The 72089-nt window shown below is 33.8% G+C and overlaps 1 protein-coding gene across 1 annotated transcript; it reads left to right on the plus strand.

The window, feature by feature from the left end:
* The first annotated feature begins 35071 nt into the window (after positions 1-35071).
* On the plus strand, positions 35072-42051 carry LOC133335344 (uncharacterized). Its single transcript, XM_061543628.1, has 6 exons — positions 35072-35090; positions 35274-35681; positions 35750-35835; positions 38897-38980; positions 41571-41821; positions 41903-42051. The coding sequence occupies exons 1-6, from the start codon at positions 35072-35074 to the stop codon at positions 42027-42029; spliced, it is 975 nt and encodes a 324-aa protein (XP_061399612.1). The 3' UTR covers positions 42030-42051.
* Positions 42052-72089: the final 30038 nt, after the last annotated feature.

A 72089-nucleotide genomic window follows, 5' to 3' on the forward strand; every position in this document is an offset into this window, starting at 1 on the left:
GTTTTGATCGCATTTTTCGACCGAATTCGCTGAAATTTGGTACTTTGTGTTCTTATTGGGTAGCAAATCTCCTTACCAAACATTATAAATAAAGGTCCATTTTTTCGGAAAGCCCCCATATAAGGGCACCCCCAATTTTCGGTATTTTCGGGTTTTTGGGCTCGTTTTATAACTGAATTCGCTGAAATTTTGTACATTGGGTTCTTATTGGGTACCAAATTACTCCACTATAAATTATAAATATTGGTCAATTTTTTCTGGTAGCCCCCAGGTTATGAGGTTCTTGAACCAAATTCTTTTTTCTGGTACAGGGTATTATGTTTTTGTGCATATGTTTGTAACATGCAAAAATAATCGAGATAGACCCATGGTTCCTTTTGAGAATATGCATAGAATCACTTTTTGAGTCGATTTAAGCACGAAATTTGGCACAGCGTAGCAAATTAGGTCTAGAATGATGTGTGTAAAGTTTCCTAAAAATCGGTTCAGATTTATATATAGCTCCCACATATACTTTCGTAGATTTAATGTAAATGGTGCACCAAAGTCCCTATATATCATTCGATTTGCACGAAATTTGGCACAGCCTAACAAATTAGGTCTAGAATCATGTGTGTTAAGTTTCCTGAAATCGGTTCAGATTTAGATATAGCTTCTATATCTGACCAAATGAACAATTTATTATCGGTTGCAGAATGACGTGTTTATGGTTCCAATTTCATTTTACTGTTCCTTTAAAAATGCGACCTCTGTTAGGATTCATCTGTTGAATATACTCAAAGTGATGAAGGGTATCATATAGTCGGCCCCGTCCGACTTTACTACTTTCCTTACTGGTTATTATTATTTTTGAAAAAATCATTATATAACATACGCTTCGTCTTTTTATAGTTACCATTCCGGGTAACCACATACTAAAAGCGATTTGGCGACGATTCCAATAAACAACGGCATTTTTTTCGTGAATATTTTCTCACATTTACGTTCAATACATTCTCCAGCAATATTTCATTTAATATTTGGTAATTTCTCGTCCTAATCTCAAAATGAGAGTATTAAATATAGTCGTCGCGGCTTCAAAACATCCCAAATAAGTTTAGAATAATAAAAAGGAGGTTTTGCAAAACATATCGCGAGAACAGGACCTTAAAAACTATTAAAGCCAAAATTCGACAAACAAATTATGTAAAAAAAATATCGCGAAACCCCATTTTTCTGACTTTGAAAACTTTATGGTCCATTAATATTGATCTAGGAACCAATATATGCGATGAAAATAGCAATAAGGAGGTCAGATTCAAAGATATGAACAGTTCTAAAACAACAGATTTCCATAAATTTGATTGAAATTAAATTTAGCATAGGTTGACATGACATTAAATTATTGGGTTACATATGTACAATATACATATAGTGGTGAAGGGTATCATATAGTCGGCCCAGTCCGACTTTACTACTTTCCTTACTGGTTTTAACTTGGTTTTTAGTAAAAAATCGGCGATTTTTAAAAAATATTTTTTCAAAGGTCCGCCATTTTGTTAATTTTAGAGCGAAGTCAATAATCCTAGTTCATACGAGAGCCAGACATGTGCTTTTTCTAACACCGTTGGAATTTTCGGAATCCGATGGGGAGTTATCATGCCCGCCATCAAAAATAAGGACTTTTCTTTAATTACAAAAAACAGCAACAAAACAATAACAAAAATTTTTTGTAAATTATTTTTCTTCTCTTTTAAATCTTCAAATATATATGTGCAAAGTTACAAACATTAACAAGCATTGGTATTGATTTACTAGCCCATTGAAAACCTTGAAAAATTTAAATCGAGAATGGAGGGGGTTCACTTAATGTAAATGGTGTACCAAAGTCCACCATATATATATTTGCTTTAAATTGATTTACATAATTTTGTCCCTGGTCTTTTAAAAAATTGACGTCTGTTAGGATTCATCGGGTGGATATACCCAAAGAGGTGGAGGGTATCATATAGTCGGTCCCGTCCGACTTTACTTGTTATGATAAAATGACTTATGATAAAAATGACTTTTTGATTTTTTTAATTAATGGTTCAATGAATTGGACTTGAAATCTCTTCAATTAGCAAATAAAACGTGCAATATATATATATATATATATATACATATAAAGCATACTCTCAAACATTTTAGCAGAAATAATTTTCATGCTAAAGATTATTTCTCAGGAATTTTACAGATTTCCAAGCAATTTACATGTTTATTTTATTTTTTAAGTAAAGCCTATCATTATTACAAAATTGACCTACATTTAAATGTTTATTATACCCTACACAACTCTGTTGTCAGGATATTATAGCTTTGTGCAGCCTCAAGAGTTTGTAACGCCGCGAAATATTGGTCCTAGACCCACCTTTAAGTATACCGATCGTCATATCTCGACTAGCTGAGTCGATTTAGACATGTGTGTCCGTCCGTCCGTCTGTCCATTATAATTTGTAAACACGATACAGGCCACAGTTATGGGCCAATCTTCACGAAATTTAGCATGTAGGATGGGTTCTGGCAAATGAAGACCCCTATTGTTTTTGATATAGATCGCTTAATATTTAGGGGATGAAATGGACCAAATACTTAATTTTTGTCGGTTTTTCCTGGTCGCTCCAGAGGCCGCATTCATAGCCCGAACATCGCGAAATTTTACATGGAGAAGGGGATCGGGCTAAAGAATAAGCATTCCTGTTTTGATAAAGATCGGTCAATATTTAGCGGGTCAAATGGACCCTAACTTTTGTGTGAAAAATTACAAAATTTGTATTATATAGCGTATGTATTTACTCCTGAAGGACATAAACCCGAGAAGTTGATAACATATACAAGAGGAGAGGTTGACCTTTAAATTGATACCAATTATATTGTCGTATGTACTCGGATGTGGGAGTTGCACTTAAATATTTACAGGTGCTTGCGTATTCACTAACCCATTACCACACTAGAGGGCGGAAATATAACGCTGATCGCTTTGAAATTTTCCATGAGGTTCCAGTTAAGGTCAAGGAAAACGATCATAATTTTCGTTGATGATCAGATAATAATTTTTGGATGAAGTGGACCGAAAACATATTTTTTTGTATTTTTTCGAATCGATTTATAGCGCTGATCGCTTTGAAATTTTCCATGAGCTTCCAGTTATGGCCAAGGACAACGCCCATAATTTTCGGTGATGATCGGATAATAATTTTGGGATGAAGTGGACCGAAAACTTAATTTGTTTGTATTTTTTCGAATCGATTTATAGACTATAATTATAAGCCGAACATCACTATGCAACCCACGATTAAAGGAATATGTACAAGCAATTAGAAGGGCTGTACTAAATATTGGTAATATTCGGAAAATATGTCAGTGTAAGGAAGAGGTGCTGTTGACCTCTAATCGGGGATGAGGGTGCAAATATCATGAAATATTGCCCAGGCTCGGAATACACATCCGCAGAAAGTTAGAACTCCTTGGTAGTTGTGTAGGGTATCCTATGGTCGGCCCCGTCCGACTATATTGCTCCGCTCACTGGTTATTATTTTACTATTAAATGAAATCAAACAATAATAATATTGTGGTATTTTGATATGCATTTTTTTGTTTTAATACATTTTTAACAAAAACAAAAAAATACAACAACACACCAAAGAAAATTTATATTATACATATATTTACACAAATGCATATATCTATTGCTATGAAGATACAAACACACATACACATTCCTCCACTTATTATAGTTACATATGTACATACACATGTGTGTGTGTGCATAATCAAAATTGTGTGTTACAATTATGTCGGTATGTTTTCTAGGAATCTTTGGAGGTTATTCCAATTACATTCAGTTTGTAGTCTCAATTGTTGTTGTTGTAGTTGTTATTATTTTCTTTTTTCGTTAGTTATTTATAAATGAACTTTTGTCATTATTCTTGTTCATTTTCATTATTTACAGAATGACCATGGGTGAATGTGATTCTTTCGAGCGTGGTATGTTTCCATTGTAGTTGTTGTTGTTGTTGCGGCTGCTGATGCTGTAGTATTTGCTTTTATATTCATCTGATTACATTTCGCATCTGAAATGATTTGCTAGTGTAGTGTTGTGCAGTAATAGGGAACTGTACTGGAATACCAATACCAGTATATATCTTTACACATAATCCTGTAGAGATGTCAATAATGACTAAATTACTTTATAAATTATGTAGTGTCTAACATAATAGGGGATAATTATACCCTACACAACTATGTTGTCAGGGTATTATAGCTTTGTGCAGCCCCAAAAGTTTGTAACGCCGCGAAATATTGGTCGTAGACCCACCTTTAAGTATACCGAACGTCATATCTCGACTAGCTGAGTCGATCTAGACATGTGTGTCCGTCCGTCCGTCTGTCCATTATAATTTGTAAACATGATACAGGCCACAGTTATGGACCAATCTTCACGAAATTTTGCATGTAGGTTTTTGAAAAAGATCGGTTAATATTTAGGGGATGAAATGGACCAAAAACTTTATTTTTGTCGATTTTTCTGATCGCTCCAGAGGCCACAATTATGTCCCAAACACCGCAAATTTTTGCACGGAGAAGGGGATCGGGCCAAAGAATAAACGTCTCTGTTTTGATAAAGATCGGTCAATATTTAGCGGGTCAAATGGACCCTGACTTTTGAGTGAAAAATGACAAAATTTGTATTCTATAGCGTATATATTTACTCCTGAAGGACATAGAACCGATAAGTTGATAGTATGTTCAAGAAGAGTGGTTGACATTTAAATTGACATCAATTATAATGTCGCACGTACTCGTATGTGGAAGATACACTTAAATATTTACAGGTGCTTACGTACTGAGATTTTATTTAGTAACCCATTACCACACTAGAATGTGGAACTATAGCGCTGATCGCTTTGAAATTTTCCATGAGATCCTAGTTGTGGTCAAGGACAACGCCTATAAATTTCTGTGATGATCAGATAATAATTTTGGGATGAAGTGGACCGAAAAAGGGCTGTACTGAATATTAGTAATAATCGGAATATATGTTAGTGTAAGGAAGAGGTATTGTTGACCTCTAATCGGGCAAGAGGGTGCAAATATCACGAAATATTGCCCAGGCTTGGAATAAACATCCTAAGAAAGTTAAAGTTCCGTGGTAATTGTGTAGGGTATCGTATGGTCGGCCCCGTCCGACTATACTGCTCCGCTCACTGGTTTTTATATACTGTGGTACAGGGTATTATGTCTTTGTGCATATGTTTGTAACAGGCATTAATAATCTAGATAGACCCATGGTTTCATTTGAGAATATGCATAGAATAACTTTCTAAGTCGATTTATGCATGTCCGCCCGTCTGTCTATGCTAAATTGTAAACAAAGTACAGGTCGCATTTATGATCCGTATTGGATGAAATTTGGCACAGCTCATTTTTTTGGCCCAAGGACGAACCCTATTGATATTGCGAAAAATCAGTTCAGATTTAGATATAGCTCCCATATATATTTTCGCCCGATTTTATGTAATTGGTGCACCAAAGTCCCTATATATACTTCGATTTGCACGAATTTTTCTATAGAGTACTGAATTAAGTCTAGAATGATGTTGCTAAGCTTCGTGAAAATATCCATAGCTAGGCCGAAGTTTCTCAGAAATCGGTTATATATAGATATATAACAAAGACGCGACGTCTGTAAGGATACATATATAGAATATACCCAAAGTGGTGAAGGGTATCATATAGTCGGCCCATTCCGACTTTACTACTTTCCTTACTGGTTGAAAAGGTTAACATATGCTGAGATTGAATAACAAGATCATGATGCTACATTATCTTAGAAGCGATCGTTTACTAAAGCAGTCGAACTTGTATTGCAATGATTTTTTGTGTCGGTAAGGCTGTGCTCGTTCTTACCGTTGACAGCAACCAATATGTTCGTAAAATCATAAATTATGTTTGGCAACGCTTTATACGATCATTATGAAGACTTGCGGATAATACACTCTAAGAGTGAAGACACCAACCAGGATGCTTATCACCAATACGATAATAAGCCTATTGTGATTTTAAATTAAAATAAATTAAAGATTTAGATATAGCACCCATATATATCTTCGTCCTATTGAAGGTAATTTGTGTACCAAAGTCCCTATATATCTTTCGATTTGCACGAAATTTGGCACAGCGTACTGAATTAAGTCTAGAATGATGTGTGCAGAGTTTCGTAAAAGATATAACTCCCATATATATCTTCGTCCGATTTATGGTCAATTATGTACCAAAGTCTCTATATATCTTTCGATTTGCGCGGAATTTGGCACAGCGTAATAAATAAGGTCTAGAATGATTTGTGCAAAGTTTCGTGAAAATCGGTTGAGATTTAGAAATAGATCCCATATATATCTTCCTCCGATTTAAGGTAAATGATGTAAGAAAGTCCCTATATATCTTTCGATTTGCACGAAATTTGGCATAGCGTACTAAATTAAGTCCAGAATGATGTGTGCAAGTTTCGTGAAAATCTGGTCAGATTTAGATATAGCTACCATATATAGCTTCCTCCGATTTAAGGTAAATGATGTACGAAAGTCCCTATATATCTTTCGATTTGCACGAAATTTGGCACAGCGTACTGAATTAAGTCTAGAATGATGTGTGCAGAGTTTCGTGAAAATCGGTTGAGATTTAAATACAGCTCCCATATATATCTTCCTCCGATTTTAGTTCCGTTCCAGAACCTAAAAGAATCTACTACTTTTACAAGTTTTACAACTTTTTACACGAAAACCGTTCCTGAACCCACAAAACTGGTAAAAAATTTAATCAAATTTAAGAAAGCACAAAACAAAATGGCGTTCTCCTTGTAAACTTTTTACTCGAGAAATTTGGTCGAGTACAAATGGTAAACAGGAATGCCTTCTTCTGATTGGCTGTTATGTTGATTTTGAAGTATTGCCATCTAATTTTGGCATTTTTATTAGATTTGCGTTCCCAAACTTTTTAAATTATTTTGTACTCTGAGGGCGATTTTGAAATGCTTCCCTTTTACTAGATTTACTATTAAAAAATACTGGAACAGACAAATTATCAACACACAATATGCAGTTCCCAATTGTGTTAATTATAATTTTTTTATTTTGGAATCAAAATAGGCGCCAAATATTTTGTATCACGTTGTCCATCACACATCTTTGCTCGCCCGCTCGTTTGCCTACCAACTTACTGTCCAGCTAACAGCTACCAAACATAATATTGTCGCAATTGACATACCTGCCATGTGCGAATAATATTTTTTTCGGGTATTTTTGTATAATTATGAGTTGTTTTAATTCGTAGCGCGTGCCTCCTTTACCATCATCTGTGTTACACGCGTTTACCCGCACAGACATATTTTCAACATTTTCAATTTCTGATACTGGGTGGATGGGTACTGTTATTGTTTGTTGTCTCGGGTATTGTTGCCGATGATGGTGGCGTATAACGAATGTCCTTGTAAAGAAGAATTTTACATAAATGGGCAGACATCTTTAGTACGTGCTGGAGTATTTTGTGCCGATTATTGTTATTTTTCGTATACAAATAATATGTACACACACACGTACACACAAATTATCTATGTACCCGTACATACACATGGCCATATTCATGTGTTCAAACGAATTTTGGCCTTTAGTTGTCGTGTTGTACATATATATATATGTGCTGTGTATATTGGATTGTAACAAATATGTGTTTATTGGGGTCAATCGCAGAACTAAGCAACAAATAGGGATATTGATATGATAGGTGATATGAAAAATATATATAAAAAAACAATTTATTTAGTTGCAATATATTATAGCCAGAAGTATTAAAAAAACTAGTAAGGAAAGTAGTAAAGTCGGACTGGACCGACTATATGATACCCTTCACCACTTTGGATATATTTGGGTATATTGTATGTATTCTAACAATTGCATGTCAATGTTCCCTCGAAGGAATATACTCATGTCTTTCTACATCCTATGCTAAATTTAATTTCATTCTTGCAGATTTAGAGTCGTCTGCGTACCATGGGACAAATTTATGGAAAACGATTTATAGCAAAATGCAGCATTTATGTAAAATCGGAGGAAAATATATATGGGAGCTAAATCTAAATCTGAACGGATCTTCACGAAACTTAGCACACATCACTCTATGCTCAATGTAGTACTCTATGCCAAATTTCGTGCAAATCGAAAAATATATTTGGACTTTGGTGCACCATGTACATTAAATCGGCCGAAATTTATGTAAAACTAAATCTAAATCTGTACCGCTTTTGTCGAAACTCACCATTCATCATTTTAGGCTTAATTCAGTACGCTGTGCCAAATTTCGTGCTATATCTAAATCTAAACCGAACAAACATCATTCTCTTAATTCACTGCGCTATGCAAAATTTCGTGCAAATCGAAAGATACATAATGACTTTGGGGCACCATTTGTCGTAAATCGGACGAAAATATATATCTAAATCTGAACTGATTTTTTCGAAGCGTTGCACACATCTTTCTAGACACCAAATTTCAAATGCCAAATTTCGTGCACATCGAGAGATATATAGGGACTTTGCTGCCACAGTTACCTTAAGTCGGACGAAAATATATATGGGAGCTATATCTAAATCTGAACCGATTTCAACAAAACTTCACAAACGACTATATAAACCTAATTCAGTACAAAATGTTGTCTCAATCGAACAAACCTTGGGAATTTGATGCACCATTTGCCTAAAATCGGACGAGATTATATATGGGAGCCACATCTGACACGATTACAATGAAACTTTACACACTTTATTCTAGTCTAAATTCCATACGTTATGCCAAATTTCATTTAAATAAGAAAAAATTACTGAAAATCGGATGAAAATATATGGGAGCTATATCGAAATCTGAACTCATTTTAACAAAACCTCACAGACATCAAACCTGACTTTTGTCTCAATTCCAAAAATATTAGAAGTTTGGTGCACCATTTAGATAAAATCGGACGAAAATATATATGGGAGCTATATCTAATTCTCAACCAATTTTCTCAAATTTTAATAGTTTTCGTCCTCGGGTCAAACAAGTGACTTGTGCCAAATTTCATCCAAATCGGATTACAAACGTATACACAAACACATAATACCCTGTAAAAATCTGCGCCTATATAGTATAAAAAAATATTTATCAAAAATCTACGCCTATATAGAATAAAAAAAAATTTTGTTAAAAATCTACGCCTATATAGAATAAAAAAAATATTTATTTAAAAATATACGCATATATAGTATAACAAAAAATATTTATTTAAAAATATAGGCATATATAGTATAAAAAATAATTATTTAAAAATCTACGCCAATATAGTATAAAAAAAATATTTATTTAAAAATCTACGCCTATATAGTATAACGAAAAATATTTATTTAAAAATCTACGCCTATATAGAATAACAAAAAAAAAAATTATTTAAAAATATGCGCCTATATAGAATAACAAAAAAAAAATTATTTAAAAATCTACGCCTATATAGAATAACAAAAATATTTATTTAAAAATATACGCCTATATAGTATAAAAAATATTTATTTAAAAATCTTCGCCTATATAGTATAACAAAAAATATTTATTTAAAAATATACGCATATATAGTATAAAAAAATATTTATTTAAAAATCTACGCCTATATAGTATAACAAAAAATATTTATTTAAAAATATACGCCTATATGGTATAAAAAAAGATGTATTTAAAAATCTACGCCTATATAGTATAACAAAAATTATTTATTTAAAAATATACGCATATATAGTATAACACAAAATATTTATTTAAAAATATACGCCTATATAGTATATAAAAAATATTTATTTAAAAATCTACGCCTATATAGAATAACAAAAATATTTATTTAAAAATATACGCATATATAGTATAAAAAATATTTATTTAAAAATCTACGCCTATATAGTATAACAAAAAATATTTATTTAAAAATATACGCATATATAGTATAAAAAAAATATTTATTTCAAAATCTACCCCTATATATTATATTAAAAAAAATTCTTAAATCTATACGAAAATTTAAACGAAATCTATGCCCTGTCTCATTTTTCGTTATTTACACGCGTTAATTGGTTCATATAACAATATTTTACATTTAATACAAAATTGTCATTTACTCTCCGTAATGTTTGCTAACACGAGTAGCATGTTTCCTTGGCTACAAGAAGCGAAGTACTTTTTGACATGTTAAGTAGGACATGTGCTTGGAATTACTTTTATAGTAAATATAAGAATTTATATTGTTTGTTCTAATTTAGTGCTGTTCTTGAAAAAAGTAACAAAAGTCTAAAAATAGTTTCATAGCATTACACGATATACCCTAATATTATCTCCAGATACAAAACAAATTCGATGACAAGCAATATTGATCCAACCACAAAAAGCGAGTAACCTGTGTCAAAGTAGGATTAGCCGCTTTAACAACTCTACTACCACCCTTCTTATACAAATATTTAAAAGAAGAAATAGCCAGAGATTTACCAAAATGTGTGAACAAAAATAAATCACAACACAAAAAGCTGCCGTCACAGATGTCTTTATTAACCAAACACGATTGAGTGTCTAGCCCAAAAAAAATCTGGTAACCCACATTTGATAAATTCTTGTTGAACACTTTCTATTTTTTCTTCACTTCGTCGTTGTGTTGTTGTTGTTGATGTTATGATTATCGCCGTCAAACAAAAGAATAAGTCATTCCAAATTATCATTGATAACGAAATAAAATTAGTGTAGCTAGCAATCTGTGGACCATAAAATGCAATAATTTCAACTTTAAACTTCAAAAAATTACGATTTTCTTTAAATTGCTTGCCATAAAGAAATAAACATTGAATGAATGATAGATATTCACCTATGGATTGAAAAATACATGTTGCATGCAACATGCAATAACTCTAACACATAATGACAAGAAAGTGAATATCAAAATGTTAGACAGAATTATAAACACTTTAATGATTCGAAGTCAAATAAGGCAATCACTTTTGTTGTTGCTTGTTTTGATTTGGTTTTAATGATAAATGATTTTGGTTTGGCTTTGTAGAGGTGGATTGAGTGAAAAGTGTAAGAAAAGTTTATGCAAAGGCAGGAGTTTTATTTGAATATCAATATGAAAATTGATCATATACAGTTGACATCGGATATAATAATATCAGAAAAAATCTACAAACTTGTATAAGCAAGGTTTTCTTATGTGAATGAAGAAACTATTTTCTTATATGCGCGTATACAGTAAAACTAAATAATTCTTAAAGTGGTAAATAAAGAATCTATGCGTGCAAAATAAATAACTAAAATTTCATAAGAGTTACAACAAAATTAAAAATTCATAATTATATTTGTTTCGCTATTTTACGGTTATAGTAAAAATTTCTATATTTATGATATGAAATCATAATTATTTAAGCATCTACGCCTAAATAGTATAGCAAAAAATAAGTATTTAAAAATTACGCCTAAAAAGTATAGTAAAAAATAATAATTTAAAATTGTACTCCAATATAGTATACCAAAAAATAATTATGTATTTAAATATCTACGCCCATATAAACCAGTAAGGAAAGTAGAAAAGTCGGACGGGGCCGACTATATGATACCCTTCACCTCTATGGGTATATTAAACAGGACAATTAACATGAAATTGGATGAAATAAAATATGTGATATTTATCTAAATGTGAATCAACTTAGATCAATCTATAAGCATGTCATTTGTTTGCTACAATGGGACATATGTTGGGCCGTTGGGCTATGTCTGTACTTCTAAAAACGCAACTACGTTATTCTATGCTCAATTTTGTACGTTGTGCAATATTTCATGTCAATCTTACAAATACCATTTGCACCGTTTACTTAAAATCGGACGAAAATATATGTGGACTCTATATCCAAATATGAGCTATATGGGAGCTATATCTAAATCTGGACCGAAACTTGGCAGACATCACTCTAGGCTCAATTCAGTACGTTATGCCAAATTTCGTGCAAATCGAACGATGGATAGGGACTTTGGTGCACCATTTACCTTAAATAGGACGAAAATATATATGGGAGCTATATCTAAATCTGAACCTATTTTTCCCAATTTCAATAGGGTTCGTCCATGGGCAAATAAGTGAACTGTGCCAAATTGCACCCAAATCGAATCATAAATGCGACCTGACTTTGTTCACAAAAATACATGGTCGGACGGACAGACGGTCATGCGTAAATCGACTCAGAAACTGATTCTATGCATATTCTCAAAAGGAACTATAGGTCTATCTCGATTCCTTTTGCCTGTCACAAACATATGCACAAAGACATAATACCCTGTACCACAGTGTGGTGAAGGGTATAAAAACCAAAAATTATTTATTTAAAAACTATGCTTATAATAAAAAATATTTGTCTGAAAATTTACGCCTATATAGTATAACAAGAAATGCACAGTGATAATTTTGTTCTCTATTTTCCGGTTATATAAAAAAATCTATTTATTCATGATATGAAATTATCGGCCGATTCTTCTCTTTCTGACTCTGAAGATGAATGCAGCGAACTACTCCTATTCTGAGCCAGAAATTGAGTATTCTAATCTTCCAATATAAATTCCCGGACCAATCGCCCCATTTCCCATTCCACATTTGGGTTATACCCTTCACCACACTGTGGCACAGGGTTTTATATCGTTGTGCATATATCTGCAACAGGCTAAATGAAACAAGTCTGTTGGTGTTAAATTGTAAAAAAAGTGCAAGTCGCAATCCGATTTGGATGAAATTTGTTTGGTCTAAGGACGAATCCTATTGAAATTGGTGAAAATCGGTTCAGATTTAGATATAGCTCCCATATATATTTTCGTCCGATTTGATGTACATGGTGCACTAAAGTTCTTATGTATCTTTCGATTTATACGCAATTTGGCTTAGTATACTGAATTGAGTCTAGAATGGTTAGTGCTAAGTTTCGTAAAAATCGGTTTATACGAAATTTGGCGTAGTGTACTGAATTGAGATTAGAGTGGTAAGTGCTAAGTTTTGTGAAACTCGGTTCAGTTAGTTTCCATATATATATTTTCGCCCGATTTTACGTAAATGTTGTACCATTTTTTTCGATGTGCACGAAATTTTGCATAGCTTACTAAACTGAGCCTAGAATGATGTGTGCTGTGTTTCGTGAAAATCGGTTCAGAATTAGATATAACTCCTATATATATTTTCGATTGATACAAAATTTCGCGCAGATCCAAGTAGACGTATGCGAAGTTTTGTTGAAATCGCTTCAGATTTAGGTATAGTTCCCGTATATATATTTTCGTCCAATATCACGCAAATGGTGCTCCGAGGAGCCTATATTTGTTCGCTATACAAACAATATTGCAGAGATTATTGGATTGAAATCGATTCAAAAATACGTTGATGATAACAACTACGGTTAACAACGATTAAATGATTTTATTTCTATATCTTCCACCATAGTATGGAGGTTATATTATCATTTCTGACCCTAAAAAATATATAATGTTGTGGAAAAAGAAAAGCATTATTATACCCTTTACCATTCTGTGGTACAAGGTATTATGTCTTTGTGCATATGTTTGTAACAGGCCAAAGGAATCGTGATAGACCCATGGTTCCGTTTGAGAATGCATGTCCGTTCGTCCGTCCATGTACTTTTGTGAGCTCAGGTCGCATAGTTGATCCGATTTGGATGAAATTTGGCACATATCACTTATTTTGGCACCTATTGAAATTGAAGAAAATCGGTTAAGATTTAATTATCATTTTTATGTGAATGACGCACCAAACTTCCAATATTTTTTCGGTTGAGGCAACATTTTGCACAGAGTACTGAATTAGGTCTAGATTGCTGTATGCCAAACTTCCAATATTGAGACAGCATTTTGCACTGGACTGAGACAGCATTTTGCACTGAATTAGGTCTAGATTGATGTATGCGAAGTTTTGCTGGAATTGATTCAGATTTATATATAGCCCCATATATAGTTGCGTCCAATTTTATGTAAATTGAGCACCAAACTGCCAATATTTGTCCGATTAAGACAAAAATTTGCACAGCTTACTCAATTACGTCCAGATTGATGTATGTTTGTATGCATGTAAGATTTGTTCGATTCGGTTCAGATTTAGATATATCTCCCATATAAAGTTTCGTCCGATTAAATAACGCACCGTATTGGATAGAACACGTTTCAGGTTTAGATATAGCTTCCATATATATTTTTATTCGATTTCATCAAAATGATGTACAAAATAACAAACTTATTTATTTAGTTCAATTACATGTCAAGGATCTGTCCGATATTTTACATATAGAACCAAAATCATTAGAGATTAACATTTCATACGCTAGGTTTATAATAAGAATATTATGTGCAGACTTCCGTATTTTTAATTTGTTTATTTGTCATTTCTTAAGAAGTAACATCTATCATAAGAAGATAAATATGACAATAAAAGCTTCTAAAAAAAGTTGTAATAGAATACGTTAATTATTTTTATGCGATGTTGGCAACATTGTATTTAACTTATAACCAGAATTCCCAAAAAGCTTTACGACAAAAGTAATAATAATATTTGTAATTTTTTAGTTACCATCAATTTACAAATGCTCACATTAAAAGCCATTACATCGTTTTGTCTAATTTAATTGTAATATGAGTTACAGAAAATTACTTCACTTAACTAAAAATAGGCTTCCTACATATTATCCAATTGTAGTTCATGCTATAATTGTTTTTTCAATACATATAAAGCTTGAGTTCTGACGATCATTTATAAATATTTGGAAATATAATTTAGCAATTGAGATTTTATTCCAATTAAATTATGTTACAACATATTTTTTTGTATTTTTAAGTGTAGAGTTTCTGAAATAATTATTTAAAATGTGATAATATATTCAAAACATATAATTATATTATTCTTTTTAGAAGTATGTAGGCTATATTTCAATTTAGAAAAAAATAGGATAGATTTTAACATTCCATTTAATTCACAGACAAATTATTTAGTATCTATGGCATTCATATGATGCACCAATAAAAAATAAAAATATATTAATAACAAAGAATTCCAACTCGCACAACGAACAACGATTTCAACAACAAATCAACACATTAGTAATAATTGCTTACGCGCGACTGTAACAGTACAAATAATACAAATTGTTAGTGTTAAGATAATGGATGCGATGATTACCAGGGGAAAGGCCCTCAACATCAAAACACACGAACACATATAGTGAAAAATCATTTAAAAATACAACAACACTTTCAGCACTTAACTGCGCAACAAAGGCATTGTTTTCGCTCAAGGTCCCTTCATGCAATGCATAAATCACTCATGATCGTGCACAATGCACACATTGAGGCTTACACATTGATACTTATACAGTTTGTTTTTTCGCTTCTTTCATTATTTGCCTTTCTTCATTCTTTTTCGTTTTGGTTAATCATAGCATGGCTTTCTTACTACTACGTACTTACGCCAATACCCCAGCCCAACTCAAACATGTTGTACAACATGTTTGCTTTTGATTTTCTTCTTTTGAGGTTTCTGTTTTATGTTTAAGCCATGCTTTAAGCTCAGCATAGCATTGCTTGGTTGTGTCTGCATTTCTTCGAGCCGGTTTATCAAACCAACTCTGGTAGTGGCAAGAAAAATAGGTCAGCATATATAAAGCCAAGTTCAAGGCGATAACAATTTCAGTTACAAGAAATTGTTAAGCGTGTTAAGACATCCTAAAAATTGAAAAACAACAAAACCATTTTTCGAATAAATTGTGAACCCTAAGCGAAGCAGAAAAGAAAATTAACTGTGAAGTGGAAAATACAAAAAAAGAGTATTACCTTTTTGTTTAACCAGTTAAAGCTGGTGTTCTTTTGGTGGAGAAGTGTCGTGTGGTGTACCGAATTACAAGAAGTGTTCTCAATTACACAAAAATTTTCTAAAAAAATAATCAAATCAGGTAGGTTTTTTATTTGTTGAAATTATTAAATTAAATTATGAAAATTAATTTGTTGTCTTAACGGCTAAAAAAAGAGAAAGTTTTTGATTGACAGCGTTTGATTGCTGATACGTGTGTGTGTGTGTGTGTTTTTTTTACCCTTTTATGGCTGTTTATTTAAATATTGGTATTTAACGTATATTTCGGTTCTAAATTATGTGTGAACATGTTTGGGGCTTGAGTTTGATATGTATAAACCAAAAAAAAAAAACAAAAGACTTAAGACACAAACGTCAGCATGTTTTGTATTTCTAATAGATCGTGTCTGATCGACGTTATAAATGTTTTATATTTAAATAGATATATTATATAAAATATTTTAATACAGAATTTGAAAAAAATAAAAGATTTTTATGAATTTTAATATGACATTTCAAAAAATACAACTTAAATAACTTATTCTATTGTGGGTCATCTTCAGATCGTAGATACTAAAACATACAACTATTTCAGGTGCTGAAGACATAATCTGTTTTCACTTACTTACTTACTTAGCTGGCTTGTTACAGAATGGTTGTTCCATAAGCTGAGTTAAAAAAAGATTTCCAAGCGCGTCGGTATTGTGCGCAAGTCCACCAATTTGGAAGATCACGTTCCAAGATGTTGTTTTCTACTTGGTCTTTCCATCTGATTCGTGGCCTTCCCCTTCTACGGGAACCATCAGTAGGCTCATTTTTATATGCCTTTTGAGCTGGTGCATCTTCATTCATCCGCACAACATGGCCTAGCCACCGTAGTCGCTGCAGCTCAATACGATACTATGTCGATGTTCGCGTATAAATTGTAAACCTCCTGGTTCATTCGACGCCGATATTCACCGTCGACGCAGATCGGCCCGTAGATCTTTTGGAGAATTTTTCTCTCAAACACCCCAAGAGCTGCCTCATCTGCTTGCGCAAGTACCCATGCTTCTGATCTGTTTTCACAGGGTAGATTAATTAGCTTTAATCCTCTTTGACTTGCAGTTTGCTCTTTTGAGAGAGCAAATTTTGCTGGATTTCAGTCTGAATAAAATTTTGCAGTGTAAGGCATGTGTACTGAATTACGGATCACCCACAACCAAATTATTTTGTATTTAAAATATCATTGAAGGATTTTCGAGGTTCTTCAAAAGGAATCCTGTTTTACTTGGGTTTTTGTTCATATTGGACTGGCATTAGGGTCTAAATTCGGAGAATATGGTGCCAGAGCTATCATTTTGTTATTAAATTATAATACCTTGAAATGTGGTCTTATAATTATCATTTGATAAGGTTTTATTATTTACATAGTATTGTCCAGAATGTGCATGAGCTCGAACATAATGCCGAAGCATGTTTTTGCTTCGATTGAGATAGACCAGAAGCATGGTTTTTTTACTGCTTCTGTATAAACTTCTGGCGATGAAACTTGTTGACCATACATTTTGATCTTGAATAAAAATAAGCCATAGATTTCCGCGTCAAATTTTTACGGTGCATGACCTATCAATTCTAAGTTTTTGACTGGTCTCTTATTCGTTTTTCGAACTTCTTCTGGCAAAGAAATTGTGTACTATTTACAACTGATCGGCTTACAATTTTTCAACAGAACTGTCGCCAAATTATTAGTTTTGCCAGAGAAACAACCGTTTGCCTCGAAATGTTTTTTCCTCGAATAACTTTCGATGAATTTTGGCTCGTCTTTGAAGTCCCACACAGTCCATTGTTTTTTTTCGGTCTCCTATCCCTATTGCCATAACCACCAATGAAGATCATGATTTTTGATCAGTATAAAATTCTATGCCTTTCCGTCCTTCTATCGAAATCACGATGGAGATCGTAATAATATTTATAATAGAGATTTGAAATTTCGTATAAACTTTACTACTACTCCTAGGATGTTTGATATTGCAAATCGAATATAGCCCCTTTAATATAGCCCCATTATAAAGGATTCTCCAAATATTCGATATTTTGTCCATTTACGAATATGTTTTTTAACCGATTCCGATATTTTGAGTTCCTACGTTACGTAGAGATACTTTCTACTAAAAATAAAAATTAATAATGGTTCTCATTTTAGAGTAGCTCCCCATACAAGGCACCTCCCAAATTTCAGTATATTGGGGAGTTCGGAAAAGATCTTCAGCCTTCATTATTATACCCTTTACCTCACTCTGGTACAGGGTATTATGTCTTTGTACAAAAGGAATCGAGATAGATCCATGGTTCCTTTCGAGAATATGCATAGAATCACTTTCTGAGTCGATTTATGCCTGTCCGTCCGTTCGTGCATTTTTGTGAACAAAGTACAGGTCGAATTTATGATCCGATTTGAATGAAATTTGACACATGTCACATATGTGGCCCAAGGACGAATCTTATTGAAATTGGAGAAAATCGGCTTAGATTCATGTATAGCTCTCATATATAGTTGATCCGATTTGAATGAAATTTGAGACATGACGAATTCTATTGAAATTGAAGAAAATTGGCTTAGATTCATTTATAGCTCCCATATATAGTTTTCGATTTTATGTAAATGGGGCACAATATTCCAAATATTGGTCCGATTGAGACAAAATTTTGCACAGAATACTGATGTATGCGAAGTTTTGTTGGAATGGGTTCAGATTTAGATATAGCTCCCATATATAGTTTCGTCCGATGTTATGTGAATAGAGCACCATAATATCAAAGTTTGTCGGATTAAGACAAAATTTTGAATACCGTATTGAAGTTACTACAGGTTGACGTCCGTGATGCTTTCTTAAAATCGGTTCAGATTTAGTTTCGTCCGATGTTATGTGAATAGAGCACCATAATATCAAAGTTTGTCAGATTAAGACAAAATTTTGCATACCGTATTGAAGTTACTACAGGTTGACGTCCGTGATGTTTTTTTTTGAAATCGGTTCAGATTTAGATAGATATATAAAATCGTCCGATTTTATATTAATGCAGCACCATACTGCCAATATTTTTTGGATTGAGACAAAATTTTTCACAGCGTAATGAATTAGGTCTGGATTGATGTGTGTATGTATGTATGTATGTATTTTTTTTTTTTTTTTTTTTTTTGGAGTCGGTTCAGATTTAGATATAGCTCCCATATATAGTTTCAACAAATTTTATGAAAATTGAGCACCAAAGAGTTAAATTTAGGCCGATAGGCAAACAATTTTGCACAGCTGAATGAGATTCAAATTTATGTATACGAAGTATTGTTGAAATAATTTCAGATTTAGATATAGTTCCCATATATATTTTCGTCCGATTTCATGTAGCAACATACTGTCAAAGTTTGTTCGATTGAGACAAAATTGTGCATAGCGTATTGAATTTACTACAGGTTGACAATCATATTGAAATTGCAGCAGGTTGACATCCGTCATGTTTTCTTGAAATCGGTTCAAATTTAGATTTAGCTCCCATATATATTTTCGTTCGATTTTATGTAAATGGAGCACCATACTGTCAATATTTCCAAGTAAAACCGTTTTTACAGACTGCTCTGAAAATTAGGCCTTTCAAAATTGAAGTTCTACCAAACGATTTCTAAAATATAAAACTGACTACTTTGCTGATTTATTTATACAACATATTTATTTTAGCAGGCTAGGTTATAAAAATGTTCCTTACGCCATCGAATCGATCAAGTTCAGTTCAAAAGCATTCGCTTTTCTTTACTCTAGGTTGAAATTAAATTAATTAAATTAAAATATTTAATAAATAAATATCGATCACCTCATGCTATTAAATATAATTGAATCCTCTTTTTAAAAAAAAAAATAAAAAATAAAAAATAAATAAAAAAGTATTCTTTCCGCTCTAAATTTTAATTTTATGGAGAAAGTTGTAGTTTAGAAAATCCTCAGAAATTCTGTCTATCAAATATTTATTTATTATTAGAAATGCTCTTACTCACAAATCGGTGTATCTTCTTATAATTATCAACATTATGATAATCGAATGTTAATTAACATTCTTCTTAATACTATGACGGTCATGTTCTGATCGATTTCACTTGCTCTCGATAGCATGTGTCAACAACAGCAACAACAACACTAATAACCAGTGACAACATTTAATGCATACAAACCACAGCAGTAATCTAAACTGAACGAAAGAGAAAGTTAAGAATTTACAATGAGCCATACAAACAAAAACCTTAACACCTGATATTATCACAAATAGGTCAAGAGAGCGAGACATGACAAAAGAATGGCAACAACAACGACAATGACAACAAACAATTTTAGACTGGTTAAGAGTGCATAAGAAATGACAAACGCCATGGTCACCGTGTGTCTCAAGAAGCCAACAACAGTAACCATAATAATAATAACAACAACTTGATTGTGACATTAACCGAACTAAGAAATCATAAAGCATAAATAAATTACGGAGAGGGGAATGAGAGGAAGACAGACATGCTTTATAGTGTGTTGTGCCGGAACAAGTTGTAAATGAATACCATTTGATGCACAACAACAACAACAACAGCAAAACACACATAGGAGACATTGCAATGGGTGACACTTTTCTGTTCGTTGTTAGTCAGTTTCAACTCAATTGCTAAGTGAAGTGAAGCGGCAAACCAACAAATCACACCAACTACAAAACCAAGTCAAACCAACCAAGCAACAACCCGACTTCCAATGAGTGTGTGACAGGAATATCAAAAAGTTATGGCTTATGGCCTGTAACTGTTGTTGGGGTTTCATACACACATACACAAACACTCATACACAGGTAGACAGACAACTCAGTGTAAATTTATTCAATTAACAAATTTGTATAAATAAATATTTTTTATATGAATACTAACCAACAGCTAACCCAATTCTTTATGAATGAAGCACCCAACGGAATGTTACTGTTAACAACACCACACACAAGCCCATCATGCAGTAACTTTTTTTTATTGGGAATGTGTGTCAACACAACTCTCTTTTGACCATTGATTTGTAAACATTGAATGGAAATTGAGTATCGATGTGTAGTCGGACATTGTCTGTTTTGGTTCTTGTTTTGTGGATTTTTTATTCGACTTGTTTTTTGGTTATACCCTAAAAAAAGAAATTTCGTTTTCATTTAAGCCATGCCTGCCAGTCCATAAAATATATTGGGTTACTTTCTTAATGATATGAACGTGTAAGGTCAGGATTCTTATATGGAGAATATAAGAAGACCAAAGAATGAAGTGGAAGAAGAAAACAAAATAGAAAGTGTTTTTTTGGAGTCGATGAACGGTAAAAGTGATAGTTTGATTTGATTTAATTTTTTGTTATTTTGGTCAAAAGAAGGGCCAACGGTTGGAGCACGTAATACGATTTGGTATTTGTGGAAAATAAATTAAGGTAAAGGAGGGAGCCGCAAAGAAAAAATGCTATCTTTGGATAGAATATCAAGTAACCCAAATATATTTTGTTGCTGTACGATTTACAAGATTTAGCAAACATTTTCACAATCTCATTGAAAAGTTATATATTTTTTTGTTCGGCTATAGTATGGACCTAGTCAAGATAGCTCTTGGAAATTTTAAATATAACAATTATTTGATATTCTATAATAGGAAATATTAAATTTCGATTGTAAGTTCCTTGGTCTTTTGTATGTAGGAATTCAAAAATTGAAAATCGAATATATTGGATTATAGCTACCCATAGCAGGAAGTTGTATTTTGCCTGCAGGTATGTTAAGTTCGTAATATTTTGAAAGTGAACATATATTAGGTTAGGGAAAAAGAAATACATTAGGCCGGTCGTCAAAAATGTCGATAAAATCGGAGAAATTATCGAATTTGACCGGCATGTTAGAAAACGTAACATCGCCCAGGAGCAAAAAATCGACCTTAAAACTGTTTTAAGCCATTTACACAAAGCTGGATTCAAAAAAGAAGCTCGATGTTTTGGTGCCACACCAATTAACCGAAAAAAATAGGATGAATCGAATTTCCATCTGCGAAGCCTTGGCCAAACGGAATGAGATAGTCCCATTTCTTAAACGGATGGTGACTGAAGATGAGAAATGGATCACATACGATAACCCCGTGAGAAAAAAATCGTGGTCTAAGACCGATGAAGCACCTCAAACGGTGGTCAAACCAGGACTAACGGCCAGGAAGGTTCTGCTATGCATTTGGTGGGACTGGAAGGGGATTATTTATTATGAGTTGCTTGCATATGGCCAAACGCTAAATTCTGTTCCCTACTGTTAACAACTTGACCGTTTGAAGGTCGCAATTAACCAGAAACGTCCACAATTGACCAACAGGATAGGTGTCGAGTTCCACCAGGACAACGCTGAGCTACACATATCTACAGCGACTCGCCAGAAACTTCGGCTGCTTGGTTGGGATGTTTTAAATGCTATGCATTTGGTGGGACTGGAAGGGGATTATTTATTATGAGTTGCTTCCATATGGTCAAACGCAAAACTCTGATCTCTACTGTCAACAACTGGACCGTTTGAAGGTAGCAATTGACCAAAAACGCCCAGTATTGAGAGGTGTCGTGTTCCACCAGGTCAACGCTAAGCCACACATATCTACAGTGACCCGCTAGAAACTTCCATCCACCATACAGTCCGGACGTGGCACCATCTTTTTCTTGCATTGCAAAATTTCTTTAATGATAAAAAATTGGTATCTAGGAATGACTAAGAAAATCGAATACAATCGTTATTTTGCAAATAGAGAGTAGGACTTCTATGAGAGAGGAATTATGAAGTTACCTTTAAAATGGCAACAAACCATACAAACCAAGCGGTGCATATTTGGCCCAAATCGGACATTTTGAAGTCCAATAGTTCTTATAAAAATAAAGGATTTATTTTTCCCCAACCCAAATATTCCTAGGATGTTTGGTACTGAAAATATCGGCCCACGTTTTGTTATAGTCCAATGAGAATTCAAAATGTTAAATAAAATCCTATTAACAAGAAAAAACGTGGATAAGTTCGAGCCGGAACTTTATAACCTTCGCAAAGCCTAATCAGATGGCTGCCAGCGTTCACAACCTCGTAATGCCGTATTAGAGCCTTTTTCGGTTGGAAATAGGGCTAAAACCATCAAAATAGCAAAAATTGAGCTAGACATTTATATGAATGCTATGTGAACAAACATGGACCTATGTCCATGATGTTTATAACCTCAAAAAAACCTATACTCCACATCATGATTGAGGGTATAAAACTATCGAATTTCGGAGATACAGTTACATGACATGTCCCAATCTAATACTTTTATACCCTACACCACACTGTGGTACAGGGTATTATGTCTTTGGTCAAATGTTTGTAATATGCAAAAGAGAATGATATAGAGCCATGGCTCCCCTTTAAGAATATGTAAAAACTCACTTCCTGAGTCGATGTCTACATGTCTGTCTGCCGTCCGTCCATGTATGTTTGTGAACAAAGTACAAGTCGCATTTACTATCCGATTTGGATGGAATTTGACACAGCTCACCTATATGGAGAAAATCGGTTCAGATTTAGATATAGCTCCCATATATATTTTCGTCCGATTGCAGGTAGCATCAAATTCCCAAGGTATGTCCGATTGAGACAACATTTTGCAGGTTGCGTCCATGTAGTTTTATTTAAATCGGTTAATATTTGTATATAGCTCCCGAACTTTGTATAATTGAACTCTGTATAACCTAACATGTGTCAATTTTTGTTGAAATCGATTCAGATTCGATCATTTGTCCGATTTTATCGTCATTTTCGACGACCGGCCTAACTGTGCGAGGTGCATCTTTTTTTATTATCCCCTACGGCGAGGTGCATCTTAAACATCAAAAATTCCTGAACGGAATCTACGAAACCAAAATTGCACATAATTGACTGTTACAGTATCGGAACCATAGACACCATTCAAAATTTTAGCCGCTTGGCTTCCATTTTCGCTTTTGTCGAAGAAAAACTGTAAAATGTACCGAATTTTCTCATTGTTCAATTCCAATTTTAACACCCTGTAACTCACAACTGAATGCACCAAATAAAAACCAGTAAGGAAAGCAGTAAAGTCGGATGGGCCGACTATATGATACCCTTCACCACTTTGGGTATATTCAACATATCGAATGAAATTAAACATGCAATTCTGCAATCTAAATTTTGGTCATATATAGAGTTGCTTTTTACATTTTACAAATTTCGTGCAAATCGAAGGATATATAGGGACTTTGGTGCACTTTTTACCAAAAATCGGACGAAAATATATATGGGAGCTATATTTAAATCTGAACCGATTTTTCCGAAATGTAACACATATCTTTCTACACTTAATTCAATACGCTATGCCAAAATTCGTGCAAATCAAAAGATTTCCAGGAACTTTAGTGGACTATTTACCTAAAATCGGACGAAGATATATATGGGAGCTATATCTAAATCTGAACCGATTTTCGCGAATCTTTGCACACATCATTCGTGACATTATTCATTACGCTGTGCCAAATTTCATGCACATCGAGAGATATATAGGGACTTTGGTACACCATTTACATTAAATCGGACGAAAATATTTATGGGAGCTATATCTACATCTTAACCAATTTTCCCCAATTTCAATAGGGTTCGTCCTTGGGCCAAATAAATTACCTATGCCAAATTTCATCCAAATCTGATTATAAATGCGACCTGTACTTTGTTTACAATTTAACATCAACAGACGGACGAACGGACATGCATAAATCGACTCAGAAAGTGTTTCTATGCATATTCTCAAAAGAAACCATGTGCCTATCTCGTTTCCTTTTGCCTGTTACAAACATCTGCACAAAGACACCATGTCTGAAGGGTATAAACAGCAAACTATGCGAAATGTCACCCTTCCATCGATCATAAAACTGAAATTGTTTGATCGATACTTTATGAGAAATCTATCTGGATGTAATTTGTGTCGTATCTGCCGAAAAAATAATGGATTTCTTTTCCCCAACCTATAATGTCCTCCGATTTCATATAAATGATATCTCAAATACCTTAAGAGTGTCCGATTTTCAGGAAATTGTGCATAGATTGACTTGGATATACCCAAAGTGATGTAGGGTATCCTATAGTGGGTCCCGCCTTTGTCCTTTCCTTGTCGTTTTTAAATATATTACTTAAAACATATTCACCATATCTCTCATATTTTATTTGTTCTAACCTCCAATCCACCAAAAAATATTTTTTTTCGAATTTTCATCAAATCAAAGCCATTTCTGATTAATCGATTTATCAAAGGCCTTTCCCTGCCAAGCACGACTTGTTTGTTTTTACAACTTGGGTACTGTAGTCATTTTGGGATTTTCCAAGTGAAATTTTTTAATTGATGTCGCATGCTGTACGAATTCAACTGTGCAATTCTTTTTTCATTCATTTGCTAACACTTCATAAACCAAATCTCTTTAGGTATGCACGTATGATTTTTTCCCACTTTGTTTTGCAGTTGTTGTTGTTGCTTTTTGTTTTTTGTTTTGCCACTTGCTTTACTTGCTATCTGCAAAGAAATTTCAATGACCTGTTCAGACACAATTCAAAAACCCTTTTTAGCTCTTATGTTATTTTCAATTATTTTCTAGTCTGTTTCTTTTCTAACTGGTTGTTGTCTTTTTTCGCTGGCAATGCATTCCTTTCTCGATCTGTGATGGTCTTTTCTGGAGGGATTTTGTTTTTATTTTTTTTAAATTCAATGAACATCTGAAAATTTTATGTTGCTAAGCTTTGTTTCTTTTCAATTTTTTGTCTTTTTTTTGGTTTGTAGTGTATTTTTGTTTTTTAGTTTTTTCGTCTACAACTACAAATCGTGACTTTCATTCATATCGTTAGCTGACATTTGTTTTTTTCCACATTTTTTGGTTGATATTTTATTTTGGTTTGTTTGTCTGGTTCCATTGTACATTTATCTCGCTCTCGGTGTGTCCATTGTCTACAATTTACTCGCATTTTCTATGGGTTTGTAACAACGACAGCCGTAGCAATATTGCTGTTGATGGAGAAAGTTTCTTGCGTTTCTTGATAGGTTTCGATGTTGGTGTGTGAGTGTGTTTAAATGTACTTTATTTATTAGATTTTTTCACCGGCCACAGTTTTTGTAAATGGTATTCCATTAATGGAGGGTTTATTTGTTTATTTATTATTTTTCTGGAGGTTATTATTTATTTTCTTTTTTTGAAGTGAAATTGAAAACAAAATTGTAAGAAAAATAAAAAGGATGCAGTTTAATTATATGTGTTAAAATTTTACAAAAATATTCCAATAGAAAGCAAGTAGAAACGTGGATATATTGGGCCGGGATGAACTTTTTATACAATTTATATCGTGGTGTCTATTCAAAATTCCTTAAATCGGTCACGACCTTTATATAGCGCTCCGAATTGATGGTAATGATTAAACATACCTTCAAGCCAAAGAGAGCCCAAACACTTTGTGGTATCCAAATTGATAGCAATAATATATATAAACCTAACATGATACGCTTCACCACTTTGGGTATATTTTACATATTTATCCTAACAGACGTCGCGTTTTTGTTATTTATCTATATCTGAACCGATTTCAGGGAAACTAGCCAGAGACTAATTTATATTACTTCAGTACGTTGTGTCAATAAACCTAGCTATGGATCTTTTCACGAAGCGTAGCAACATCATTCTGGACTTAATTCAGTACTCTATGCCAAAATTCGTGCAAATCGAAAGATATATAGGGACTTTGGTGCACCAATTACTTTAAATCGGATGAAAATATATATGGGAGCTTTATCTAAATCTGAACCGATTTTCACGAAACTTTGCACACATCGTTCTAGACCTTATTCATTACTCTGTGCCAAATCTCGTGCAAATCGAAAGATATATAGGGACTTTGGTACACAATTTACATTAAATCAGACAAAGATATATATGGAGCTATATCTAAATCTGAACCGATTTTCACGAAACTTAAAACACATCATTCTAGACTTAATTCAGTACGCTATGACAAATTTCGTGCAAATCGAATGATATATAGGGACTTTGGTGCACCATTTACATTAAATCGGACGAAAATATATATGGGAGCTATATCTAAATCTGAACCGATTTTCACGAAACTTAACACACATCATTCTAGACCTTATTCATTACACTGTGCCAAATTTCGTGCAAATCGAAAGATATGTAGGGACTTTGGTACACAATTTACCTTAAATATATATATATATATATATGAGCTATATCTAAATCTGAACCGATTTTCACGAAACTTTGCACACATCATTCTAGACTTAATTCAGTACGCTATGCCAAATTTCGTGCAAATCGAAATATATATAGGGACTTTAGTGGACAATTTACCTAAAATCGGGCTAAACTATATATGGGAGCTATATCTAACTCTGAACCGATTTTTACGAAACTTTGCACACATCGTTCTAGACCTTATTCATTACACTGTGCCAAATCGAATGATATATAGGGACTTTGGTACCCCATTTACCTTAAATCGGACGAAACTATATATGGGAGCTATATCTAAATCTGAACCGATTTTTCCCAATTTCAATAGGGTTCGTCCTTGGACCAAATAAGTGACCTGTGCCAAATTTCATCCAATTCGGATCATAAATGCGACCTGTACTTTGTTTACAATTTAACATGGACAGACAGACGGACGGACGGATATGCATAAATCGACTAAGAAAGTTATTCTATGCATATTCTCAAAAGGAACCATAGGTATATCTCGATTATTTTTGCCTGCTACAAACATATGCACAATGACATAATACCCTGTACCACAGTGTGATGAAGGGTATAAATATTGTTTAGTATTACCAATCGTATTGCTGTAGGTTCCAATAAGAACCTTAGGAACTTTTTTGTGTATACCAAAAATTGTATGTGGCTATATGATATCACATCCATTCCTTGCTGGTTTCGCTTCATAGTTATCTTCCACTGGCAATAACTTTTCTACCAATTGCTCGATGTTGTATTTTAGGGGAAGTACTTGTCTTTGTTATGGAATCGGCAAACTATATTATCACTGTGGTCTATACTGTGTTTAAGAATTATAATAGACAGACGGACGGACTCACATGTCTGGATCGACTCAACTAGTAGGTATATGACGATTGGTATACTAAAAACATAGTTGTGTAGGATATTAAAAAAAAACCTCATTAGAGTTTAGTGAACTTTTAAAAGAAATTTCGATCGCTTATCATATTACAAAACAGGCGGTATTTATTCAAAACGTCTACTTTCAATTCCATAATTCATTCAATTGATTATATAAACATCCTAAATATGTAATGTGCAAAACCTGCCACATATGTACATATGTGTGTTGTAACGAAAACAACCACAAACAAAAAAATGCAATTGTCAAATGAAATGTTTGATTTTATAATGCAAAAGAAGGCCATGCGATTGCATCATTTTCAAAAAGTACTTAGTATGCCCAAAACGTACAAGACAACGTAAAAACAAAAAAAAAACATATTGTACGCACAATGACAACAGACATGATTTACAAAATAATTAAAAAAGAAATTTTGTAAAACAAAAAATCAACGCCAGCAGCGCCATTTTTCAAAGCTATGATAATTTTGTACACTTCGTTAAGTAAATGCAAATGAATTCATTTTGGATGGCAAAATTTTTGTCGCCACAGGTCTTTGACCACATAATGTGAAAAAAAAAAAACAAAAAACCAAACACAGACTTTAACAAATTCCTCTAACCAATAAATAGGTCATCATTTAGTAATTGTGTGTGCGTGTTTTTTTTTATTCAAAGGAAAGTGAAATTATTTTTTGGAAAAACAAAACAAATTCCGAAATACCATTAATGAAATGATTCATTCGGCCTTCGTTAAGATGACTGTTATTTTTTTTTTTACTTTTATTTTCATTTCATTAAATCATCTTCTTCTTCTCGCTGAAAAATTTCACTATCATTTCATGAGAATCCATTAAAGTAAATCTTGACGTTTCATTAACCCTAAATTAGTCATATAAATTTATTCATTGAATTGTTTTATTAATGTTTTATTAATGTGCTGGCATCTTTAGCCGTGGGGTAGGCGATTACTGCTCATGGCATGTCTTATTGTATTGCATTGCTGTTGTTGTTGTTGCTTACAAATTTTCTCTTTCATGCCATCCTATACCATAATGCTGTTGGGGTATTGTAACTAATCTCAATGTGTTTCTATCTGAAGTTACATTAAAAGAGAGCGGGAGAGAGATAGGCAGTGAAAACAATATTAACGACAGCAATTTTATAAATTGTTTTTTTTTAATGAATTTAATTATTTTTCACAAGTTCATTTTCTTTAGTATATTATTTTGTGTTTTTGTTTTGTTTTTCTCCTTCTTCTTCTTTCATTTATGTACTTGATTTCTGTTGTTGAAAGTGAGAGTTTTTGTGAAAAAAAAACAAATCACAAGACAAGACAAAATTAAGCTAAACAATGGACTAAAAGTTTCTTTCATAAGAAAAGAAATTTTTTGTATTGATGTTTTTTTATGTTGTGGTTTTATTTTTTTCCGTTTTTATTTGCTTCTTTCAAGTATAGCAGGTTTTCTTGTTGTTGTGAGAGTGTGCGACCACTCGAAGGTACTTGGCTAGGGAAAAACGAAAGACTTAACACACAAACTTGTTGTAAGAGTAAATAATCATTTCAGCCTTATCCATTGAACAAAATGTATTGCGTGAGCTTTTGTAATGAATTTATTTCTTTTTTTGTGAAAAATGGAAAAAAGCACACATACACACCAACAACTACAAAAAACCTTAATGAAAGTAATTATTTACAGCTGATTTAACAATGGTATAATTTCATTGTCTATTAACTTTTTGGAAAAATTCCACAAAGTTCATTGTGAAGTGTGTTTGTGGTATTCATGGTAAATGATTTTTGATAACGTTTCATTGAAAGAATAATTTTGAAATATGATGATTATGTCTATGATGTTGCAAAACAATTAAATTAATACTTGGAAAGGTTTATTTGCGGGACAAGTCTTTGTATATGTAGGAGAGAGGGGCAAGGGGAATGACTGAAGAAATAGTTACGTTCTGAAAACTATTTAGACACATATTTTGTGTATTTCGTATTTGTTGACATTTTATATAGATTTAAATGTGAAAAACAACATTTATGAAAAATATTGTGAAAATAATTTTGTATGGACGCATGAAGCAAGTTCAAAAGAGAACGACAAAAAAGTAAACTCGCGTAAATCAAGACTTAGAAATGGCCTTGACTTATGAAATTTTTTAAGAACTATTTGACACGGCAAATATAATCTATGAATTTGTACAAAAACCAGTATGTGAAAGTACACACCACATTTATGGAGCTATTGTAACATAATTTTGTATGGTCAGTGATCTAAAATTTTGATCGACAAAAATCGGCATTGCCTGAATATTCGATTTAAAATTTTAGAGAACCTGATCAGCAAATATAATCTATAATTTTTACAAAAACCAGTAACGAAAGTAGTAAAGTCGGACTGGGCCGACTATATGATACCCTTCACCACTTTGGGTATATTCTACATATGTATCCAATTCAGAAACTTAGCACACATCATTCTAGATTTAATTCAGTACCCTATGGAAAAATTCGTGCAAATCGAAAGATATTTCCAGGGACATTTGTGGACTATTTACCTAAAATCGGGCTAAACTATATGGGAGTTATATCTAAATCTAAACCGATTTTCACGAAACTTTGCACACATCATTCTAAACTTAATATATACATATTAATATATATATATATAGGAGCTATATCTAAATCTGATCCGATTATCACGAAACTTTGCAGACATCATTCTAGATTTAATTCAGTACGCTGTGCCAAATTTCGTGCAAATCGAAAGATATATAGAGACTTTGGTACACCATTTACCTTAAATCGGAGGAAGATATATATGGGAGCTATATCTAAATCTGAACCGATTTTCACGAAACTTTGCACACACCATTCTAGACTTAATTCAGTGCGCTATGCCAAATTTCGTGCAAATCAAAAGATATATAGAGACATTAATGGTACACCATTTAACTTAAAATCGGTGCAAAATATATATAGGAGCTATATCTAAATCTAAACCGATTTTCACGAAACTCTGCAAACATCATTCTAGATTTAATTCAGTACGCTCTGCCAAATTTCGTGCAAATCGATAGATATATAGGGACTTTGGTACACCATTTACCTAAAATCGGCCGTAACTATGTATGGGAGCTATATATAAATCTGAACCGATTTTCATGAAACTTAGCACACATCATTGTAGACTTAATTCAGTGCGGTATATCAAATTTCGTGCAAATCGAAAGATATATAGGGACTTTGGTACCCCATTTACCTTAAATCGGACGAAAATATATATTGGAGCTCTATCTAAATCTGATCCGATTTCCACGAAACTTTGCACACACCATTCTAGACCTTATACATTACGCTGTGCCAAATTTCGTGCAAATCGAAAGATATATAGGGACTTTGGTACACCATTTACCTTAAATCGGACGAAAATATATATGGGAGCTATATGTAAATCTGAACCGATTTTTCCCAATTTCAATGGGGTTCGTCCTTAGGCCAGATAAGTGACCTGTGCCAAATTTCATCCAATTCGGATCATAAATGCGACCTGTACCTTGTTTACAATTGAACATGGACAGACGGACGGACGGACGGATATGCATAAATCGACTCAGAGAGTGATTCTATGCATATTCTCAAAAGGAACCATGGGTCTATCTCGATTATTTTTGCCTGTTACAAACATATGCACATAGACATAATACCCTGTAGCACAGTGTGGTGTAGGGTATGATTATAATTGTTCTTTGATATATAGAATAATTACATTTTTTTGTCTATGAGGACCCTAACAGAAATTAATGGTTATTGTGTTTACCGTTTTTTCCGTGATTTTGACGGGCATATTCTACATCGAAAATACAAGGTCTGTCGAATATGTCATTGGATGTTTGAAGGCTTATTGGTTCAAAGTTTTTGCTACCATAATTTTTCTCCCCCTAAAACTCGGGAAATTTGGAACATTTTCAACCGAAATGTCTTTAAATCTTCTGACCAAGAATTATCATAATTGGTCTAATGTTTAGGGTAGCCTCATATGAGGGGTAGTTTTGGTTAGTTTTTAAACGAAATTGACTATTTTGGGTTCTCATGGCGCGGAAAATTTCTCTATCAATCTCCAGTTTTTAGATTATCCTTAATAGAAATGCATCTCCTAAATATTTGTAATTTGGGAACATTTTGGCATGTTGCCGAACAAAATTGGCTGTAAAATAAATTTAGACAGACCTACAATGCTGGTCTGTCTAAATTTATTTCTGTATCCATATGCCCTTCTCTCCTCCAATTTTGTATATATTAGTAGAACTCTGCTTTCTATCTCGTAGTCATAGAATAATTCGTATTGTCATTTTTATCCCAATATTCTAGATTTTCTACACAATTTTCTTATAAATTACATTCAAAAGAAATAAAAAAGAAAATAAATAAAATATCTAGCAGGTGCTTACAATTAATAACTCAACACAAATAAACATTCCTCTTCATCAAAGAAACCCCGAAAACAAAGAAGAAAAACACCTTCCAGAAACGGCTTTCTAAATTTACATAGCCACCATAATTAAAATATCTTGCCTCTTTTCATACCAAACAACATTGACAAGTGGCTGGGTAACTCGTAAAATGTAAATTGTGTCACACATTTGTGGTGCTCAAGAAACCAGAAGAATTATGGCTGCAACATGCCTGCCAACCAATCAACATTCGAACATGTTTGACAGGTTTAGAACCAAGCAAAAAGTAACACAACATAGCAAGTGTGTGGAAGAAAAATGTTTGGGAGACTAGGTCTAGCACATTGATGATTCTATTTGTTAGCTACCTAACTGGCTGTTTTTGTTATTGCTTCCACCTCAATCTGAAAAAAATATGGTTAGCTGTTAACAAAAAAATAATTTTCTTCTTTGGTGTGTGCGCTGTGCAATTTCCGCTAAAAACAGTTAACCATTTCTTATGCTTGGCAGTGGTTTTGTTGTTTCTTTTTTTCTATGTGACCATAATAGAGCGTATAAACGAATACATGCCAGCCGAAGTAACACTCATAAGTGTTCCACAAATTTGTGGCTTGCATTTAGCGGCCACCAAACATGAACATCAAGAATAAAAACGACTACGAAGAAATGAGAAATACAAATGAAATAACAACAACAGCAAGAAATGCTACAACAATTCTTAATTCAACGGTATTGTGTAAACGAGTTTGTTGTTGTTGACAGGGTGAACAGAAAACAATAGAAAAATTTTAACATGTAAAAGATCAGATAAATGTGATATTTTATAGATATACTGTGAGATCTTCTTTGGCTGATGTTCCATAGTGAGTAGACTTTTTACAAGCCTTCTGTTGACAGAAGACTTTTCAAATGTCTTCTATGGCTAGAAGATTTTACTCAGATCTTATATCGATAGAAGACCAACTACAGCTAGATTTTTTTTTGATTTTCTATATCTAGAAGACATTGTACGGATTTTTTTACCAGAATACTTGTTGAATTCCTTCCACACATATTCTATAGATAGAAGGCCTTTCACATGTCTTCCATGGCTATAGAAGACCTACAGGACTTATTTAGCTAGTAGACGTTTTGGAGGTTTACTATAACTGGAAGACGTTCTAAAGGTCCTTCATAACTAGAAGACCTTCCACAGGCCATCCATGCATAGAAAACCTTTTACAGTTTATCTGTATATAAAATAGATTTTTCTGATTTTTTATATCCAGAAGATTTTATTCAGGTCTTTTATAACTAGAACGACCTTTGGGGGACCTTCTAAAGGTCATCCATAGCTATAAGATGTTCTACAATACTTCTAAAACCAAAAAAAAACTTCCACAGGCCTTCTATAACTATAAGACGTTCTACAAGACTTCTATAGCTAGAAAACATTTTACAGTTCACGTGTAGCTAGAATAATTTTTTCAGGTCATCCATAGGCTCTCTACAGGCCATCTATAACAAGAAGACCTTCCACAGGCGTCCTATAGCTAGAAGACCTGGAAGACTATAAAACTCCATAATGGTCTTCTATATCTGACAGATCTTCGGTAGCTAGAAGACATTATTCAAGGTATCCATAGCTATAAGACGTTCTACAGGTCATCTATAACCAGACGATCTTCCACAGGTCTTCTATACCTAGAATATCTCCTACAAACCTTCTACAGCTAGAAAACCTCCTACAGGCATGCTATAGCTAGAAGATCATCTGCAGGTCGTTCATAGTTATGAAATGTTCCACAGGTAATTTATAACCAGAAGACCTTCAACAGGCCTCCTATAGCTAGAAGACCTCCTAAAAGCCTTCTATATATAAAATGCCTTCTACAGTTCTTCTGCAGCTAGAAGACCTTCAAGTGGTCTTCCGAAGCAAGAAAACTTTTACACATCTTCTATTGTTTCTATAGCTAGGAAACCTTCCATAGGACCTGTAGAGCTAGGAGATAATTTTCAAGTGCTGATAAAAAGGCATGGTTGTTTTATAACTAGAACATCTTCCAGAGCATCAATAGGTAGATAAAGTCTTTGAAAATATTTTACAGGCCTACTAGATCTCATACAGGAATTTTCTGATGTTGGAATAACTTATAAAGTAGGTCATCTATAGAAGAATACCTTCTAAACGCGGTCTTTTGTCAGGACCTTTAACCGTTCTTTTTTATACCGAAGGGATTTTACTGGTTTTATATACAAATAAAATCATCTTCTGTACACATAAGACTTCTAAAATTAGAACTTCCACCGGTCTTCTATAAAGGTATCTTCAATTTTGGGACACCCTGTCTACAATTCATGACCATGTTTATTATTTAGAATAGCGTTTGGTTTGCGTTCTACAGAACGTTTACCATTTATTATCTGGCCTGTTAAAGAAAATGGGAAATAAAGTCATGATAATGAACATGTTTGCCATGGACACACGTAAAGAATTTGAAAGGCTGTGGAAAAGAATGCCTGCAATAAATCAGTGATCAATTTATGATTATTATTTCGAAAAGAAAATTCCAGAAAAAAACAAATCACAAATTTCTTTTCTACGAAAAAAATAAACAAAAACAAAAGACTTAACTAACAAACCCTTTTTTCTCTTTTTTCCTCTTCCAGCCATGGCTCAACACAACAGACTGAATGCATTCATATTATTGGCAATTGTGGCCACAAATTGCTTGCTACTAACCTATGCCTATCCCCAGAATGAAGTTTACCAAAGACGTTTGATTACAAGCCGAACTCAGCAACAACAACAGCAATCGCCTGTCTATAATCCAGCCGTGGAAACAGCTCGCAAATATGCCGTCAAACCAAATGCCTCCAAGAAAGTTGCCTTAGACGCTGTGGAAGATGAAATCGAAGGCAATCAAATACAGGAAGCCCCCAATGGTTTCTCATGGTCGAATATGTTGTCCACCGTCTTGACAATGTTCTTTAATGGTGGTGCTAATGCACCCACAAAATCGGATGATGTTGATGGCGGTTTTGGTGGTTCGCCATGGGCTAATGTTATTTCAATGGGTTGGTTAAATTGAAGTTATGATCATGGTGATTTGTTTTAATAAGAAATGCTATTTTTATTTCTAAAGGTTTGAAAATCATCAACACTTTGTTGGGCGGTGGTGCTCCCAGCGATGGCATTGACAAAGTTGACAATGGCGGCTCCCCAATGCAGGTAATATTTTTGTTTTTATTTTATGTGTGTTTTTTTTCAATAAGAAAACTGGCTTCTTTTATCTCTTGAGTAGTCTGCACTTTCCTTTACTGTTATTGTATATAATACAAATACATACATATATATCATTTCATGGTCACAACTAACTTCCTTATGTGTCTTTCAAATGGTTTTCTAGACAAAATGAGAATATTGGATGACTGGAATATTCATAATTTAAAATTCCACAACAATTAACAATGTATTGAATACTATATACACTTTTAATATAGTTATCGTACGATAATTCATTTCACCGAAGTGACTGTAATATGGCATTACGGGTGATTGCAGGTCAAAAGACATTTTACAGAACAATTTTGCCATTGAACCATGCCTTCAAAATATGGAAACTATATTTTAAAGGTTTTCACAACATTTTCCCAGGCTGGCATACAAGTATACAGAAAATTGCTAATATAGGTCTATGTTTTGACACGATTGTTTGAAGTGATTATAATTAGAAAATCTGTCTTCTTGAAGGGTGAATTGTTTCTTTTCAGAAAATATTCAATAAATGTCCATGTTAGGCCATATTCCCTTTATAAAGGTTCCAAACCATTTCGGAATTTTTTAGGTTTTATCCGAATTTTCCATCGAAGTGGTAGTAATTTAGCATTTCGTATTCCTGAATGGTCATAATATCATTCTGAATAATTTCGATTTAATTGTAGGTCAATATTTTGACAGAGCCTCCATATTAGAAAGGATCCAATTTTCGGTGTTTTGAAAGGACTAACTCCAATATGACTATAATTTTGTATAGCGGATTTCTGAGGAATAAGAAGATACTTTCCAGAAAATTTTCAATATACGTTCATCATGTTACATGGCTAACATACAAAGTTCCCTACAAAGTATATATATTCTTGATCAGAATAAAATTCTATGTAGACTTACGCATGCCCGTCTATCTGTCCGTCAAGTGAAATCACGATAGAGATCCCAATATTTAAGATGCAGCTCTGAAATGTTGCAAAGACTAGGATGTTTGGTATTTGCAAATGGGATATATCGGGCCACGTTTTTGTTTAGCCCCATTTAGCGGTACTCCCCAATATTCGGTATTTTTAAGATTTTTGACAAGTTTTCTAACCGAATTGGCTGTAATTAGGTATTTGGGTTCTCATTGAATAACACATAATCTTCCTAATTTTTTTTAATATTGACCCAAGTTTCATGGTTGCCCCCATATAACCCCCAATATTCGGTATTTTGCGAGTTTTAGACAGGGTTTCCAACTGAAATGGCTCTAATTTTGTATTTTGGGTTATCATTGCATGGCCAATGTCCGTACCAAAAACTATTAATATTGACCTAAGTTTCAGGGTAGCCCCCATATAACGATACACCCCAATATTCGGTATTTTTGGGGATTTTGGACACGTTTTCCAACCGAATTTAGATATAAACAGTATAGTCGGACGGGGCCGACCATATGATACCCTACACAACTTCCATGAACATCTAACTTTCTGTGGCACCACATTCTGAGCTTGGGCAATATTTCGCGATGTTTGCACCCTTTTTACCCACTAGAGGTCAACAAATATTACTACTATTCTTGTCCAGATTCCCTTCAATGTTGTAATTTTTCACACAAAAGTCAAGGTCCATCTGATCCGCTAAATATTGACTGATCTTTATCAAAACAGGCATGCTTATCCTTTGGCCCGATCCCCTTTTCCATGCAAAAATTCACGGTGCGGCCTCTGGAGCGGCCAGAAAAACCGACAAAAATAAAGCTTTTGGTCCATTTAATCCCCTAAATATTAACCGAACTTTTCCAAAAACAATAGGGGTCTTCATTGGCCACAACCCATCCTACATGCAAAATTTCGTGAAGATTGGTCCATAACTGTGGCCTGTATCATGTTTACAAATTATAATGGACGGACGGACGGATCGTTATACTTAAAGGTGGGTCTAGGACCAATATTTCGCGGTGTTCAAACTGCACAAAGCTATAATACCCTGACAACATAGTTGTGTAGGGTATAACAATGAAATATAGGTAGGAGTGCTATGTCTAAATTTCAAGGGATTCTCATCAATTTCATTCTTGGATCGTATAAATCAGACGTACGAAATTTCATCTAAACCGGAAAAAATATGACCTGCATTTTGTTTCTAAAAAATGCATGTACAGAATAGATTAGACTCCGAAAGTTATTCCATGGATATCCTCAAAAGTTAATAAGTTGGAAATAAGATTATTTTTAAAATTAAAGCCTCTTCAATTCCATAATTCTAGCAAAAAAATTAACCTATCAATCCGATCTTAAACATATCAATTATAGATTTACACCCACTAAACTATAATTTTTTACATGATGATAAAAATCAATGATGGTTATTTCGAGTAATTGCAAATGGGAATTTACAAACAGTACATATAACATACATATTCCATTGCCCAGGGTCTAGAAAAAAAAAACGCAAAACAAAACATATTTCCAATTACCCAATTATTTTCGCTAGACATGTTGTTTTTATGGCGGCCAATGCCGCTAAAAAAACACATCCCCAAAACACCATGTAAAAAAATCATTTGGAAGTTCACATATGTTCGATAGCCTCTCACATACATTCACACACAAACATCCATCCATCCATACATATCTTTATATGTATACGCAATTTAATAATACACATACAACATTATTAATTTACCGAAACGAAAAAAAACAAAAACAGCCAACAAACAAATATTAAGAATAAATTCTATTTATTTCTCTTTTTTTCATTTTATTTTCATGTTGTTGATATTGTTGTTGCTGTATTGACAATAATATATATTTGTATTTTTTTGCTTTCTTAAAACAAAAAATCCAAAAAAATCAAACATACAAACTCATATAAAACTGAAAATTCAATTTTTAAACAAACAAACAATACTACTGGTTAATGTGGTTATGGTTGGATTTATTCTATAAAACAAAAACAAAAAAACAAATGGTGGCTGCAAAAACGCTTGCAAATAAACAAAACAAAAAAACAAATTGTTAAACAAAACAAACAGGGCATCTTGGCGGCAGTGCTATCAACTGTACTTGGTACAAAAGATCCAGAACAAGTCAACTCAATGGCCAAACAAGCTGGAGAGGTAACGATTTATTAAAATTTATAAATATCTATATATGTAATAATATGTAGACAAACGAATATATATTATTTTTAATTTTTTAGTATTCAATTTAATTTAACAATTTTTATAAGCTATACTGAAAGAAATAATGATTTAGGGGGGAAAGTATAATAATTGAAACAAGTAAAAAATATGTTAAGTTCGGCCCGTTCGAACATGAGAATGACAATCAAAATATCTAAAATTAATTGCAGAGTTTTTTTTTTTTCTACCGAAAAATACGTGAGAAATAGGTGATTGAAATTGTAATAGTGGGGCTACAGTTATATGGCGCTATAATGAGCGGAGCAGTATAGTCGGACGGAGCCGACCATACGATACCCTACACAACTACCACGGAACTAAAATTTTCGTGAAGATTGGTCCATAACTGTGGCCTGTATCGTGTTTACAAATTATAATGGACAGACGGACGGACGGACACACATGTCTAGATCGACTCAGCTAGCCGATATATGGCGATCGGTAAACTTAAAGGTAGGTCTAGGACCAATATTTCGCGGCGTTACAAACTTTTGGTGCTGCACAAAGCTATAATACCCTGACAACATAGTTATGTAGGGTATACAAATTCCAGTCAAGTTGGTGGGATAACCTATCCAAAATCCCCAAAATACCGAATACTGAGGGGTCCCGTTATGTGGGGGCTACCCTGAAATTTTTTGGTACGGTTATGTGTTATACAATAAGAACCCAAAATACCAAACTACAGGCTATTCGGTGGAAAAACGTGTCCAAATCCCTAGAATTCGGAATATGGGGGCTACCCTGAAAATTCGGTCCATACTAATAATTTTTGGTATGGATATGTGTTATTCAATGATAACCCAAAATACCGTATTACAACAAATTCGGTTGGAAAACCTGTCCAAAAATGGGAGCTACCTTTAAACTTGGTTCAATATTAATACTTTCTAGTACGAAAAATTTCTATACAATGAGAACACAAAATACAAGTTACAGGCAATTCGTAGACCGTTGTAGGCCATTTGCAATACAAAACATCCTAGCAATACTATCAATTTCTGTGCAAAATTTCAGAGCTCTCTTCAGCGTGTTTTCAACTGACGGACAGTTTAAAAGTAAAAACATAGTTATGTTCGATCAGTTCGAAATTGTATTCCCTCCATAAGGTGATGGGCATTAACATTTCCCAGCATGTTCAGATGAAATTCATTCAAAACCCCCAAGGACTCCAACCAATACACACAATTTAGTAGTAGGCCAGGTTTGGTTCTAGGCAACAATAGATGGCAGTCCCATTACCTAGAGCAAGCTACCATACACCAATCATCTACTGAGCTGGAATAAAAATGGAAATAATTAATGAACACAAGGACTAATCGAATCAGAATGCACAAAAAACTTTTAAAATATGGACCTTGGTCGAATATTTTTTGCAGTGCTGTTTTTCTCCCTCCAGGAAACTTGAATGCCAAACTACAGACACTGCATTAGGAAAATACACTTCGGCAATGGGAGATGTGATGAAAACTGCATTAACATTTCCCAGCAGACTTTCAAATATTTTTAGATCCTCCTGCAGATGAAAATCATTCGAAACCCCAATAACCAACCTCGAGATAAAGGTAAATAATGCAACTAAATAAGTAAGAACCCCAGCCACTACACAAAATTCTGTATTAATTGTTTCTAGGCTACAATAGATGGCACCACATCACCTAGAACAAGTTACAGCACACCAATCATCTACTGAGATGTGAAAATATGGACCTTCATTGAAATATTTTGGGATTGCAAAAAGGTCTAAGCAATATTGAAAATTGGTCGATACAGTTATAAGGGATAATCAAATATGGAAACCTTTTCAATATCAACATGTAAAGTTAATTATACAATTTTTTTCGAGCTCAATTGTAGTTTCAAATGACATACGGACAAAAAGATGTAGATGACTAAGTCGACTTTGAATTTTACACAGATGCAGAAACCCGTTTTTATCTACCGTCGAATTTTTGAGTTGTTTTATAGGGAATGACAAATATCATCCATCTAATGAAAAATGTCGAATTTTAGTTCTAGTTGGGTAGTTGATTTATAGTTTTTCTTTCAGTGTGGCTATAAATACAAATCATACACAGAGACAAAAAACAACAACACTACTGTTTATATAAGCAGTTTTTGTTTTAAATTATACACTGTACAATTTCACATCTATTCGCACACTTGCTTTATTTTTTATTTATTTATGATTATTATTCGTTTCTATTACATTGCCCTTCTAACGCACCATACACAGAACACCATGCACACGCACACACACCAACACCAACACACTTCCACACATATACCAACTACCAAGAAAACACTTTAGAAATTTAAATTTGATTATCTTACGCATTTAGTTTCTTCTTGCTTTTCTTTCATTGCCCCACCACTGTCAATATGTTAATTAGCTCGTCTACTTACTTCGTAATAGCAATAGTATAGAAGAAGTAGTGAAGTGCGACTTATGGAATGTACTTGAAATAATGTTCATCATTTTCTTCTTCTTCTTGTCTTTCTCATTCTTTGCACATTCGTCTAGTTTATACAAATTGTTATGAATTTGTTGGATGCCTTGAAGACGTCGTTCTCACACCGTTCATTGTCGGCCAGGTCAATGGGTAAACGTGATTCCGTTAGCGATGCTGCCGTGGCCAGTATTTCCATGTTGAAGGGTTATGTGCGCACCTATCGCAATGCTGATAATAAGTGTTTGCAGCGTTATATGTGTGAGGCCAACACGGAATGTACCCGGGAGATTGGAGGCAGCAGCATTTTCTGTCAATTGGGATCGTAAGTTGTTTTTTTGTTTATATTTCTATAGAAAAAAATTAAATAAATAAAATAATAATAATATTTATTTTTTCCCCTTAGCTATGCCACCAGCTATCTATTGGACCGCACAAGTGATGGCAGTTTTGAACAAATCTATGATGCTGGCCGCAGAGGGCGTTCCGGCTTTGATTGCTCACAATTGTATTTGGAATGCAATGAAGTTTAAGTCACACACACACTCACACCATCCCACACCACATTTAATTTAACGAATTACTCCTCCCCTTTTCCCTACTTTCCCCTCTATACGTCTACACTTTACCAACTAAGCTATTGAATTCTAGGACTGGTTAAATATTTTACAACTGTATTTATTTAATTAATTATTTATTTATTTATATAAATATTTATTAAACTCATTTCGAAAATATTTATTAAAAAAAACACCTCCCAACATTCTTTATTATTAAGAAATGTCCAATTATTTATGGTATTTTTTATTAATTTATTTTCTATCATCTAAGTATGTCTATGTCTATTTAGTGAAATAAGTATTTATGATGTCAATATGAGGACAACAAAAAAGAAATAAAACAAAATCCGTACATTTTCTTTAATTTAAATTCTATTGTATAAGTAATGAAACGAAAAATAAATAAATGTTAAACAAGTATCTAACAGAGCTATGTTAAGAACATCACAATCTTAAACATGTTAACATAAGACTCATATTTTCGAAATAAATGTAAAATGAATAATTGAATGTAAGTTCAAGTTTTATTTCATTTTAGCATCCACAAAAATAAGCTTTGAGCTGAATGAGATTTTATAGCTGACAGTGCTTTAAAGCTTTAAATGCTTCATTGGAAGCTGAAGCTTTCAATTGGAAAGCTAAGATATATGTTTATACCCTTCACCACACTGTGGTACTGGGTAATATGTCGTTGTGCATATGTTTGTAAATGGGCAACAGGAATTGAGATAGATCCATGATTCCTTTTGAGAATATGCATAGAATCATTTTCTGAGTCGAAGCATGTGCAGATCATATTTATGATCCGAATGGGATGAGATTTCGCACATTTAAATATAACTCTCTACATATATATATATATATATATATATATATATTTTTATACCCTTCACCACTCTGTGGTACAGGGTATTATTTCTTTGTGCATATGTTTGTAACAGGCAAAAGAAAACGAGATAGACACATGGTTCGTTTTGAGAATATGCATAGAATCACTTTCTAAGACGATTTATGCATGTCCGCCCGTCTGCCTGTCCATGTTAAATTGTAAACAAAGTACAGGTCGCATTTGTAATCCGAATGGGATGAAATTTGGCATAGGTCACTTATTTGGCCCAAGGACGAACCCTATTGAAATAGGGAAAAATCGGTTTAGAGTTAGATATAGTTCCCATATATATTTTCGTCCGATTTAATGTAAACGGTCCCTATATATATAGGTCTAGAATGATGTGTGTCATGTTTCCTGAAAATCGGTTCAGATTTGGATATAGCTCCCGTATATATTTTCGTCCGATTTAAGGTTAATGGTGTACCAAAGTCCCTATATATCTTTCGATTTGCACGAAATTTGACACAGCGTAATGAATTAGGTCTAGAATGATGTGTGTTAAATTTCCTGAAAATTGGTTCAGATTTGGATATAGCTCCCGTATATATTTTCGTCCGATTTAAGGTTAATGGTGTACCAAAGTCCCTATATATCTTTCGATTTGCACGAAATTTGGCACAGCGTGATGAATTAGGTCTAGAATGATGAGTGTCAAGTTTCGTGAAAATCGGTTCAGATTTGGATATAGCTCCCATATATATTTTCGTCCGATTTAAGGTTAATGGTGTACCAAAGTCCCTATATATCTTTCGATTTGCACGAAATTTTGGCATAGCGTACTGAATAAAGTCTAGAATGATGTCTGTTAAGTAGCATGGGGAAAGTTTTGTTGAAATCGGATCAAATTTGGATAGAGCTGCCATATATATTTTCTACCGATATTAAGTAAATGAGGCACCAAGAACTCGAAATGTGGCTGATATGCACAAAACATACTGAAATTAGTATAACCTAACCTGCGACAAGTTTCGATGAAATCGGTTTAGATTTCGATATAGCTTTTATATATATTTTCCGATGAACAATTTAGTATAGGTTGCAGAATGACATGTTTACGGATCCAATTTCATTTTACTCGTCCTTTAAAAATTAAACGTCTGTTAGAATTTATCTATTGAATATATCCAATGTTGTGAAGGGTATCATATAGTCGGCCCCGTCCGACTTTACTACTTTCCTTACTGGTTTCGTCTGATTTGATGTCAATGGTGCACCAAATTCTCAAAGTTTGTCCGATTGTGACAAAATGCACAGTGCATTGAATTAAGTGCAGATTGATGTATGTAGTATGGATATAGCTTAGATATATATTCGTTTGATTTTATGTAAACGGTACAGAATATCCCTTTATATTTCTTTCGATTTTCACAAAATTTTGCATAGCTCTAAGTTTTATGATAGTGGGTTCAGAGTTAGATATAGATATATAAACATGTCATTCTGCAACCTATACTAAATTGTTCATTTGTACAGATATAGAGTTGCTTCTTAAAATGGGACAAAATTTCAATTTAAAATAAATATCACTTGAACCCCCGTTGATTATTTAGATAAATATCTGAAAAACATCAGGAGTTGGTGCACCATTTACATCATATCGGACGAAACTTTATATGGGAGCTATGTCTAAAGAAACGATTTCCACAAAACGTCACAGACATTAAGCTGAACCAAATTCAGTACACTGTGCAAAATTTTGTCGCAGTCGGACTAATATTGTGAGTACGGATATGTGTTATTCAATGAGAACCCAAAGCACCAAATTATAATCCGTGGAAAACGTGTCAAAAATTCCTAAAACATTGAGTACTGTATATGGTTATACCCTGAATATTGGATCAACATTAATAATTTTTGGTAAGGTTATTCAATGAGAACCCAAAAATACCAAATTACCAAAATCCCCAAAATACCGAATATTGCGGGGAACTGTTATATGGGGGCTATACCAAAACGTTGATCGATATATCCCATTTGCAATGCCAAACATAGGCATAGCCTACGAGGCATTGTTACCAGTTTGTTTGAAATGCTCTAAAGAATCTATTTTGTTTTAATATGCGACCCAAAGTTTGACTTTTAAGGCTACATTTTCTAGTGGCGAAAGTTGACGTCTCAAGGCCACACACACACCATCAGAATTTTTTTTCTATCGCATTTTCGTTAGTGATTTGGAACTTTGAATTCATATTGGGTGTTAAAAAAGTCTACAATTCAAAAATTAAATTTCTTCACACCATATACATAAAATCGCCCGAAAATATGTGGAGCTATATCTAAATATGAGCCGATGAAATTTACTAATGCTATTCTGCTATCCATGTAAACATGTTATAATATGCATTGGTTAGCAAATACACAAACCGTGGTAGTGCAGTTTCTTTAAAAGTGTTTTAAGTGTGTATTTCTCGGCTCAATCATTGTTTCTATAGTCGCCTGTGTAAACACGACTTATAAATTGTAATAGTTTATTTATGTGGGAACGGCTAAGTAATACTATGGCCGTGTTTACATATGTAGTGTTACAAATAGTTGGCAACACATTGCAATTGTGTGGTGCGAACACACAATATACATTGGGTGGTGGTAATTGTCGATAAAACTGTATCATACCAATAACAATGTTAACTTCAACTCAGCTGTATAACACCCTAATAACTGATGATTGGTATAGCACATTAAAATGTTCCATTTAAAAATATCAGTTTAAAGTTTCTTCTCTAACTCAAAAAAAAAAAAAAAAAAAACAAACATAATTGTGTTCTTTTGAAAAATAGGCAAAATCGCTTTTTTGAATGTTCTTTATTTATAATAAAAATAAAAAGTATTGATATACTTAAAAATAATTGTTTTTATTTTTGACCATTAAAGGTTAGCATTGAATGATAAATTTAGCTTTGAATGAAATCACATTTTCATTAATTAATGATTTTTATACCCTTCACCACTCTGTGGTACAGGGTTTTATGTCTTTGTGCATATTGACGCCTCCGAAGAATAGTATGCTAAGTCTGAAAAGTAAGTTTTTCAGTAGAAGCTCTCAAAGTATGGAAGTTTCTTATATCTTACGTACCATGCTAAGTACATTTTTGCTTATAACTTTGGTTTGGATTGGCCGATGATTACAAAAATTTCAGAGAATTTAAAGTAAGGAGCGTAGTATCTAAAAACGTAAAAAACTTTAAAACATGCTAAGCCGACTTAGCATACTATGTTTCGGAGGCGTCGATATGTTTGTAACAGAAAAAAGGAAACGATATAGATACATGGTTCCTTTTGAGAATATTCATAGAATCACTTTCTAAGTCGATTTATGCATGTCCGTCTGTCTGTCTGTCTGTCTGTCTGTCCATGTTAAATTGTAAACAAAGTACAGGTCGCATTTATAATCCGAATTGGATGAAATTTGGCAACAATATTGAGGATAGAATAGTGTAGTTGCGTCTTCTAGATGTACATACATAGCCCAACATATGTCCGATACTATAACAGCCAATTATGTGCAATTTTGGTTTCGTAGATTCCGTTCAGGAATTTTTAATTTTAAAGATGCACCAGGCACAACCTGTGCCGGTCGGTCGTCGAAAATGTCGATAAAATTGGAGAAATGATCGAAGTTGACCGGCATGTTAGCAATCGTAACATCGCCCAGGAGCTAAAAATCTACCATAAAACTGGTTTAAACCATTTACAATTGACCAGAGTTGGCTAACAGAAGAGGTTCCGTGTTCCACCAGGGCAACGCTAGGCCACACACATCTACAGTGACTCGCCAGAGACTTCGATAGCTTGGTTGGGAAATTTTAATGTATCCGGACTTGGCACGAAACCGGAATTGCATTGCAAGAAATGAAAAAAATTGTATCCAGGGAGGATTGTGAAAATCGACTACCAGAGTTTTTTGGAAATAGAGAGAAGAACTTCTATGAGAGAGGCATTATTTTTAAGATGACAACAAATCATACAATAAAACGGTGCATATTTGGCTTAAATCGGACATTCCGAAACATGTTAAATCGTATAAAAATAATGGATTTATTTTTCCCCAACCTAATATTATTCACCGTATTTATTAATGTTTTGCACTTATTTGATGTGATAGAATTTGGTATATAACGAATTTTTCCTTCATATATTGGGGATTCCTTTTCATTAAAGCCGATACATTTTCAATCGGATTTATAAAGATATTTCCCTTTACAATCGTACTTATTAAGACAAATTAGTTTGTATTCAGAACGCAGGTATTTATAAAGACCAATTTGTATGTGTAGAGGCCGATTGAAAGTGAACATAGGCGGCCTGTGCAAAGGGACTACATATCTGCATAGACTTTTCTACTTTCCACACCGATTTTAAAAGTGTTCAAATATATAATCTACCATAGGATGAATGAAAGAGCCAATATGACTCCTGTTTTCTTGGTAAATATCTTATAAGCAAATTTAAAGCAGATACAAACTATTGTTTATTGGCGCCCGATTAGAGTATACAAATAATATAAAGGGTTTTACCATTTATATATCTTGTATTGTTTTTCATTACTCCCACGTCTATTTTCCGGTATACTTAATTCAATTAAATTGAATAGCAATAACCACCAATTAAATGTCACTTTTGTGCCACTTTGAATAAACGCAAAAAGCAATTACTTGCTATTTAAAAAAAAAAAACAACAACAAAAACACTTCAAATGGATTCATTATCTTCTTGTGTTCACATTTATCTGCTTGCATTCGGTCTTATTCCTCCATTTAATCTACCCAACCGGCACAACCAAGCTTTCAATTTTATTCATCGGCATGAATGTGTGCAAAGCTAATCCTTTAGGCAAAAAGTATAATTCATTCATCGCCAAGGAAGGGAGAATAAAAAATGACTGTAAAACGAGCAGTCAGCTACTGCTGCAACGTTAAAGACAATTTCTAATAATTCAGTTTTTGTTGCTCTGGGTGTTGTACAGAATTTTATATGTAGGCTTGTAGTATATTTGTATGTATGTATTATTTTATAAAGCTTAATTACTACGGTTTTGTGTAATGCATTTAATTGTGCATTATACGTGAGACAAAGGCGGATTTTATAAATTAATTAAGAAAGAAAAAAAAAAACACTGTTGGTGAAAGAGATCGCGCGTTTTGTACGGCATTTCAAAGGTTCATTGAAAATGCATTTACTTTAGAAGTATGAAAACGAGAACACCAGCGTACTTTGATTTCCATTCAAGAGAAGTTGGCCAAACAAAGCAAGAAAAAACCAGTAAGGAAGGTAGTAAAGTCGGACGGGGCCGACTATATGACCATTAACATGAAAATGGATCCATAAACATGTCATTCTCCAACCTATACTATATTTATACCCTTCACCACACTGTGGTACAGGGTATTATGTCTTTGTGCATATGTTTGTAACAGGCAAAAATAATCGAGATAGGCCCATGGTTCCTTTTGAGAATATGCATAGAATCACTTTCTAAGTCGATTTATGCATGTCCGTCCGTCTGTCCGTCCGTCTGTCTGTCCATGTTAAATTGTAAACAAAAGTACAGGTCGCATTTATGATCCGAATTGGATGAAATTTAGCATAGGTCACTTATTCGGCCCAAGGACGAACCCTATTGAAATTGGGAAACATCGGTTCAGATTTAGATATAGCTCCCATATATATATTTAACCGATTTAATGTAAACGGTCCCTATATATCTTTCGATTTGGACGAAATTTGGTACAGCCTAATCATTTAGGTCTAGAATGATGTCTGCCAAGTTTCGTGAAAATCGGTCCAGATTTAGATATAGCTCCCATATATAGTTTCGTCCGATTTCATGTAAATGGTGCCCCAAAGTCCCTATATATCTTTCGATTTGCACGAAATTTGGCATAACGTACTGAATTGAGCCTAGAATGATGTCTGCCAACTTTCGAGAAAATCGGTCCAAATTTAGATAAGGCTCCCATATATAGTTTCGTCCGATTTCATGTAAATGGTGCCCCAAAGTCCCTATATATCCTTCGATTTGCACGAAATTTGGCATAACGTACTGAATTGAGCCTAGAATGATGTCTGCCAACTTTCGAGAAAATCGGTCGAAATTTAGCCATAGCTCCCATATATAGTTTCGTCCGATATCATGTAAATGGTGCCCCATAGTCCCTATATATCTATCGATTTGCACGAAATTTGACATAGCGTACTGAATTGAGCCTAGAATGATGTGTGTTAAGTTTCGTGAAAATCGGTTCAGATTCATTGTAGCTCCTATATATATTTTCGTCCGATTTTATGTAAATGGTGCCCCAAAGTCCCTATATATCTTTCGATTTACACGAAATTTGGCATAACGTACTGAATTGAGCCTAGAATGATGTCTGCTAACTTTCGAGAAAATCGGTCCTGATGTAGATATATCTCCCATATATAGTTTCGTCCGATTTTATGTAAATGGTGCCCAAAGTCCCTATATATCTTCCGATTTGCACGAAATTTGGTACAGCCTAATTATTTAGGTCTAGAATGATGTCTGCCAAGTTTCGGGAGAATCGGTCCAGATTTAGATATAGCTCTCATATATAGTTTCGTCCGATTTCATGTAAATGGTGCCCCAAAGTCCCTATATATCTTTCGATTGTTTCGTCCGATTTCATGTATATGGTGCACCAAAGTGCCTATATGTCCTTCGATTTGCACGAAATTTCGCATAACGTACTGACTTGAGCCTAGAGTGATGTCTGCCAAGTTTCGAGAAAATCGGTCCAGATTTCTATATAGCTCTCACATATAGTTTCGTCCGATTTCATGTAAATGGTGCACCAAATCGCTATATATCTTTCGATTTGCACGAAATTTAGCATAACGTACTGAATTGAGCCTAGAATGATGTCTGCCTTGTTTTGTGAAAATCGGTCCAGATTTAGTTATAGCTCCCTTTTATTATAGATTGATTTTAAGTAATTGACGCACCAAAGAACCAATAGGAACAAAACGTTCTGAAATTAGTATAACCTAACCTGTGACAATTCTGTTTGAAATCGCTTAATATTTGGTTAGAGCTTCCAAATATATATTTCCGCCCGATTTCAAGTAAATTGGACATCAAATTGGACATCCTCATGTTAGTCAGATTGACATCAAATTTTGCACATCGTACAAAATTGAGCATAGAATAACGTAGTTGCGTTTTCTAGAAGTACAGATATAGCCCAACGGATGACCTATTTATATTTGTTTTAAGTCGATTTACATACTTTATGGATAGATCTAGGTAGATTCACATTTAGATAAATACCACATATTTTATTTCATCCAATTTCATGGTAATAGTCCTGTTTAATATACCCATAGTGGTGAAGGGTATCATATAGTCGGCCCCGTCCGACTTTACTACTTTCCTTACTGGTTTTCATTTGGTCAGATACAGGGTTGCTTCAAGCTAGGTTATACCTACTTCAGTTCGCTGTGCCAAATTTTTTGTCCATCGGCCTAAGTTGGGGTCTTTGATGAACTATTTAAATATCGGACGAAAATATATATGGGAGCTATATCTAAATCTGGACCGATTTTCAGGAAACTTAACAAACATCATTCTAGACCTAATTCAGTACGCTGTGCCAAATTTCGTGCAAATCGAAAGATATATACGGACTTTGGTACACCATTTACATAAAATCGGACGAAAATATATATGGGAGTTATATCTAAATCTGGACCGATTTTCAGGAAACTTAACACACATCATTCTAGACTTAATTCAGTCCGCTGTGCCAAATTTCGTGCAAATCGATAGATATATAGGGTCTTTGGTAAACCATTTACATAAAATCGGTCGAAAATATATATGGGAGCTATATCTAAATCTGGACCGATTTTCAGGAAACTTAACACACATCATTCTAAACCTAATTCAGTACGCTGTGCCAACTTTCGTGTAAATCGAAAGATATATAGGGACTTTGGTACACCATTTACATAAAATCGGACGAATATATATATATGGGAGCTATATCTAAGTCTGGACCGATTTTCAGGAAACTTAACACACATCATTCTAGGCCTAATTCATTACGCTATGCCAAATTTCGTGCAAATCGAAATATATAGGGACTTTGGTACACTATTTACCTTAAATCGGACGAGAATATATATAGGAGCTATATCTAAATCTGAACCGATTTTTCCCAATTTCAATAGGGTTCGTTTGTGGACCATGCATAAATCGACTCAGAAAGTGATTCTATGCATATTCTTAAAAGGAACCGTGGGTCTATCTCGAGTATTTTTGCCTGTTACAAACATATGCACAAAGACATAATACCCTGTACCACAGTGTGGTGAAAGGTATAAAAATAGTAAGGAAAGCTCAAAAGTCGGATGGGACCGACTATATCATACCCTATATATGGGGCTATATCTAAATCTGAACCGATGTCAACAAAACGATTTCAAGAAGACTTAGCATATGTATTTCCGTACCTAACTCAGTACGCTGCCCAAAATGTATTAAACTTCTGAGACATCACACTGGCCTAAATTCAGTACGCTGTGCAAAATTTTGCCTCAATCGGGGAAATATTGGGAGTCTGGTTATATATATGGGATCTATATTTAAATCCGAGCTGATTTTAACAAAACTTCGCATACGTCTATCCGTACTTAACTCAGTACGCTGCGCAAAATGTTATCTCAATTGGACAAATATTGGGAGTTTGGTGCACCATTTACATAAAATCGAATGAAACTTTATATGGGAGCTATATCTAAATCTGGACCGATTTTCTCTAATAGGGTTCGTCCTTGGTCCAAATAAGGAGGACAACCTTTCCAAACATAAAGGTATATTTCAGAGAAAGCTTTTAGTTGTGAAAAGCTTAGCCAATTCCACACTGTTGTACAGCTCAGCGACGTAGCCAGAGGGGGGCCCTGGGACCTATGCCCCGCCCGAAATGATATTTTTAGTAAATTTATGTTTGAAACAACGAATTTATTAATTTTGCACTTAAAGGCTCTAATTTGACATATCGGGTGTAGATTGACAAATATTTATGTAGAAATGATCTTTATAGGTCCATATTTTTACGAAGTCCCCATGTAAAGGTCCCTCCATTTTGGTATATCGAGGGTTCTAGCTGGATTCCCCAACCGAAAGGGTTTTAATTTGACATACCGTATAAACTGGAAAACGCCTATTTGAAGGCTGTTATACATTTGCACAGGAAATTATTATTATAGGTTCATGTTTTGACATAGCCCCCATATAAAGGTCCTGTCCAGTTTTTGGTATTTCGAGGGTTTCAGCCGCATTTTCCAACCGAAAATGCTCTAATTTGGCATTTCGGAGTTTTGAAGGTTGTCATACATCTGCGCAGAAAATGATCAATAACCCACGTTTTGACATAACCCCAATATAAGTTTCCCGCAAAATTGCATGTATTTTGAGGACTTTAACAGCTTTTTCCAATCAAAAAGGCTCCAGTTTGATACTCCAGGTTCTAGGTACAAACAACTTCTCCCAGATAACACCAGTGCACCAAATAACCAAGGTTTATCGTTTCAAAATTTTAATATAGAACTCATTCATAATTGTGTACGATTTCATATAAATTTTCAAAATTCTACAATTCGTAATTTTCTACATTTTTTTTCAAAACATTAACTGATTACTCACCCTCCCATCTACTGACTTGCCATCTCTCCAGTTGGAAAATATTTTGAATTCACAAATCGGTGCCAAGCAAATAAAATGCAATGTTTAATCCATTTGCTTGTAAAGTTCAGAAACTGGTTGAACAGACAAATTGCAGTTTATAGAAGATGTCAAACACACACATACACACACACACACACACACACAGAAAAGAGCAATAGTCACTCTCAGCTTTTAGTTCATGTCGAGATTATCGTATCCCTTAAAGGACTTATTAACGGTCAAATGCTTTTGTAAACAGAAGGCAGCCTCACACACACACAGAAACATACCACATACAATCGACGATGATGATGACGACGACGGAGCCGACGAAACAGCAAACGAGAAAGACATGCATTGGTCCTATATTAAATTGCAAACCAGAATGTCAAAGATTCATGACAACATTGTGTGCAACAGAGTGGTGGTAGAAGTCGTAGCATGAAATTGGGGTTCTGTGTATGATGTGTGTTTGTGTTTTAATCACAACATTCATACATACATCGATGAATGCATACATGCATTCATTCATGCCTTCAAAGAAGGTCGGAGATGGATAATTCATGAATGTACTTTTAAATGGGACCAAACACACAACACTTGAACGAAAACGAAAGGAAATGTCATGTTCATTGATTAACCATGCAGGGTGTTCATTTGAAACACTAAAATAGGAGATGAGATGGAAAAGGAAAATTTGGGGTAATTTTTTTTGTTTTTTTTTTAAGAATTGAAAATTGATTTACATCTTTTCAATTGGTGTTAAATACAAATTAAGAATATTGGCTATTTATCAGCAGATGATATATAAACTCATTGGCAGAATAACATATTGAAATTATTGGCCAAATATAAAATATATAAAAGATATCATATAATATAACAAGTGAAAAAGGCGTTACGTTCGGAGGAGCCAAACTTCAGTCACCTGAAACAAATCAATCATCTTTTTTATACCTTTCACGACACTGTGGTACAGGGTATTATGTCTTTGTGCATATGTTTGTAACAGGCAAAAATAATCGAGATAGACCCATGGTTCCTTTTGAGAATATGCATAGAATCACTTTCTGAGTCGATTTATGCATGTCCGTCCATGTATTTTTTAACAAAGTTCAGGTCGCATTTATGATCCGATTTGGATGAAATTTGGCACAGGTCACTTAATTGGCCCAAGGACGAACCCTAATGAAATTGGGAAAAATCGGTTCAGATTTAGATATAGCTCCCATATATAGTTTCGTCCGATTTTAGGTAAATGGTGTACCAAAGTCCCAATATATCTTTCGATTTACACGAAACTTAACACAGCGTAATGAATAAGGTCTAGAATGATGTGTGCTAAGTTGCGTGAAAATCGCTTCAGATTTAGATATAGCTCCCATATATATCTTAGTCCGATTTAAGGTAAAGTCCCTATATATCTTTCGATTTGCACGAAATTTGGCATACCGTAATGAATTAGGTGTAGAATGATGTGTGTTAAGTTTCCTGAAAATCGGTTCAGATTTAGATATAGCTCCCATACATATTTTGTCCGATTTAAAGTAAATGGTGTACCAAAGTCCGGATATATCTTCCGATTTGCACGAAATTTGGCATAGCGTAATGAATTAGGTCAAGAATGATGTGTGTTAAGTTTCCTGAAAATCGGTCCAGATTTAGATATAGCTCCCACATATATCTTCGTCCGATTTAAGGTAAATGGTGTACCAAAGTCCCTATATATCTTTCGATTTTCACGAAATTTGGCATAGCGTAATAAATTAGGTCCAAAATGATGTGTGCAAAGTTTCGAGATAATCGGTTCAGACTTAGATATAGCTCCCATATATATTTTCGACCGATTTAAAGTAAATGGTGTACCAAAGTCCCGATATATCTTCCGATTTGCACGAAATTTGGCATACCGTAATGAATTAGGTCTAGAATAATGTGTGTTAAGTTTCCTGAAAATCGGTTCAGATTTAGATATAGCTCCCATATATATTTTCGTCCGATTTAATGTAAGTGGTGTACCAAGGTCCCTATATATCTTTCGATTTGCACGAATTTTGGCACAGCGTAATGAATTAGGTCTAGAAAGTGTTGTGTTAAGTTTCCTGAAAATCGGTCGAGATTTAGACATATATCTCCCATATATATTTTCGACCGATTTAAGGTAAATGGTGCACTAATGTGCATATATATCTTTAGATTTGCACGAAATTTGGCATAGCGTAATGAATTATGTATGTCTAGAATTATGTATGTAAAAGTCTCCTGAAAATCGGTCCAGATTTAGATATAGCTCCCATGTACTGAATTAGGTCTAGAATGATGTGTGTTAAGTTTCGTGAACATCGGTTCAGATTTGGATATAGCTTCTGTATCTGAACAAATGAAAAATTTAGTACCGGTTGCAGAATGACATGCTTATGGATCCAAATTCATTTTACAGGTCCTTTAAAAATGCGACGTCTGTTGAATATAGCCAAAGTGGTGAAGGGTATCATATATTCCGCCCGTCCGACTTTACTACTTTCCTTACTGGTTTATATACCCAAAGTGGTGAAGGGTTGCATATTTTCGGCCCTGTCCGACTTTTGATCTTTCCTTACTGCTTCTATCTATAGAAGGCTTTTCATCCAAAAAATCAATACATTAAAGATATCCCCTTGGGCATATCAATTTTTCGTCTAGGTGGAAGCTTGCAGGTAAATTGCTATTAATATTGCTATAGGATAAATGTTCCTCCTTTAAGGTATGATCAAATCCATTGTGCTCTATCATTACTCAATATGTAGCCATACCCTCGCCACGTGATTCTCTATATAAATGTTGTACTTATTGAAAAACGGAATATGCACAAAGATGCTACATGCTATTTGCCACATTGTTGACCCACAACATTGTGGTACTTGGTAATAAATTAAATTATACCACCAAGTCAACAGCCTTCTATGTATGCATGAATTCTAACCTCATAATGTCTTTCAGTAGTGACAAACATTTTAATGGCCATTCAATCAAAACTAAATGAGATGCCACTATATATAAAAGCAATAGCAAAGCAAATTAATTCTAATTATCGAATGTTACTCCTGTCACTCACTTACACAAACACACATTCACTCACACCTGTTTACATTTTGAATGGTGTGAAACCACTTTTCCAATACATTTATTGTGGAGAACACTTCATTTATCAATTATCTGAATGAGTTGAGTCAATTTGTGTGCACCATGTTGGTATGTGTGTTTGCATATTTTAATATGTGTTTAGTCAACAATGTTTTAATGGGTATGCAATTCATTTAGGGCAGGATGGAAGGAGTTTTTTCTAATTGGCCTTTTTAGAAAATGTTGGTATGCCACATAAAAGCCAGCGGATTTAATTATTTTTTGTTGATTTTTTTCGAGATGCATCATGGAATATTTTAGAGATTTGTAAAATATAATTACTTTGAGGAAATTTTCAATTCGCTTTTAATATATATATATATATATATACATATATTTTCGTACAAAAGATAAGCCATTCAATGATAACCAATAATTAATTTTTACAGACAAATTGCTCGGAAAACATCTGTGAAATCCTCAAAATAGCACAAATTGTGGGTACCGTTATATCGGGGCTATACCCAAACTTCCACCGATAATGGTAAATTTGGATAGCAAGATATGATACGCAATGAGAACCAAAATTGTCAAATTACAGCCAATTCGGTTGAAAACGGTGACCATAATTGTGGTGAATATTACAGGGTTATCAAATTCGTGATTTCCAAAGTAAACCGAAATAAAACACATATGAAATATTTCTATCATTATATTAGAATGGGGAAAAAGAAATTGTCGATAAAATAGGAGAAATAACCGAAGTTGACTGGTATTTTAGCACTCGTATCATCGCCCATGAGCTATAAATCGACCATAAAACTGTTTTAAACCATTTACACAAAATAGGATGGATCGAATTAACATCTGCGAAGACTTTGCCAAACGGAATGAGATGGACCCATTTCTTAATGGATCACATACGATAACCCTGTACGAAAACGATCTACTGCTATGCATTTGATGGGTCTCGAAGGGGATTATTTATTATGAGTTGCTTCTATATGGCCAAACGCTAAATTCTGATCTCTACTGTCAACAACTGAACCGTTTGAAGATAGCAATTAACCAGAATTGGCCAAGAGGAGAAGTGTTGTGTTCCACCAGGACAACGCTAGGCCACACACACCTAGAGTGACCTGCCAGAAACTCGGGGAGCTTGGTTGGGAAGTTTTAATGCATACACCATACAGCGATTGTCATATTTTTCCTGCATTGCAAAATTTCTTCTTAAAAAGTTTGTACGATTGAAACACAATTTTGCACAGTATACCCAGTTAAGTACAAATTGACTGTTGTGAGGCTGTGTTGTTGAAATCAGTTTAGATTTGGATATTTCTTTCGATTTCAACAAAATTTTACATAGTGTTCTGAATTTTGTCGTTGAAATCGGTTAAGCATATTATATAGCTTCTATATATGTTTTCGCCTGATTTGATGCACCCAATTCCCAATATTCGTCCGACTAAGACTAAATTTAGAATACCATACCGTATTGAGTCTGTAATGGTGTGTGTTAAGTTTGAGATTTATATATAGCTCCCATATACATTTTCTTTCGATTTTAAGCACATGGAGCACTAAAGCCCTTTTATCCCTTTCGATTTGTACGACATTTTATATATCGTACTGAATTTTGTCTAGAATGATATGTGCTAAGTTTTGCTCAAATCGGTTCAGATTAAGATATAGCCTTTATAGATATTTTCGCCCGATATGATGTAAATTGTGCACTAAACTCCCAATATTCGTCCGATCAAGAATACCATACTGTATTGAGTCTATAATAACGTGTGTTAAGTTTCATTGAAATCGTTTGAAATTTATATATAGCTCCAATTTATATTTTCGTCCTAGACCCACCTTTAAGTATACCGATAGGCATATCTCGACTACCTGAGTCGATCTAGAAATGTGTGTCCGTCCGTCTGTCCATTATAATTTGTAAACACGATACAGGCCACAGTTACCAATGGATGGTAACTTCACGAAATTTTGCATGTAGGATGGGTTCTGTCCAAGGAAGACCCCTTTTGTTTATGGAAAAGATCGGTTAATATTTAGGGGATGAAATGGACCAACAACTTTATTTTTCTCTGATTTTCTGGTCCTTTCAGAGGTCACAGTTATGATCCAAACATCGCGAATTTTTGCATGGAGAAGGGGATCGGGTCAAAGAATAAGCATGCTTGTTTTGATAAAGATCGGTCAATATTTAGCGGGTCGAATGTACCCATACTTTTGTGTGAAAAATTACAAAAATTGTATTCTATAGCATATATATTTACTCCTGAAGGACATAGACCTGAGAAATTGATAATATATCCAAGAGGAGTTGTTGGCCTTTAAATTGATACCAGGTATATTGTCGTATGTGCTCGGTTATGAGAGTTACACCTAAATATTTACAGGTGCTTACGCATTCAGCTATTATTCAGTAACCCCTTACCACACTGTAGGGCGAAAATATAGCGCTGATCGCTTTGAAAATTTCCATGAGGTTCCGGTTATGATCAAGGACAACGCCTATAATTTGTGGTGATGATCAGATAATAATTTTGGGATGAAGTGGACCGAAGCTTATTTTTATTGTGTTTTTTCAAGTCATTCTATATGCCACTATTATAAGCCGAATATTACACTGGAAAATGAATCTGGCCAACTAATTTGATGGGCTGTTGTAATAAACTGTCACTATCAGGCGGGTTAAGTCAACTAAGACCTTTCTGTGTAAAATGAAAAAATTGGATATTATGATATAAAACACAATTCGAAATATATGTCATGGCAAGAAATAGGAGCTATTGACCTCTAATCGGTTAAGACGGTGCAAATATCGCGGAATATTGACCATTCTTGAAATATAGATCTGAAGAAAGTTAGAGTTCCGTGGTAGTTGTGTAGGGTATCATATGGTCGGCCCCGTCCGACTATACTGCTCCGCTCACTGGTTTAAGTAATACACCAAATAATCAACGGGTTTCCGGGTTAGTTTGACAGATGGTGAATTCCAGTGCCATACTTTGGAAACCACTAAATGGATAGCCCTGTATTTTAAAATACAACATTGTGATTATGATAGTCAATTATAATTTACCTCATGATTTATGTTATATTTTTTTCTCTTAAGTTATACTTAAAGTATTTCAAATACAAATGCAAATAATGTAATATAAGATTCCACAACAATATTTCAATTCGGAATAAATACAATGTGTAATGGTATTATATGTTGTGTTAGATGTTCCCTCAATTTCGTAAATATATAAGACCCTAATTAAAATACATAATTATTACCTTCCTTACCGCATTCTTATTTATATTAAATACCATTAACATTTCATATGTTATGCAATTCAATATGGAACAACCCAAATATTATATAACTTTCACATTGTACCGGAAATTCATGGAATTAATTTATGAATAACACACATTTCTGTGGCATGTCTTATTTTTCTTGGTCTTCTTCCGTCTTCAATGTTAAAATATGCATGCATGTATGTATGTGTGTTGTACTTCCTTTTATATTAGTTTGCAAAAATGCTTACATCACATTCACTTCGACCAATCATATATATGTATGTACATCTTTGAATATGTATGCAACAATTTATTCAAGGATATACAAAAATTGTTCTTTAATTGAAATAACTTCATTTTAATATAAAAACGTTGTTGTTAATAAAGAGAAAATTATTTTCATACGCACATTTCTTTGATCATATATGTGAGATTATTGTGTTGCTCCAAATCTTTCAAAATTAAAAAAAAAACAGTAATTTAAGCTGTAAAGTCGGACGGGGCCGACTATATTATACACATCACCACTTTGGGTATATTCAAACGACGTCGCATTTTTGAAGGACCAGTAACACGAAATTAAACATGTCATTCTGCAACCTATACTAAATTTTGGTTAGATATAAAGCTTCTTCTTACAATGGGACAAAATTATGTAAATAAATTTAAAGCAAAATATCGAAATCTAAACCGATTTCATCGAAACTTGTCACATGTTAGGTTACACTTATTTCAGTATGTTTTGAGTAACCGGCCACATTTTGAGTACATTCTTCATTTACTTATAAATCCAAATTTCGTGCAAATCTATCAAGGATATATAGGAGTAAATATATGGTGCACCAATTACCTCATTTTTCACACAAAATATATATGAGAGTTATATCTAAATCTGAACCGATTTTCACGAAACTTAGCACACGTCATTTTAGACTTAATTCAGTACGCTATGCTGAAATTCGTGCAAATTGAATGATTTTCAGGGACTTTGGTGCACCATTTACATAAAATCGGACGAAACTATTTATGAGAGCTATGTATAAATCTGAATCGATATTCACGAAACTTCACATTCGTAATTTTGACCTAATTTGTACGCTGTGCCGAAATTTGTGCAAATAGAATGATTTTCAGGGACTTTGGTGCACGATTTACATAAAATCGGACGAAAATATATATGGGAACTATATGTATATCTGAACCGATTTCTTTCCAATTTCAATAGGGTTCGTCCTTGTGCCAAACAGATAAGCTGTACCAAATTTCATCCAAATTGGATTATAAATGCGACCTGTACTTTGTTTACTAATGTAAATAACGTCGAAACTATACGGATGGACGGACATGCACAAATCTGAACCGTTTTCAAGAAAAGTGATAAACTATGCATATTTCAATAAGGCAAAATGTTGGCTCAATTGGACCACAATTGGGAGTTTGATGCACAATAAGTTAAAAGACATAATACCCTGTACCACAGTGTGGTGAAGAACCCCAAAATATCTAAAATTGGGGGGTACCCTTATATGGGGGTAGGGAGATTGGCTACCTAATAAGAATTCAAAGTACCAAATTTCAGCGAATTCGGCCGAAAAAATGTGATCAAAACCTCCAAAATACCAAAAAATTGGCGGTACCCTTATATGGGGGCTATCTGAAAAAATTGATCTTTATTTATAATTTTTGGTAAGAACTCAAAGTACCAAATTTCAGCGAATTCAGTTAAAAAACGCGCTCAAGAACCTCAAAATACCGAAAATTTGGGGGCTACCCGAAAAAAATGGACCTATATTTATAATTTTTAGTAGGGAGATTTGCTACCCAATAAGAACTCGAAGTACCAAATTTCAGCGAATATGGTCGAAAAATGCGATCAAAACACCCAAAATACCGCATGTACTTTGTTAACAAAAATACCTGGACGGACGGACATATTCTCAAACAAGTAAGGACAGCATAAAGTCAGAAAGTGATTCTATGCTTATTTCCAAAACCACTTTCGGTACATTCAATTTTTGAATGTTACAAACATATGCATTTTTAAAGGACAGTAAAATGAAATTACCCATAAACACAGTGTGCAATTCAAGCTGTTAAAAAAATAAATAAATAAAAATTAAGGAATACTAATTTGTCATACATTTACCTTAAATCGGACGAAAATATATATGGGAGCAATATATAAAACTGAACCGATTTTCAGGAAACTTAACACACATCATTCTAGGCCTAATTCATTACGCTGTGCCAAATTTCGGGCAAATCGAAAGATATATAGGGACTTTGGTACACCATTTACATTAAATCCGACGCAAATATATATGGGAGCTATATCTGAATCTGAACCGATTTTCAGGAAACTTAACACACATTTAATTTATTACGATATGCCAAATTTCGTGCATATCGAAAGATATATAGAGAATTTGGTACACCATTTACATTAAATCGGACGAAAATATATATATGAGAGCTATATCTAAATCTGAAACGATTTTCAGGAAACCTAAAACACATCATTTTAGACCTAATTCAGTACACTATACAAAATTTCGTACAAATCGAAAGATATATAGGGACTTTGGAGCGCAAAGATATATAGGGACTTTACCTTAAATTGGACGAAACTATATATATTGAAGCTATATCTAAATCTGAACCGATTTTCTCGGAACTTAGCACACATCATTCTAGGCTTAATTCAGTACGCTGTACCAAATTTCGTGCAAACCGAAAATTATTTAGGGGCTTTGGTACACCATTTACCTTAATTCGGGCGAAAATATACATGGGAGCTATATCTAAATCTGAAACGATTTTTCCCAATTTCAATAGGGTTCGTCCTTGGGCCAAATGAAAGAGCTGTGCCAAATTTCATCCAATTCGAATAATAAATGCGACCTGTGCTTTGTTTACAATTTAACATGGACAGACGGACATGTGTAAATCGACTTAGAAAGTGATTCTATGCATATTCTCAAAAGGAACCATGGGTCTATCTCGATTCCTTTTGCCTGTTACAAACATATGCACAAAGACATAATACCCTGTACCACAGTGTGGTGAAGGGTATAAAAATTATAAGGAGAGGACAAAAGTCGGTTGCGTATATGACACCTTAATTTGGGTATTGTAATGTTTCAGATGACGCCCATAGTATAACGTAGAGCATATCAAGCAGGCATTTTAGCCACGACCTCATATTGGCGACCTAGGATGCCCTTTTTTACACAATTTATCGAATTACGTCAATGTAATATAAATATTTTAAATTGAAAATACCCCATAACCTCATCTCAATTTATAATCACATTTGCCCACACATACATACATATATTGGCATACAATTACAAATTATATATTTTTTTTTTGCTTCTAAAAAAATTCCATAAATATTCCCTTTAACCTTTTTCTTGCATTACTTCTAATAAAATTATGTTCAAACATTTGGCAAACGCTTTCATTAACTCTAACAAAAAGATGGCTTTATGTTTGTACATTCATAATTCAACCCACCAAAAAAAAATTATAACACCCACTGTCGAAAGCTGAATCCTATCGCTACATAAATAAATTCCATGCTCTTTTAGCTGGATCGAATATAAATAACATACCCTGCACTGCAACATGTTTAAATGTGGCTTCAATGTTCAACTTTACAGTGCAACCCATATTTGTTTAATGTTTTTGTTGTAATTTCAAAAATATCTTTGGTAGAGAGTTGCCAAATTGTTATTAAAAATAAATTTACGCTTGAATTAATGCCTTGGCAAAATATTCTTTAAAACATCTACGACTGTGTTGGAAAAAAATCTTTTAAATAATTCAGGCTTGGTCCCTGAAAAAACATTTATTTGAATAATCGACGCCTATGTTAATCCTTGGTCAACGCTTATGTTGGTCCTATTATTTTAAAAATCCACGCTGATTTATTAAATAATCAATGCTCATAGAGATCCGTGGAAAAATATTATTTATTATATAAGTCTTGAAAACCAATTCTTCAAAAAAAAGCCAGTAAGGAAAGTAGTAAAGTCGGACGGGGCCGAGTATATGATACCCTTCACCACTATGGGTATATTAAACCCTTCACCACTATGGGTATATTAAACAGAAAACGCAACTCCGTAATTCTATGCTCAATTTTGTAAATTTTGCAAAAATTGATATCAATCTGACTAACATGAGGAGTTTGATGCCAATTTACTTGAAATCGGGCGAAAATATATATGGAAGCTCTATCCAAATATTAAGCGATTTCAAACAAACTTGTCACAGGTTAGGTTATACTAATTTCAGAACGTTTCGTTCCTATCAGCCTATTGGTTCCTTGGTGCGTCAATTACTTAAAATAAATCTATATTAAAAGGGAGCTATATCTAAATCTGGACCGATTTTCACGAAACAAGGCAGACATCACTCTAGGCTCAATTCAGTACGTTATGCCAAATTTCGTGGAAATCGAAAGATATATAGCGACTTTGGTGTACCATTTACATGAAATCGAACGAAACTATATACGGGAGCTATATAGAAATCTGGACCGATTTTCTCGAAACATCATTTAGGCTCAACGCATGCCAAACATCACTCTAGGCTCAATTGCATATATATGCCAAATTTCGTGCAAATCGAAGGATATATAGGGACTTTGGTGCGCCATTTATATGAAATCGGAAGAAACTATATATGGGAGCTATATCTAAATCAGGACCGATTTTCACGAAACTTGGCAGACATCATTCTAGGCTCAATTCAGTACGTTACGCCAAATTTCGTGCAAATCGAAAGTTATATAGGGACTTTGGGGCACCATTTACATGAAATCGGACGAAACTATATATGGGAGCTATATCTCAATCAGGACCGATTTTCACGAAACTTGGCAGACATCATTCTAGGCTCAATTCAGTACGTTATGCCAAATTTCGTGCAAATCGAAAGTTATATATGGACTTTGGGGCACCATTTACATGAAATCGGACGAAACTATATATGGGAGCTATATCTAAATCTGGACCGATTTTCTCGAAACTTGGCAGACATCACTCTAGGCTCAATTCAGTACGTTATGCAAATTTCGTACAAATCGAAGGATATATAGGGACTTTGGTGCACCATTTACATGAAATCGGACGAAACTATATATGGACCGATTTTCTCCAAACTTGGCAGACATCATTATAGACCTAAATGATTAGGCTGTACCAAATTTCGTGCAAATCGAAAGATATATAGGGACCGTTTACATTAAATCAGTAAAATATATATGGGAGCTATATCTAAATCTGAACCGATTTTTCCCAATTTCAACAGGGTTCGTCATTGGGCCGAATAAGTGACGTATGCCAAATTTCATCCAATTCGGATCATAAATGCGACCTGTACTTTGTTTACAATTTAACATGCACAGACAGACAGACATGCATAAATCGACTTAGAAAGTGATTCAAAATCTGCAATACTAGCCGTAAAATTTCTTCCAAACATAATTCTCTCCTACCAAAAAGGGGCAACATATTTTTTTCCTATTTACACAAAGAAATCTACCAACCACAAGCTGTTTTCTTCTTCTCTACTGATTCACACAATTTTGGCCATGTTCACTTTTCCAGTTCAGTGTTCGACTAGTGGTTTTTATCATCCAGATTCAGAGCATAAAACCACCCGCACACCATATCCTCCATCTCTGTACAAGTCAAGACGACACATTGTAAATAGCACAACCAAACAGTCATTTGGTCGTTCGAACTGTAGTCAGAAGCGAACTGAAAGGATACAAACGAATGCCATGTGCTTCAGCAAACTATTTACTGAGAGGGAGAGTAAACAAATGTTTACTGTGTCAAGGGTGCAAAGTGAAATTCTTTTACAGCCAACTCGATGACTTCAATTACAGAACAATTTTGAACATTTTACACTTAAACAATTTTCGGTATACACAGTTCAAATAATTTCCACAAGACCAGACTCCCGCCACGTTGCTCGCTCCCTCTGGGCTTAGAAATTGCAATTTTACATGAAATGTTTGTAATATTATGTCGAATGCTGGAAATAAACGGAAGCTTGTGACATATTCAAATATTAGAGTTGTGGTATAATGGGAATGTTGGTAGGGATATTCGAAATTAAGAAATTGACTTGTTAGTCCAAGAGGAAGTAATTTTAGTTCGAAATCGACAGATTAAAGTTTAATTTTTGGGAAGCAGTTGTCAATGTTGTTTAAATGGTTGGATTTCACTTAATTTTTTTTTTAGACAATCAGGACGATGATTTTGTTAAAGAATATGTTTTGAAGGACAATCAGGGCGTGGATTTTTCTACCCTTCACCACACTGTGGTACAGGGTATTATGACTTTGTACATATGTTTGTAACAGTTAAAAATAATCGAGATAGGCCCATGGTTCCTTTTGAGAATCACTTTCTGAGTCGATTTATGCATGTCAGTCCGTCCGTCTGTCTGTCCATGTTAAATTGTAAACAAAGTACATGTCGCATTTATGCTCTGAATTGGATGAAATTTGGCACAGCTCAAATTTTGAAATTGGGAAAAATCGGTTCAGATTAAGATATAGCTCCCACATATATTTTCCGATGTCCGATTTAAGGTAAATGGTGTACCAAAGTCCCTATATATCTTTCGATTTGCACGAAATTTGTCATAGCGTACTGAATTAAGTCTAGAATGATGTGTGCAACGTTTCGTGAAAATCGGTTCAGATTTAGATATAGCTCCCATATATATTTTCGTCCGATTTTAGGTAAATGGTGCACCAAAGTCCCTATATATACTTCGATTTACACGAAATTTGGCATAGCGTACTGAATTAAGTCTAGAACGATGTGTGTAAAATTTAGTGAAAATCGATTCAGATATATATAGCTCCCATATATGTTTTCGTCCGATTTTAGGTAAATAGTGCACCAAAGTCACTATATATCCTTCGATTTGCTCGAAATTTGGCATAGCGTACCGAATTAAGTCTAGAACGATGTATGTAAAATTTTGTGAAAATCGGTTCAGATTTAGATATAGCACCCATATATATTTTGGTCCGATTTTAGGTAAATAGTGCACCAAAGTCCCTATATATCCTTCGAAATTTGGCATAGCGTACTGAATTAAGTCTAGAACGATGTGTGTAAAATTTAGTGAAAATCGATTCAGAAATATTTATATAGCTCCCATATATGTTTTCGTCCGATTTTAGGTAAATAGTACACCAAAGTCACTATATATCCTTCGATTTGCTAGAAATTTGTGTAAAATTTTGTGAAAATCGGTTCAGATTTAGATATAGCACCCATATATATTTTGGTCCGATTTTAGGTAAATAGAGCAAAGAAAGTCCCTATATATCCTTCGATTTGCACGAAATTTGGCATAGCGTAAAGAATTAAGTCTAGAACGATGTGTGTAAAATTTTGTGAATATATATATATTCTTTAAATTGAAGCAACCCTATATCTGACCAAATGAAAAAAATTAGTATAGGTTGCAGAATGACATGTTTATGGATCCATTTTCGTGTTAATGGTGCTTCAACGTCTGTTAGGATTCGTCTGTTTAATATACCCAAAGTGGTGAAGGGTATCATATAGTCGGCCCCGCCCGACTTTACTACTTTACTTCAAGGCGTGTCTTTTAAAAAAACATTTTTTTTCAAGGACTAAAAGGCGTGAAGTTTTTAAAAAAATGGTTTGTCAATGACTATCAGGACGATGACTTTTTATAAAATGTTTTGTCAAGGACTTTGAAAATACTTTTGGAATTTATTAGCACCGTTTGCCGGTCTTCTTTGTATAATTTTCCTCTGTGTAACTTTAATGCATGCAAATCTCCAAATAAACACAATTGATACTTCAAACCGCAACCTGTATCCCATTTGAATAGACTGCCTTCATTTCGTATGGTACTCTTACAGCTATTCTTTACTTCGTATTACAAACATATCGTTACAACGAAAACCATATAAGTCTTCACAATGATGCCTTTTCATACAATGCTCCTTTGGAATGTTAGTTCTTTGTCCTTTGTTATGTAGAGGTTTCTTTTTTCTTATTGTTCTCTTAAACAAATTTTCATGTAAAGCTTCGTTCTTAGGAAAAATTATTAAGATGTTCGTATTCCTTATATTAATGCATTTATTAAAAGATAATAATGTCCATGACAAATCGAATGAAAAAATTATATAATACTTAAAGTTCCACTACTTCTCCAGTTTCCTTATAAAGAATTTTAATGAATTCTATTTTTTTGTCTCTCCACTTTAATAGTTCAGATAGGACTAGCTATAAATTTATGCATTACAAATTTCGGGTGGTGGTGTGGTTCTTACAAAATGACATTATCTTAATTTTATTGGCATATATTATGGATATTCTTCACAGATGCCCATCGTAGGATAATAGAAGACGAAAAACTTGAAATAAAGCAAAAGCGAACTTTTGCATTTCCTTCTCTTATATACATTATTGTTTTGGTATGAAAGGCCGTGTGGTTTTTTATCTGGTGTCCCAAAGCAAGACCGAAACTTTTGGAATGATGCTGGCTCACCACAAACGAAACGAATATTTTTTGTCTATGGATATCAATAAAGTTTTTCTTTTTTTTTGTTTCCTAACAAAATTTATTTTTGCTGGGCAAAACTTTCTTTTCATATAGAATAATTTTTTGCTGATAATAATATAATTGAATTTTAATTGGCACATCATTTCATTCATTATTCTTTGTGAATTTGTATGCGAAAGGAAGAAGAATACGGAATTATTTGGAATTCTCTGAAGTGTAGACTTTAAGGTTTATTCCTACAATAAAGATAATGAAAGAATATTTTTTCATGTAGTTCATTGTACAAAATTGTGTGGCAATCGGACACACAAGTGCAAAATTTACATAAAATCGAAAGAAAATATATATGGGAGCTATATCCAAATCTAAACCGATTTTCACGAAACTTAACACACATCATTCTAGACCTAATTCAGTACGCTGTACCAAATTTCGAGCAAATTGAAATATATATAGGGACTTTGGTACACCATTTACATTAAATCAGACGAAAATATATATGGGAGCTATATCTAACTCTGAACCGATTTTTACGAAACTTTGCACACATCAGTCTAGGCTGAATTCAGTACGCTGTACCAAATTTCGTGCAAATTGAAGGATATGTAAGGACTTTAGTGTACCATTTACTTAAAGTCGGACGAAAACATATATGGGAGCTATATCTAAATCTGAACCGATTTTTACGAAACTTTGCACACATCAGTCTGGGCTGAATTTAGTACGCTGTGTCAAATATCGTGCAAATCGAAGGAACTTTGGTGTAGCATTTACATTAAATCGGACGAAAACATATATAGGATCTATATATAAATCTGGATCGATTAACGATCCATTCTAGATAAAATTTTGTATGCTGTGCCAAATTTCGTGCAAATCAAAAGATATATATATATAGGGACTTTGGTGCACCATTTACATTAAATCGGACGAAAATATATATGGGAGCTATATCCAAATCTAAACCGATTTTCACGAAACTTAACACACATCAGTCTAGGCTGAATTCAGTACGCTGTGTCAAATTTCGTGCAAATCACAAAATATATGTAGGTACTTTGGTACACCATTTACATTAAATCGGATGAATATGTATATATGGGAGCTATATCTAAATCAGAACCGATTTTCACGAAACTTAACACACATCATTCTAGACCTAATTAAGTACGCTGTACCAAATTTCGAGCAAATTGAAATATACATAGGGAGTTTGGTACACCATTTTTATTAAATCGGACGAAAATATATAATGGAGCTATATCTGAATCTGGACCGATTTTAGGAAACTTAACACACATCATTCTAGACCTAATTCAGTACGCTGTACAAAATTTCGTGCAAATCGTAAGATTTATAGGGACTTTGGTACACCATTTACATTAAATCGGAGGAAAATATATATGGGAGCTATATATAAATCTGGACCGATTTTCAGGAAACTTAACACGCATCATTCTAGACCTCATTCAGTACGTTGTACCAAATTTCGTACGAATCAAAAGATATATAGGGACTTTGCTACACCATATACATTAAATCGGACGAAAATATATATGGGAGCTATATTTAAATCTGAACCGATTTTCCCAATTTCAATAGGGTTCGTCCTCGGACGGGAAATTAATTAAAGTTAACCACAAATATCCTCCCCTCCATTTACAGTTAGTTTTAACTTTATAATAACTACAACATAATTTATTGAATATTTAAATATCCAATAATGTAATGCAGTTAACTTCTTCACCTTTGTATCGATTTTTATATAAACAAATTTAAATTATATCATATGTGTATTTGATTTTTCAATAATTGATTTAGCACTGATAATACATTTGTTTTTGCTTGTACCTGTAAATTCAATACATATTTGTTCAATTATTACTAGTGGCTACGAGTTTGAGATGATGTATTGAGTATTGTTTAAATTAAATATTATTTCACAAAATAGTTACAATTCACACATGTTTGTGTACCCTTCAAAACATTTGTGTTATTTAAGGCTACCACACGATAATTATATGCATATGTGTTGATAGACCACAGAGTAAGCGAACCACACACGCACAAGCACATCAGTGCACATTTATTTGCAGAAAAAGGGATTTTGCAAATACACTCACAAAAAAAGTCAGAGAGGAAATTTAGATGTGGAACAGTAAAGTTTATATATTTATCTATAGTTGCACATATTTGTCTCGGGACTATGAAACTTGGGGATGGATGATTTTTTGTCATGTAAATACAAATATTGATTAATTAAATCGAAATTTTTGGAATTGCCAGTTTTCCATGGTGTAGCTGAAAATTCATTGCTTTTGCTTTGAACATTGTTGAGAGCATTGTATTTGTTGCAAATTTATTTTCTGTTCGATTATTGTGTTATTCGACAAAAGAACTCATGTGCAGACATACTGTAATACAATATAATATATAATATTATAATCGATATTATGCCACATAATTATAGCTAGTAGCACAATTAAAATTACAATAAAGTTGAGTTTGGTGGCTGAATATAAAATGTGCTCCACCAATACATTTGTTTTCAACATGCCGAATGCCCTTAAACGGTCGGATGAAGTATTCTGCATTGAATTTTTAATGCAACACGTTGAAGCTGGAGCATATTAGTATAGTATTACCAAATTATACATAGCATTTAGAACAATGTGTGTTGCCTTGCAATACAAACAAAATAACAACCAAAAATTGTTAGCTTAAATTTGTTCTGGTAAAATATTTATATTTTGAAAAATTATATAAAATGTATTTGTTGTAATAAAATTAATTTGCTTTTATTGCTAATGGTGAGATTAAAGACCAATTATTTTAACTCAGATTTTGCATAAATATTTATATCATTAAAACTAATAATAACAAGTGAAAAAGCGTTAAGTTCGGTCGGGCCGAATTTGGGATACCCTCCACCATAGGTATACTGACAGGTATTTGAAATGAAAATATAGGGTACATACCAAAACGTGGACCTATACAAACATTCCTACAAACAGACTATGTAAACCATAATGTACACCAAATACAAATTTGAGCAATTTTTAATAAAGATTTTTCCTAAAAGCTCCAAAACGTGGACCGATACTAAAAACGCATTGTAAAGTATATTGTAATTTAGACTATGCCTAAAGGAATACCAATATTGATTACATAGTGTAGGAAGTATCGAATAGTTGGGGATATCAGGGCTATGCCTAATTAATGACCGGTAAATGCTTTGTTAAACCCAATTTTCAATAATTTTGTATATCAATTCTTTTCTTCAGAAGGTATCATTATATGGAGGAGATACCTAAATGTCTGTCGCTATATTTCATTATTGTAAGGTTTGAGTTTATTTCCACTATATATTTAGAAAGGGGATGATTACAACAGATGGCTTAATCGTCTTTGTAGTGTAAAAACTGACTATTCCCAGTAACGAGAACCCCCCATATTATGGCAGAATAGAATGGGGACACTACCCCAACACACGCAACAAATCAGACAACTATTTTAATATAAAAGGGGGTTATATGGGGACTACCCCTAAAAGGGGGAGAATATTAATAATTTGTGGCGGGGACATTTGCTACCATGCCAAAATGACAAATTTCAGCAAATTCGGTTGAAAAACGCGCTAAGAAACTCGAAATATCAAAAATTGGGGGAACCCTTATATGGGGCTACCAAGAAAAATTGACCTATATTTATAATTTTTAGTGGAGAGATTTGTTACCCAATAGGAACTCAAAGTACCAAATTTCAGCGTATTCCGTTAAAAAACGCGGTGAAGAACCCCAAAATACCAAAAATAGGAGGTGCCCTCAAAAGGGGACTACCCGAAAAAACGGACCTATATTTAAAGCTTTTAGTGGAGAGATACCCAATAAGAACTCAAAGTACTAAATTACAGCCAATTCGGTAAAAAATCCGATCAAAACCCCCCAACAACTGAAAATTGGCTGCTACCGTTATATAGGGGCTACCAGAAAAAGTGGACCGATATTTATATTTGGAGAAATTTGATATCCCATAAAAACCCATTGTACTAAATTTCAGTAAATTCGGTTGAAAAAAGCGTTCAAGAACTCCAAAATACTCCAACCCTTATATGGGGGGCTATCCGAAAAAATTAACCTATATTCATAATTTGTTGTGGAGAGATTTGGCACCTATTAAGAAATCAAAATACTACATTACTACTAATTCGGCAAAAAATACCCCCAAAAACCCCAAAAATACTGAAAATTATGAGTTACCTTTATATGGGGGTTAACAGAAAAAGTGGACCTATATTTTTAATTTTTTGTGCAGACACTAAGTACCCCATAAGAACCAAATGTAGCAAATTTCACCGAATTCGGTTGAAAAATGCACTCAAGAACCCTAAAATACCGAAAAATGGAGGGTACCCTTATATGGGAGCCCTGCTTAAACGTGGACCGATAAAGCCCATCTTTGATCTTGACCTGCCTGCGGA

The sequence above is a fragment of the Musca vetustissima genome, unplaced genomic scaffold, assembly GCF_032173495.1.
Source record: "Musca vetustissima isolate MV318-11 ecotype Yass unplaced genomic scaffold, APGP_CSIRO_Mvet_v1 utg7985, whole genome shotgun sequence".
In the NCBI taxonomy this organism is placed as follows: domain Eukaryota; kingdom Metazoa; phylum Arthropoda; class Insecta; order Diptera; family Muscidae; genus Musca; species Musca vetustissima.

Excerpts from the sequence above, each read along its gene's own strand:
- LOC133335344 (XM_061543628.1), top strand. Across the intron at positions 35,836-38,896 it reads ATGGCGGCTCCCCAATGCAG|GGCATCTTGGCGGCAGTGCT; the intron begins GTAATATTTTTG and ends CAAAACAAACAG. Across the intron at positions 41,822-41,902 it reads ATTTTCTGTCAATTGGGATC|CTATGCCACCAGCTATCTAT; the intron begins GTAAGTTGTTTT and ends TTTTCCCCTTAG.